This window comes from Dasypus novemcinctus, chromosome 21 (genome assembly GCF_030445035.2).
Source record: "Dasypus novemcinctus isolate mDasNov1 chromosome 21, mDasNov1.1.hap2, whole genome shotgun sequence".
Classification (NCBI taxonomy): Eukaryota; Metazoa; Chordata; class Mammalia; order Cingulata; family Dasypodidae; genus Dasypus; species Dasypus novemcinctus.
The window spans coordinates 29480060-29552148 of NC_080693.1; the positions used below are offsets into that span (position 1 = coordinate 29480060).

General features: G+C 38.9%; 3 protein-coding genes and 1 pseudogene across 3 annotated transcripts in view; 3 read left to right on the forward strand and 1 right to left on the reverse strand.

The window, feature by feature from the left end:
* Positions 1 to 6492: 6492 nt before the first annotated feature.
* Positions 6493 to 7294, forward strand: LOC101446802 (olfactory receptor 3A2-like; annotated as a pseudogene).
* Positions 7295 to 35639: 28345 nt separating this feature from the next.
* Positions 35640 to 36584, forward strand: LOC101447239 (olfactory receptor 3A2-like). The gene has a single exon (XM_004476280.2). It carries the CDS (start codon positions 35640 to 35642, stop codon positions 36582 to 36584), a length of 945 nt encoding a protein of 314 aa, XP_004476337.2.
* A 2900-nt stretch (positions 36585 to 39484) lies between these two features.
* On the reverse strand, positions 39485 to 40848 carry LOC131275013 (SWI/SNF-related matrix-associated actin-dependent regulator of chromatin subfamily E member 1). Its single transcript, XM_058283762.2, has one exon. It carries the CDS (start codon positions 40778 to 40780, stop codon positions 39548 to 39550), a length of 1233 nt encoding a protein of 410 aa, XP_058139745.1. The 5' UTR covers positions 40781 to 40848; the 3' UTR covers positions 39485 to 39547.
* Positions 40849 to 71585: 30737 nt separating this feature from the next.
* Positions 71586 to 72089, forward strand: part of LOC101447674 (olfactory receptor 3A2-like) — a 954-nt gene continuing 450 nt past the window's right edge. Inside the window, exon 1 of the mRNA XM_004476281.4 lies at positions 71586 to 72089. This exon is cut by the window's right edge and continues 450 nt beyond it. Coding sequence (XP_004476338.2) covers positions 71592 to 72089 — 498 coding nt within the window. The 5' untranslated portion in view covers positions 71586 to 71591.

Here is a 72089-nt window from a genome sequence, read left to right on the forward strand (position 1 = left end):
ATCCCACTTGAATTTAAAGAGGAAAAATTCTAAATGTTAATTAAGAGCACTACTTTAGAAGAATGTCAAATTCTGATCAAGTATGTAATAAGTTTTAATATTAGGAAATTTATTAACATAACTCACACTATTAAAATTTCCTTGGAGGAAAAAATCCTCTGTTATTTCAACAGGTGACAAAATGCATTTTTAAAAGTCCAATATTCATTCAAAATAAAAGTCTAAGTAAATAAGAATAGATGGAAGCATTGTATCATGAATATATATTGGAGACTCAGATAACTGAACCTGCAATGTATCACTATTCATTTTAGTAAGAGTATTCCCTTGCCAAATAAAAAACAAAGCATGAGGGCCACCATCATCTCAATGATCTAACATTTTCCTTGTCAATACAATTAGATGGACAGAATAAAATAAATGATAAAATATTGGGAGGTAGAGAAAAATTGTAATTGACTATTTTAAGTTGGTTTAAAAAACAAAGAGTCCTTTGTAAAAATGACTTAAATCTACTATTCTGTTCCATTCATTCCATTTTTCTGTTCTTACACCAATAACATAATGTTTTACTTCCCATATGTTTGTATTATTATCTGCCAGGGCTACACCCCCATCTTCCTTTCTTCCTCAAGCTTGACATGGTTATTTGTAGCCATTTATTGGTCCACACAAACTTTACTTTTTGAGGCCTCAAAAAATCCAAGTGGAATTTGTCTAGGATTGCACTGAATTTATACTTCAATTTAGGAGAACTCTCATCTTCATTCTGTCATCCAAATCAAGAACCTGAAATACTTCTCCATTTTTTAAGATTCTCTTCCAACTCTCTATTAGAGAATTAAACATTTCTTCAGAGAAGTCTTGTATATTTTAAATTACTCCTAGATACTTTATACCTCCATAGATGTTATCTTATTTTTATTGCATTTTCTAGGTGGTTATTGCTGGTATGGTAAAAGTTGACTTTAAAGATGTTCTTGTAATAACAATCTTGTTGAACTCTCTTAATTCTAATAGTTTGCCTTTTTTATACAGATGATCACATCCAATTTAAGCAACAGTTTTAACCCTTCCTTATAAATCTTTGCAACAATTTGTTTTCCTTTCCTTAGAGCATTAGTTAGAATCCCTAAACCTGAGTTGTTTACTTTCCTTGTTTCTTTCACGGTCCTTCTCTTTCCTTGGAGGGCTAATTTCTAAGGCCCCCAGGGATAAAACGATAGTGAAGATAGCCCTGTGGAAAAGAAGATTTCAACTTATTTTCTTTTTGTTTTCTCATAGGCAGCCCCTTACTGGCTATTTGGGTGCAAAACTGGGTCTGCCAAGCTCCTTGTCTTCTTCTTGAAGAGAGTCACTGGCTTCTGTGCCCATTCCAGGATGAGTTATCTCCTGGGTCTTTCTTCTGCTATTAAAAACAGAGAAGGGGCTTCCATTGCCAGCCGTCAAACCTGACTCTACACATTGTGCAACTAATGTTCCTGAGAGGAGAAAAAACATTTAATGGAGAGCTGGGACTATAGCTCAGAGGTCCCAGCTCCTTCTCTGGGCCCCTGTAGCTGTGTGATGTAATCATGAATTACAAAAATAGATATTGGATTATGTTTGTAATCTGGTCTATTACTGGGCATGAGTTATGATTAGGGCTTTGATTGGGCCACATCATTAGGGCGTTGATGTGATAAAAGACATGACAAAGGACAGAGTTGGAGCTTTTGAAGTGAGGGTTTCTGATGTTGGAGTTTTGATGTTGGAGTTTGATGCTGAAGACTTAAGCTGGAGTTCCGGGAAGTCAGCACCCAGAGGAAAGAGAAGCCAGCCCCAAGAAGGAAGGAACCTTGAAGCCACAGTAAAGCAAGCCCCAGGAACATAGGAACCCAGGAAGCCTGAACCTTCATAGATGTCAGTAGTCACCTTGCTCCAAATAGGCTTTGGTGAGGGAAGTAACTTATGTTTTATGGCCTGGTATCTGTAAGCTCCTGTCCCAAATAAATACCCTTTATAACGCCAAGCAGATTTCTGGTATTTTGTATCAGCACCCCTTTGGCTGACTAATACAGTCCCTTTGCCCTGCCCTCCTTCTTGGATGAAATGTGCTCTCTCTACTCCTAGAGGTGATTATGAGGGCCTCTCTGAGTCCAGCTCCTTATCAGGACCCAATCCATCACGCATCCCAGAACCTTCACTCCATCAGAAGGCCTTGCTGAGGCTTTTCATCTTCAGAAGCATAAAGGACCTGGCTAGAGTTCCAGAGTAGAATGTTGTCTTTGCTCATAAGGAGTGACTAGGGCACATTATGATCCTCTAAGAGTGGAAATGCCAGTGGAGCTTCTCAGTGAAGGGTGTCAAGTGACTCCATAAGACACGCTGGATGTCTCTGGATGACCAGAGGTCATCCCAGAATTCCAAGGATTTTAATCAAGCTGCATCCCTAGCCACCTGAGGCTCCAGGAGCAGCTGTTTCCTTGCTCTCCTTTCCTGACCATGGCTTATTTATCCTTAAGTCGTATTCTTTAGGGCAGTTTACAAGGAAAGAAACTCATCAGCCTATGGATTGTTAAAGTTACCTGCTCTTTCCCATGAAAACAAAGGGAGGCAACAATCCCTGCAGCAACCTTGCACTGTGTCCTTGTGCCTACACATCCCCTTACCCATACTAATCCATGAAAGTCTAGTCCAAATCCCAATATGAAGAAAGTCATCCTTGAAAACTCCAATTCACACTGATGCCCCGTTCTCGAAATCCGATGGACATTTTAAACATCAATTTATTTAGACGGGAAATACTGAATACATTCTATGTGCAAAATAATAATAATATGAAAAAGATTGTTATTTGAAAATTGAATCAAACAGGTTATTCTCACTTCAAGTTTGTTACAGAGAAATAGGGGAGATTTGCTCTATAGAGAAATGACTTTGCTAGAAGGTAAACAGTAGTAAGTTCCATGCAACAATGTGTAGTGGGGGTTTAGGAGAAAGATCATTTTGAGATGGTGATATTTTAAGGAAGCATTAATTCAGTGGGCAGTGTTTGAGTCAAGTCTTGAAATATTGGGACATATGGAGTTGGAGGAAAGCTATTCCAGGTAGAGAGAAAATCATGAGCAAAAAGTGTGGAAAATCACAGGGTCACAATCTACTGGCTATATCACATAGCTTTATGAATTTCATTTTACCCCAAAGATTCTGCTCTGATTTTATTATTTCTTTTGTTTGTCTGTGTTTTAAGTTATTACTAAGTACTTTCATTTGGTTTCCTTACATTTATTTTGTAAATGTTGGACTGTTGGCTGGTGTACTCATGCAACAGTTTGTCTTGATATAAAATTCTTGAGGGAAACGGACTTGGCCCAGTGGTTAGGGCATCCGTCTACCACATGGGAGGTCCTCGGTTCAAACCCCGGGCCTCCTTGACCCGTGTGGAGCTGGCCCATGCGCAGTGCTGATGCGTGCAAGGAGTGCCCTGCCACGCAGGGGTGTCCCCCACGCAGGGATGTCCCCCGCGTAGGGGAGCCCCACGTGCAAGGAGTGCGACTGTCGGGAGAGCCGCCCAGCGTGAAGGAAGGTGCAGCCTGCCCAGGAATGGTGCCGCCCACGCTTCCGCTTCCTGTGCGGCTGAAGACAACAGAGGCGGAAGGGGAAGCAGGACGCAGCAGATAGACACAGAGGGCAGACAACCGGGGGAAGGGGGAATTAAATTAAAAAAAAAAAAATCTTAAAAAAAAAATTCTTGGATCATAATACCTTTACCTGAAGACATTGCAAATATTGCTCTGTTTTCTTCAAGCTTTCAATGCTTCTATAGGTAACTATAAAATAATCTTTTTTTTCTGTTTTAAGTGACTTGAACTTTCAGTCAAACCATCTAAAGGATATGTTATTTTTAAATTCCAATAACTTTACTAGGATGTACCTCACTATGGGTACTCTATGTTCATATTTCCATGCACATGCTGTCCCTTCTCAATATTTAAAACCAGTATCCTTTAGTTTTGAAAAGTTTGCCTGAAATCAATCTTCAAATAGCTGTTCTGGTCCATTATTAAAGTTTTCTTCTTTGGGAATTCCAAGAGGGCATTCATTGGACTTTCTTTGAATTTACTTTACATCAATGTTTTCTAATAATTTAAGTCATGAATGTGAGTCAACATATATAGTTTTAATTTTCTAGTAACCAAATTTTTAAAAAGTAGAAAAAACAGGCTAAATCCATTATAGCAGTGCATTAATATTCAACCTGATATATTCAAAAGGTTATTTCATCTTTTTTTAAAGGAGGTACTGTGGATTGAACCTGGGACTTCATACATGCAAAGCAGGCACTCAACCATTGAGCTATACCTGCTCTTCTATTTCACCTTGTAATCAATATAAAACAATTAATAGAATATGTTGCATTTTTATTTTATACTAAGTCCCGTACTTCTGGCGGTGTGTATTTTATAGTAGCAACACATCTCAATTTGGATTAGACAATGTTCAAGTGCTCAGGGAGCTTTGTGTGACTTGTGGCTACTGTACTGGACAATAGAGAATTATATATGTACATCTATTTTTTTCTTGCCTATCTCAAACTTGGTCTCTACATCTCTAAACATTCTCCTTTGTGTGGCTTCCATATTTGCTTTTTAAAATGCTTACTTCTGCAGTTTTAAAACAACTCTTATTATAGTAACATATAACCCACTCACATTTACTCATTTTAATCACTTTAAGGGTACAATTAAAGTGGTAATAATTACATTAAAAAGACTCTGCTACCATCACCAACGTCCCTTATCCCAACTTTTTCACCATGTCAAAAGGAAACTTTGCACCTGAGATTTGTAAGCTCATAATTTATGTCCTCTGATACACTGGAACTCTTGTATTTCTGCCCTGTGCTCTTGTTATACAGAGGTGAGTGCTTTATTACATGTTTTAAGTCCATGAGAATTTTTTTGTTCAGATCTTCAGTTGTTCCACGGCACCATTATTTTTCTCAGTGTTTGGAAACTACCATTTGTTTCTCTTCACCAGCAACTCCCACATTTTTTTTCTTGAGTATCTTGTGATAATTATAGTTCCTTTTTGAAACCTATATGAGGTGAAAGGCCAGTTTTTTCACGAGAGGTTTTTGTTTGGGAACAGAGCATGCCCCGTGATTTGTGGTTGTTTGTAAGTACTCTCAAACTTCTCTATAGTCAATGCTGATTGCTGAGGAGCAACTGACAATGCAGTTTCTTTGCTTATACTGTGTCACCTACAAACTCCAAAAACTGGGTAACTTCTCATTCAGCCCCGACTTCTCTGTTTTTAGGATCCAGAGACCAGAGAAAACCATGCCACCAATGAATGCACACAATTCCCCTTTTTATGAACAAGGGTTTGTGTGTGTGTGACAATAACCCACACATCAATAAATGCACACTGCTACAGCATCTCTAGCTTCTGGGAACTCCTCCACCACTCCTGACCCTGCATCTCACTGCCCAAACTATGGCCATCATCACTCTCTCCCTTCTGTTAGAATTACTGAACCAAAAAGTATTTCTCATCTTCTGATTCCATTCTATTCTATGTGGAAATGACATTATTCTCAATGATACTATAGCCTTGCATATTCCATAGAAATAGAGAGACATTGATAAAAATATTTTGAGCTTCACATAAAACTTCAAAGACATCATTTGGCTCTCTGAGTTTGTCCTGCTTCATTTTGTAGACCTCTTTTTAAATGATTGGCCAATCTACCATGCCTGAGTCAAGGACAAGTAGAATGCTAGTCATCATGAAATGCAGCAACCAAACTGCACGTAGGAACAATCAACCCTCAGACTGTGCTACCAAACTTTATTTCAAGGTGATAACAGGTAATATAAATAAAATAAACCATTTTGCATTAATGTGTTATTCAAAGTCCAGTCTAAGGACTTGATTAATGGCAAGAAAACTGGAAAGTTATTGAACAAGGCATTTTGAATTTTTGCTTGCATATGTCTCTGACTTGGCTGGTCTTTTTGATATCTCCTAGGGTTGTCTTCTCTCTAATTCTTGTCGTACCTTCGCTTGAACTTCACTAATTCCCGAAACCTTTTAACCTGGGTTATGTTTCCAAACTTTAGAGTTCTGTAGAAATATGATCAATTATTCTATTATGAAATCTGCTCATTTGTTTGGGGTGATCCCTCCAAGGATAATGGAGAATTCCATTTCAATCTTTCAATATTCAAAGAGTAACACTGCTTTTATCTTAATGTTTTTCCCAAGTATTCTGGCCCATTCATCTAGGAGAAGGTGGTGGTAGCATTGGGCATCTCTGCTGAAAACAGGGTAAAGTCATTATGGTGATGGACAAAACTCAGGAGTGAGGTGTGTCATGAGACAGGGAAAAGTCTTCACCTGAGCAGCTGGGATTTTACCACGGGGCTTGGCTCAGAGAAGATTTAAACATATATGTTGATTAAATGAATGGAGTGGATTGATGTCTCTGTTCTTGGGGACCTATTCTTGCAGGGATTCATGGATCCAAAAGGCAGTACCAGCACATCTGTTTCTGAGTTCATTCTCCTGGGACTAGTAGAAACAGAGAAGTTACAATCTGTGGTTTATATTTTCTTCCTCTTGGCATACATGGTCACAATTATGGGCAACCTCAGAACCCTGGTAGCCATCTTGGTGGAGCCCAAACTCCACACCCCCACGTACTTCTTTCTTAGGAATCTATCTGTGCTGGATGCTGGATGTATCACTGTCACTATTCCCTTCAATGTTACATTGGCTCCAGTCCCACAAGCGTGCAATTTCCTGTGATGCCTGTATCTCCCAGCTCTGCTTTGCCCACTTTCTGGGTGGAACAGACTCCTTCCTATTGGCAGTTATGGCCTATGACCAATTCCTTGCCATCTGCCGGCCCCTCACCTACAGCACCCGCATGAGCCAGGCAGTCCAGAGGATACTGCTGGCTGTGTGCTGGGCTTGTGCCCTCACCAATGCACTGTCACACACTGTTGCCCTAAATACCCTCAACTTCTGTGTTCCCAACGAGGCAGTAGCTGCTGTTCTATGAATGCGCTCAGTAGGGGGCAGGGAAAAGGCCTTTTCTACATATGGCTCACACCTCACTGTGATTTGTCTATTCTATGGGATGTGTATCTTCAACTACATTTGTCTGGGTTCAGAGGAGGCTTCAGACAAAGATTAAGGGGTTGGGGTTTTCAACGCTGTTACCAACCCCGTGTTGAACTCACTCATCTACGGCCTCAGGAACCCTGATATCCAGAAAGCCCTGAGGCGGGTAATTGTGGGGTGATGGATACTGAGATGAGGGATGATAGTATCTCTACTTTCCTACCTTTCTGGCTAAGAAATTGTCATATGAGTTCAGAGACCACAAAAATTGGTCCATAAATACCTTTTTACATGTTGTGTCAGATGATTGGGTTTATGTGTTTGTCATACAAGGAGATGACAAATTCCAGAAGCCTTTCAATAACCAGAAGCCTAGTTCATTCATTCATTCTTTCTTTCCATAAATTTTATCGAATTACTTCTATGACTCAGACACCTTTCTAGTATACCAGCCCTAGGGCTGTGAACAAAACAGATAAAAGTCTCAGCACTCATGCCAGTCCCATTCTAACGTAGAAAGACAAAATAAACTCTTGGCAATCTGAAAAAGATACTGGAATTTGATTTTGGAGGTAGTTACAATAGTTGTATATATTTGCCAAAACTCATCAAATTATGTGCTTTAACTGGGTCCCATTTATTGTATGTAAATTATGCCTAATAAAACTAATAAAAAAGATTATGTACAACATGATATCATTTACATAAGTTTCCCCAAATTGCAAACATTACTAATGCACATATTTTAGGATATATATTGTCTTAGCTTACCAGGGCTGCTATGACAAACACCACAAACTGGTTGGCTTAAACCACAGGAATTTTTTGACAGACAATTTTAGAGGCTAGAATCCAAGGTGACAGTACTATCAGACCATGCATTCTGCAGAGTCTATAGTGTTCTTGTGGTGGATGACAGGCAGTTGATCTCTGCCTCTCTCCTAAGGTGATAAGCTTATGTTTTTTTTTTGTTTCCATGTATGAATTTTCTTTGCTTATAAGGACTCTGGACCTACCAGAAAAATTGCCATCCTATTTCAGTGTGGTCTCATCATAATAGGCTCTTTGAAGACCCCACTTATCACACCTACAGGACAAAGGAATAGGATTGAACACATCTTTGTGGGGACATGATTCCATCTACCAAGCATACATATGTAATAAAACTATAATGAAAAAGATGGAAGTGATAAACACAAAATTTAGGTCTAAGTTATCCCCGAAAGGGATACACAGGGAGTTTTATTTGTTATGCTGGATGGTAGATATATGGTATTTATTTTATGAAACCTTAAACATTGTAAATTTAATATACATACATGCTATTGTGAATATGAAAAATTTTATAATATAAAATAAAAAATGTGAATGATATTTTGATAAAATATGATAGTCACAGTGAACAAAGAAGGAATATAAATATACATATAGATAAATATAGAAATCAATATAGATTCAGACAGAGAAAGAAAGCTCAGGAAAAATGTACAAATTGAGCAATGGACAAGGGCCATTAAAAAACTGCACAATAACAAACAATAATAGCAGTGAAAGTTGCTCACAAATGTAGGAAAAAGTTCAACCTCACTATATTAGAGCAATGCAAATTAAAACAACAATGGGACACAGAAGACTAACCTATAAAATAAGCAAAATATTGTTAAAATGATAATATATAGTGTTGGTAAGGACATGGGAAAATAGTACAGTTCCAGATAGCCTTAAAGTAGTTAAAATACTAGCAGAGAGGTGCCTGAAGCTGAGAAGCTGCAGTTCAAAACCTGAAATGGGTATTAAATACCTACTTAGGGAAAATCTGTGGTCTAACACAGGAAATCCAAAGAACTTCCTTGTCTCCACCTGACTCCCTCATGTCACTTTAAGGCTATGTCCCACACATTTACACTAATACTGCAGTCTGAGTGGATATGCAGCCACAGGGTCCACTGTGGTTATTTACTTTCAGTTGAGCTCCAACCATCTAGATTCTTTCTCACCAGGACATATGATCAGCACTTAGGTTTGAGACCTTTTAACAAGCTTAGGTGGGAAATACCTGCATTCCCTGCAGTAGCAACAATTTATCATAATAGATTGGAGTACAAAAGGCCAAATTAAGGACTATTAACCCTCAAGATTTTAAAGGAAAGATGTATTTACTGGGGTGAAGAAGATGGAGAAGAGAGTAAGGGCAGCAACTGCCTCTCCCCTCTGTCCACCTCCTCTGCCCAGGGGAGGGGGCTCACTGCTCTGGATGTCCTCCCTTCTGGGAGCACGTGGAGGAAGTGACTCTCATGAAGCAGACTTTGACTTCTGTGAGACTCTGTCATCCTACCAGGCAGGGATGCCCAGCCTCTGGCCAGATCACTGTCTTTTGGTGCCTTCCTTCATGCTGATGATAGAGGCTTGTTTCTCATGTGCATAGCTCAAATAACATTGCAGTCCTGAAGCTGGACGTTATTTTTATTAGTTATCTGCTTCCATTTTTCTTAGACAGCAGAAATCTAATCCCATACCCTTTTTCTTGAAATTTATTGAAATATATCACTCACACATAAACATACATAAACAACAAGTGCACAATAGATGTGAACTTACAAAACAAACACATACAACATCAAACATATACAACATCCCACCCCACCACCAATAACTTGCATTGTTTTTAAACCTTTTTAACTAATGATTAAAGAGCATTGTCAAAATATTACTACTAAACAAAGTAGTTTGCCCCTAACCAATCTGATTGTTATTATATCATTTATATATAAACATACATAGACAATTAAGTGTATAGTAAAAGTTGTGAACTTACAAAGCAAACATGCATAACATCATACAAGGGTCCCCTCCATCACCCCTCCATCAATATCTTGCATTGTCATGAGACGTTTGTTACAAACTATGAAAGAACACTGTCAAAATCTTACTACTAATCATAGTTCTTATTTTACATTTGGTGTGTTTTTCCCAGAACCCACCCTATTATTAGTTTTTAAATATATATTTTTTATGACAGAAGTTGTAAACTTATAAAACGATCATGCACATGTGCAGAATTCCCAAACAACACCCCTCCATCAATACACCACAATGTGGTGTGTCATTTGCTACAGATAAAATAATATCATCTGATTGTTACCATGTCCATAGTATACATTTGGCTCACATTTTCCATACTGCTCCATTATCAACACAGTACATCTTTTGCATAGATGCAAGAATATTATATGATTACTACTAACCACAGTCCATAGGCCACTCCAGCTATATTTTTCCCATGCTTCTCCACATTCCCATCACCCTGCAGTAGTGATATACATTTGTTCTAGCTAACAAAGGACACTCTTGCATCTGTACCATCAGCCACAATTCTCACCCACCTCTTGTTTACTGTGCTATCCAGTTCCTAGATTATTCTCAAGGATTCTGTCAATTGGCATTTACATAACTAGACTACCATTTTCAGTCACATCTCCATTTATAAACTAGCTGGTACTCACTGTGTGTTACCATCCACTCTATACATTTCCACAATTTTACAGTAAAGCTAATTAAAACTTCTACATACATTAAGCAACAGTAGTCTGCTCAGTCCTTCTCTTATCTCCTTTAAGAATCCAACACCTACCACCAGGTCTTGAAGATATTTTCCAATAATTTCTTCTAGAAGTTTTATGGTTTATGCTTTTATTTTTAATTTTTTGATCCATTTTGAGTTAACTTTTGGATAAGGTGTGAGATAGGGGTCCTCTTTCCTTCTTTCAGCTATGGATGTCCAATTTTTTCAGCACCATTTGTTGAATGGATTGTTCTGTCTGAGCTGCGTGAATTTGACAGGCTAGTCAAAAATCACTTGACCATACCTATGAGGATCTGTTTCTGAACCATAAATTTGGTTCCATTGGTCTATTATGTCTGTCATTAGGGCAGTACCATGTTGTTTTTACCACTATAGGTAGGTATTATGATTTAAAGTCTGGAGATGAGGGTTCACTTTTCCTTTTTATGATGTTTCTGGGTATTCAGGACTCCTTACCCTTCCAAATAAATTTAATGATCGTGTTTTCAATTTTTTTCTTTAATGCTGGTGGAATTTTTATCGGGATTGCATTAAATCTGTATATCAATTTGAGTAGAATTGACATCTAATGGTATTTAGTCTTCCAATTCATGAGCATGGCATGTTCTTCCAGTTACTTAAGGCTTTTTTTATTTGTTTTAACACTGAGTTGCAGTTTTCTGAATACAAGTGCTTTGCTTCATTGGTTAAGTTTATTCCTATTTGAGTTTTATCTGTCATATTTTATTTTCACCACTCTTTGACACTTTGAGTTACTTTTATTGATATAATCTTCATTTCTAGACTCTCTTCCGGGCCCCTCTCTCCTGTCTTTTCTTTTCAGGCTCTACCACATCCTTTAGTATTTCCTGAAAATCTGGTCTCTTGCTTAGAAATTATCTCAGTTTCTGTTTATCTATGAATATTCTAATTTCACCCTCATTTTTGAAAGACTGTCTTGCTGGATATAAGATTCTTGGCTGGAAGTTTTTCACTTGTATTATCTTAAATATATCAGACCTCTGTCTTCTTGCCTCCATGGTTTCTAATGAGAAATCAGCACTTAATCTTATTGGATATCCCTTATATATTTTGCATTGCTATTCTCTTGCTGCTGTCAGAATTCTCTCTTTGTCTTTGTCCTTTAACATTGTGATGAGTATGTGTCTTGGAGTTGGTCTATTTGGATTTTGTCAGATGGGAGTACGTTGTGCTTCTTGGACAGGAATATCTATGTCCTTCAATAGGGTTGGGAAATTTTTTACCATTATTTCTTTAAATATTCCTTCTGCCCCTTTTCCCTTCTCTTCTTCTTCTGGGAAACCCATGACATGCATGTTTGCATGCCTTTTGCTGTCATTTAGTTCCCTGGGGCCTTGTTCAATTTTTTCCATTCTTTTATTCATCTTTTCTTTTGTGTGTTCACTTTCAGAGGCCATTTCTTCAAGCTCACCAATCCTTTCTTCTGCATCCTCAAATCTGCTATTGTATGATTTCAATGTTTTTTTAATTTCATTGATTGCACCTTTCATTCCCATAAGACCTGCTATTTTTCTATGTATGCTTTCAAATTCTTTTTTGTGCTCATCCAGTGTCTTCTTAATATTCTTAATCTCTTTAGCCGTCTCATTGAATTTATTAAGGAGATTTGTTTGAACATCTATAATTAGTTGTCTCGACTCCTTTATGTCATCTGGAGGCTTATCTTGTTCATTTAACTGGGCCGTAGCTTCCTATTTCTTGGTGTGGATTGTAATTTTTGGTTGGTGTCTTTGCATCTGGCTTACTAGAGTATTTTTTTCTGGGTGCAGTTTTTCTCTTTAGTTTAGGGCTTCCTATTGTTTCTCCCTTGCTGGTTGTGCAGTAGGAGCCAAGCATGTAGTTGGTGCTGTAAGCTGTGGAGGGTCAAGCTGCCTTCATTGCCCCAGGGACCAATGAACCTTTTTCCAACTTTCTCCTTTGCCAGGGGTTGGGACAACTTCACAGCTATGTGGAATAATCCCACGCAGGCCTAGACTGTAGCTGCCCAGAGAGACTGATGAAGTTTCACATCCCTTTCTCCCCTGCCTGGGGCAGGGTGGAGCTTCAGGTGTGGGCAGCAATCTATGCAGTGTGGGTCCAAGATGACTGCAGTTGCCCTGGAAGACCTCTGATTTTCAGTCTATGCCAGCCAAAGTTCCCTGCAGTTACCTGTATAGGTGGTGCAGGGCTCCTCAGCCTCCTCCCCGCTAGAGGTGGGGCTGAAGCCTAGGATGGATGCAGGCTGATCTGCATGAAAGAAACTGGTTCTTACTGACTGAGTTTCAGTCAGCCCGGCTTCCCCTCAGGCTCGGGGTGGAGTCAAAATAGTGGCTCCTGGCCTCTTTCTAACTTGGGCTGTTTCACACTCCCCTCTTCCTAGGGTTATCTCTTAGTCAGCCAAGTCTCCCATTCAGGAGTTGAAGTTGGCATCCAACTGTCTCCTCCTCCCCTGTTTCTGGGAAATGGAGCTTCTAATTTCCATCACAGAATAGCTCCTGGGGCAGCTCGTGTCCCCAGAGTAGGACAATCGTGGGCCTCCGTGGCTTGGCTGGCAATTTCCCAGAGAGCTGGCGCAGGTCCCTGAAGTTTCTTCCCTGCTGGAGGTGGCACTGGGGCCTAGGCTAGACTTGCAATATGATCTGGATGGGAAGAAGCCGGTCCCACCAGCACTGGGATTTTCAGTCTGCCCCGCTTCCCCTTGTGCCAGGTGCAGAGTTAAGATGGTGGCTCCCAGCCTCTTTCTGACTGGGACAGTCTCAAACTTTAGCTGTTCTCAGGATTATACTGTAGCCTGCTGAATTTCCTCATCAGTAGCTGAAATTGGTGCCCAACCGTCTCTTCCTCCCCCGTTTTGGGGAAGTGGAGCTTCTGATTCCAGCCATGGAACAGCTCCCAAGGTGGCCTGTACCTCCAGTGGAGGATGGGCACTGGCCTCTGTGGCATGGAGCGCTCTACTTATGAGTCTTCTCTGCAGATGGGCAGTCTCCTCCTTCCACTCCTTCAAAGATGTTGCAGGATGCTCTTCTGGTCTCCTAGAGCTCCCAAACAGGTGCTTTAGCTAGGTCCAGAGAGCTCTGGGTGTTTGCTAACTGCACTGCAGCAGGAGATGACTCTAGGAGCTCCTTACTATACCACCATCTTGCTGGTTGTCACCCATACCCTTTTAATGGCAATTCTAACTCTCAAAATGTTGCTCAAGATGAACAATGTTACTTTTGCACATTGTGATAGTTTCAATTTGATGAATTCCCGAGAGAAAGATTGTTTTTGAACTAACCCATTCCGGTGGCTGCAAGGCCCTTTTGATTGGACCAAGTAAACGAGGCATGACTCAGGTTGAGTCTCTCCCCTTTTGCTGGGTCTTATATAAACAGAGACACAGAGAGAGACTCGGAGCAAGGAAGCTGCCATTTTTTATCCTGCCATGTGAGAGAAGACTCGTGGATCATGTGCAGCCAGAGCTTAAGCATGAAGCCCCTATAGTTAAGCCCATGGTTAAGCCCCCAGAGCTTAAGCATGAAGCTGGGCCCATGGAGTAGCTCAAGGCTGAAGAGATGAGTGATATACCTCAGAGCTAGACTCAGGGAGAATCTGGAGCAGCCAAGAGTGAAAGGGGAAGCCAGAAGAGAGTTCCAGGAGATGGTAGATTCTGGAGGGAAGGCAGGGACCTTGGGAGAGATTAGACTCCATTTTCCCCACATGGAAGGACACCAGGATCAGCAGTAGCTGACTTGGTGAGAAAGCATCTCTACTGATGTCTGGATTTGGACATTTCATTTCATGACCTTGGAACTGTAAGTTTTACCCTAAATAAACTTCCCAGGAAAAACCCAACCCAGTTCTGATACTTTACATAGCAGCCCTATGGCAAACTAAGACAACTTTTGTCCTTAAAAGTTGGCAGAACGTCCTTTTCTTCCACACCTCATAAGGCAAATCATGACAGATGGAGCAAGACATGTTTTTAACTTTTTTTTCTTTGGTGAATCTACAGATTGGTACAGACTTTGGAGAAGAATTTGAGTAAAATGAATCAAAAACCCTGACAATAAAAATTTTTTTGACCCAGTAATGTCACATTTAGGACTTTATAAATATCCTAAAAAATAATCACATAAATGAACAAAGTTGTACATACAAAGACATTTACTTACATCTTGCAATCAATAGGGAAAGCTGAAAACTAAATATAGAATAATAGGAAATTTCTTAAATAAATTGTGATGCTTTCATTAAACGAAAAACTGGAACTGTGCAGCCATTACATAATGAATAGTTGAATATTAATTAACATAGATAATATGAATGTTAACTGAAAGAACAAGTTTCAAAAATTTTAGTTCATTTTGTAAAAAAACTTTTATTAGTTTTTTTTTTTGGATAGTGAAAATAGAGGCAATTATTTTTGGCTATTTTTGTCCTGCTATTTTTATAACAAATACATGATATTTAATTAAAAGAATAAAAGATGCAATTAATAAACATTCACTATCATGCTGTTATATGCAGAATAAATTCCAAACACCTTAAGATTTTGCTCGAGGCCTGTATAAAATCTCCCCATGTCTATCGCTCCCTTATCTCTTTTAGCTTCTGTGTCACAAACAACAGTCCAGAACCCTCAGCTTGGAGCCTCAGCTGAGTGTCCAGCTGGTTTCCAGCCTCCCTATCTTTGCCCAACTGTCCTTGCTTAATAACAGCAGCACTTAACTGTGAACTGGGCCCTCTGCTGAGGGCTTTTGCACATTATCTCATTTAATCCTGACAAAAACCAGTGAAATAAATTTGCTGTTATTCTCAATTTACAGATAAGAAAACAAGGTGTAAGGATGTAAAATGATTTCCAAAGGCATGCTGATGAGGCATAGAGCTAGAATAAGAACCTGGCTCTTTGGTTCTCCAAATGTGAGCACTCACTTCTCCACCATTGTGTGTCATTCAAGAAGTGAACTTTCCTTTCGCTGCTGCTTTTACATGATAACTATTTTGCATTTCTTCAATCTTAGCTCATTTCTCATCATCTCAGGGACATCTTTCCCAAACTAGCTGCCCGGCCAGAATTCCTCCCTTGGTGCCCCTAAAATCCTGCAGAGGACACACCCATTGCCAGCATGGCATTACGTGATTGTCTTCTCCCCCTAGGAGATTGGGAACTTCTGATCCATGTTGGTAACTGAGTATAAAAGCCCTATGATGTCCAGGTATTGTGAATTAAATGAAGGATGGAAGAATTATATGTCATCAAATCAATTCAATTCTACCTGTCCTTCAAGGTCAAGGTGATGCCTTGCACCTGGTGGAGGAATTGTCCCATCTCCAATTCAACGCCCTCTTTCCAAACTTACCCTTATGTCAAACTCTGAAAGGCTTTTCCCAGGAGAAGCCTGCCCAGGGCCCCATGCATGTTTTGTGCTCAGGTTGTAGATGAAAGGGATCATCATGGTGTCACTACAGTGTACATCACTGTGACCATGGAGTCCTTCATGGAGGAGGTGAAGGGGCTGCAGAAACAGCACAAGTGTCTAATAGAATAGGGAGACCACAGCCAGATAGGAGACACAGGTGGAGAAGGCTTTGGACTTCCCAGTGGTTAATGGTATTCGGAGGATGGCTCTGACAATACAAACATAGGACATGATCATGAATCCAAAGGGGGTTAGGACGATGAGGCAGCCCATGGCAATCAGCACTAGGTGGATTATCTGGGTGTTGGTACACGTGAGCCTCAGCAGGACATACATCTCACAGAAGATAGAGCGGATCTCCTGGGACCCACAGAAGTTACCCTGGACAAGAGGAGGGTGAGAATGAGGCTGTAGAAGACAGAGAGTACCCAACACAAGCCCAGAAGTAAGACGGAGAGCCTAGGGCTCAAGGCCATGGTGTAGAGGAGGGGGCCAACTACAAAATGGATTTGCCTAAAATTCACACATTCCCTGTAAGCCAGGGTGCAGTGATGAAGACTGCATTGTCAGTTGCTGATTCAATTCTAAGCTTTGCCTCTTTCTAACTGTGAAACCCCAGGCAGGTTACTTGTGCTCTTTATGACTTGTTTTCTTCATGTGGCAAAATGGAATGGGGCAAGGGTAATATTTAGTAAAAAAGTGCAGAAAGAACTGGCATGCATTAACCATTTGATAAATATTGCTTATTATTATTGCTATAAAATAGTTTAAACTACAATGCAAAACAATCCCACCTATATTATCAGCAAACAAATGTAAGCATTAAAATATTAACATGAAGGGGGCAAGACCTTTAAATTCTCCAGAAGAACAAAAAATAAAATACACGACTACTAATATCAAGAATCTAGATTGTTTAAATATTGCATGGGTGCATACTTCCTGAATCAAACTCAAATATTACCTTTTGGAAGTCAGAATTTGTAACAGAGATTTTGAGAAACAAAACAATTTTAAGCATGGCAGGAGAATGGTTTCATGCAGTTTGAGTTAGTTTCCCCCTGTTGGCTGTGAAGACAGTGGATTGCAGACAGACAGGAGCAGAAGTAGGGAGGGTCAGGAGGCCACTGCAGGGGTGAGGGTGGCCTGAACTAAGACAGGTATGAAAGAGATAGAGAAAGAGAATAGCTCACTACATCTAGAGGTAAATTCATGAAGACTCAATGGTGGACTGGATCCTGGAGATAGAGGAAAGGGTGAAATAAAGGTTGACCATCTATTTCTGACTTGGGTAACTTGAGGTGGGGGCATAATGGATTAATATGGGGAAGAGTTTGAGCTCCTGAGAGATAAGCAGGGGGTGGCAAGCACATATTTGTATACATAAATCTTAAGTCAGAAGAGATGTCTTAGATCGGGTATGTTTTTCAAGTGTATTGGCATATACAAGATTTCTAAAGTCATGGACATAGATGAGTTCATCCACAGAGCAAAGAGACAAAGAAAAAGGAAAGAAGATGATCCAGAATCAAGGGTTGAGGAGACCAGAAATGCTGACATGGAGCTCCACTGGAAGAGGAAAAACCAGTAAGAGAGGGGGGAAGGAGTGGCCAGAGAAGAGGAAAGAAAGCCAAGGCCATTTGCTGTCATATAAGGAAGATCAGTTTAAGAAGGGATTTAAAGATCTCCTATCCTCTTTTCCTCTCAGCAAATAAGAGGAGTTTGAGAATATGCTAGGAATGTCCATCTTCAATGAAACTAGGAAACACACACAGTCCCAAACTACCAGACAGCCTGCTATGAGCAGTGGAAATTCAGCCCTGGGAGGAAGCATGCAAAGAGAAATGATAGTTGAAGAGACAATGGTGAGATCACATATGACAATAAAACTCTGAGCCACAATCTCTGCAGCAACTGGTCCAAAATAGTCAGGGCTTCATCAACAACAGACTGCCAGCTTCTTTATTTTTGTCCCTGCTTCCAACTCAGTATCAACAAGAGACAGTAATTTGCTTTCCAAACAAATCACATAATATATCCAACTTCTTGTTAGCCCACCTCTAGCTTCCCTAGGCTAACAACCTCCAATCAGAGTGTACCTAAAGCTTTCCTCTTTTATAGTATCAAGCTTTTCCACTGGGCTGCCTACCTTTGAGTTTCTACCAAATAAAAGTGATAGTAGTTAACTCCATGCTAAAGCAAACTGAGTAAATGGCCTCCATGTGCTCTCATTTGTGGGATATTCATTTATTTTCATAGAATATGCCATAGATACATAGAATATGCCTCTTCAGGTCCTAGAAGCCAGAATTGTACATAGCAATCCTTGCTGAAAGAACAAAACCAGTGATCTTAGTTGGGACAAGATCTGTGTTTTGGAAATGGTTGTTGGGGTCAAAAATTAATATTTGACACCAGGGGCATTTAGGCTTCACGATGCTTTTGTTGAGAAATAAGAATGTATAAACTTGCTGGAGACTATCTAACAAACCACTCCTGCCTCCTGCTTCTGTAAATCTGCCTGCGAGAGCATGACTTTGCAAAAGGGGAACCAGACACCAGAGGGAAACTGGCTACTCCTGGATGGCCGAGTCTCCATCCCAAAGGGGGCTGCTACACTCTTGTTCAATAATACCACCAGCACACCAACCTGGGAAACACTGCTTAAGGAGCTCAGGTCAGGAAATATTACTACATTGCCTGGATGGCCTCGCTCTGCAACACCGTTAGCAGCCGATGTCGAACCTACTCTAGAAACAACCTCTCCCAACATCCCCAGGCCCTGGCTGACATCCAACACACAGAAACTGCCCATTTTGAAGACTTAACAATGAACTTTACAGTAATAAAACCAAGTTGAGGGTATAGGTACTTAGTAGTAATAATGTGCACCTTCCAGGCTGGGTCAAAACATTCCCACCCACACTGAAAAAGCAAGAGAAGTAACTAAAGGTCTGCTCTGAGAAATAATTCCCTAGCATGGGATACCCTTACCCACAGGCAGTGACAATGGCCCAGCTTTTGTAGCAGCCATCATCCAAGAGCTAGCAAAAATGTTAGGAATAAAGTAGAAGCTCCACGCAGCATATAGGTCCCAGAGATCAGGGAAAGTGGAATGCATGAATTGAACCCTCAAAACCACCCTAGACAAGTTATGTTAAGAAACTGGCCTCCAAAGGGTGGATCTGTTCCCATTAGCCCTCCTTAGAGTCATATGCACCCCTGGGCCCTCAAGCTATTCACCTTTTGAAATCCTGTTTGGGTGACCACCCATAATAATTTGAACCTATAAGGGAAATCTCAGAATCCTAGGAGAAACTAGCCAACATTCCACCCTCCAAAAATTGGGAAAAACCCTAGCCCAAGTACACAAAACTGTCCTGTCTCAGGATCCCATCCCATTAGGTCACCAAGTCCACCCACAATTACTTGGAGACCTAGTTTGGGTAAAAGACTGGAAAAAGGAGCCCCTCCAGCCTGCCTGGACAGGCCCACATACTGTTATCCTTGTAACCCCCACTGCTCTCAAAGTTTCAGGTATTGCTCCTTGGATTCATCATACTAGAGTTAAAAGGGCACACTCCAATGAAAAGCAAGATGACTGGATAACTCACCCTATACCTGACTATCCCTTGAAAATCCGAAATGCCCGGATCCACCGAGAGTTGCCATCACTTGACTAGATAAACTCCTGTTCCCTGTGGTTCCTGCTCCTCTTTGGACTGCTTGGCTTACTGTTTGGGACTGGACTAGCAGCTACAACTCTCAGAGACTGGAGTATAGTTGAAAGAATACTAATCTTAATAACATACTTGTGTCTTGTAAGATGCTTTGCTACCTTAAGTTGGTTTTCTTCACTTGGTTTGGGGCCACTGTAAACCCCTAGCCCCACTGTATTGGGTGCTACAAGGCCATCATATCCACTGCTAGACAGAGGCTAAAGCAGCTCCAGGACAATGGTCTCTTGTCCCCGCTTTTAACTATTACACTATGGGCCTGCAAAATGTTATAATATCTGAACTGTTACCTTATGTTCAGAAAATGGGCAAAAGTTCTTGATGGGCACAGTAAAACACTGGGACAACCCAGTAAGCCAAGGAAGACTGTATGCTAGGCCTATCTCCCATGAGTAGGCATGTCCTATGGGGTAGGGGTGCAGGACCAAGCCCAGGAGAAAGTCTTAGAACAGGTTCATGTCAAAGTCATCTGACTAGCGAAGGTCCCAAATATCAGTGGGTAAACTTCACAGAATGCCACCAACTACTCAGCTCATAGCCTCCATTAGGCAGGTGGAGTGGTTAGTCAACACTACATATACTCTCCTCCTTAATGCTCACTGAGATGCTAACATCTGTTGGTTTTGCCTGCCCCTCTCAAGGAAACCATTTATAAGCACCCCATTTCCTCCAGGGTAGACCCCCAACCAAGCCTTAGCTAAAATTAAAAATGAAATTGCCCCTATTGGCCCCATGGCCCTCAACATCTGGCTCATTCTCTCAGAAGGCAATAAAAGCAATATAACCTGCTATCTGGGTAAAAACTCTGATCTAACATCAGAATTGGTTGGGACCATCCCTGCAAACCTATGTACTGCCAGTAAAACCCTAGCAAACAACCTGACCATGTGTAGCCTCCCAGGATTGTTCTTCCTATGCAGAAGCATGGTGTATATATGCTTAGAAGCCAATTGAACAGGGAGTTGCATCATGGTGTTCTCAACACCAGAAGTATCAGTGTATGCCAAAAATGAGCTAGAGCAAGTCTGAAACCTGCACCAAGAGTGGGCCAGATGAGCTCTGCTCACCACTGTCCTTATAGGAGCAGGTATAGTCACAGGAGTAGGAACCGAACTGGGAGGATTGGGTCCTTCCTTTGACTTTTATTACAAATTCTCCTGAGAACTATACAAGGACATAGAATGAGTTGCTGACTCCCTAGTCTCCCTTCAGAGCCAAGTCAACTAACTAGCCATAGTAGCCCTGCAAAACAGGAGAGCCCTAGACCTATTAACATCAGAAAAAGGAGGAACATGTATCTTCCTCAGGGAAAAATGTTGTTACTACATCAACCAATCAGGAATAGTTTATACCAAAGTAAAAGAGCTGAGGAACTGGATCCAGAAAAGAAAAAGGAACTAGGGGAGTCATGGAGCTGGAATCTGGGACAATGGTTCTCTTGGCTCCTGCCCCTAGCAGGTCCCTTGATTACTTTACTCATGTTAGTCACATTTGGCCCCTGCATAGTCAATGCCCTTATCAGGTTCATTGAAACAATGGTAACCCAGAGAGCAACAGCAAGAGTTCTGACCCTAAGAGACTATAAGCCACTTAGCATGAATGATGCCCTATAAAACTTATAAGGGCATCAAAGGGGGGAATGTTGAGAAATAAGAAAGTATAACCTTGCAGAAGACTATCTAATAAACCTCTCCTGCCCCCTGCTTCTGTAAATCTGCCTGCGAGAGCATGACCTTGCAGAAGACTATCTAATGAACCCTCCTGCCTTCTGCTTCTGTAACTCTGCTTGCATATTACAGTAGAAAATTTGCCTGCCAGCCCAGCAACACATTAGCCAATAAGTAAGAGCCATGCTAATTCTATATAAAACCCAATATAAACCTGTAAAAACTGTAAGATGGGACTCAGAATTCAGAGATTGATTTTTCTCTGGGGCTGCATGTAATAAAATTGTTCCTCTGCCTCTCCAAATGCCATTTGGGTTTCTTTGCTGCTTAGGTCATCTGGGTTAGCTGCAACACTTGCACTGCATACACAAAATCCTATTACTATGAAAAAGTGAAGAAAATAAATTATATGGTTGGGAAGAACCAGCTCCAGTAAAGGTAGTGTAGCATGCTAGTTAAAATATTAGGTTCTTGTGCCAGAATGAGCTGGGTTCAAATTCTAGCACTGACAAGTTGCTGTCTGACTGACCTTGGGCAAGTTACTTAATCTCAAGTCTCAGAATTTTCACAGGTCTAGAAGGAGTAGTAATAGCATTTATTATGGAGAATGTTTTTATAAGATACATCATAAGAACTCAGGCTCAGGTACAACAGAAACTTTCAGCAAAGGACCTCTTTATTACTAACACAGCACAAACAGACCAAAAGAGCAGAGGAAGAGATCCCACAGTAGTTGGTCTCCCTGGGAGGTCAACTACTTGGGTCAGGGTGGGTGGATGGATGCCCCACATTCCCTTGGAGAAGAGAGACATATCTGTGCTGCCCCAGGGCAGGGTATTTATACTACCCTAGGGGGAGGGGGCCCTTCCACTGAGAGTTCCTACCCTGACAGGCAGCTGGAACTGCTGGTTCCCAGGTTCCACTTTAAAGGTATGGTAGGGACTTTCATTAGACCTAACATCTCCCTCAGGCTGCAGGAAGGAAAATCTTGAAACATCTGAACACAATAGAAAAGTAGGCTGTGGTAAGCAAGGTCTGGGAAAGGTCACTAGGTTTGTCCTGGACTATTTCAGCACCTCCTTCATTTTGCCATCTTCATTGAGAGGATTCAATGAGGTGATGCAATAAACTATTAGCATAGAACCTGCAGTGGAATAATTTCTCCATAAATGCGAGTTGCTGCCACTATTGTAACTACCTTTGTCTATCTTTGTCAGGGGATACAAAGGAAAGGCTAAACCTTTCCTTCTCATGCCACATAACGCAGGGTCAAATGGGACTTGACCCTGAGTGATGGAGACCTCCTCCAGACCAGAACTCCATGCTGGTGCTGGCCCACAATCTCTGGACCAGGGGTGCAAAGAACAGAGATCAACTCTGGTTAACTGAAGAGTAAAGTAGTTCATTGCAAGGATATTTATTAGTTCTCAGAATCAATGATGAGGCAGGAGAAATAGCTCAGAAAATAGGTGGAAATGGAGGGTGGTAAAGCTGAGCTCACCCCCAGGAACTGCCTGCCTAAGCCCAGCTGCCCTGGGCTCTGCTGCCATCACTGCTCACTGTGCCACCCCCGGGCATCCACAGCAAAGCTGCTGGATCTGTGGTCTGGAACTTCTGCCATAGTCACTGCAGACAATCTTGGTCTGTCTGAACATTTGCATCACTTCTTCAAGATTGAAAAACCTGGCTGGGAGCATTTAATAGGCTGTAACTTTGCTACATACCTGTACACTAGGAGAGGTGGTGAATTTCATGTTGGGTACTTATAATCTGCCTCCCTTTTATTTTTCATTCCAAAAAATGGCAAATTTATTTCTATCCTAATCAGCCACAAAAGTCAAGTACTTACAACTGTCCTTCTGAAATCACTTGTCCAAAAAACAGCTTTCCTCATTCAAAGAAAATAATAATAAACGGAGGAGGAGAAGAAGAGGAGGAGGAAGAGGAGACTAAGTTGGACACAAAATAGTTAGAAAGAAAAAATTAATAAAGGAATAGAAAATGCAATTGATAGGTGAACAGTATATACCAGAAAACTTTTGTTACATGTGGATGAAATTTCATGATTAAATGCTCCTGCCAAAATTCTCAAATTTTGCCTTTTCTTCTAAAACATGATATACTATTTTTATAGTAAGTTCTGATATTTTTATTATTTTTACTTCTCAAAGTCCCTGTTTTTGTTTTCTTTCTTTTTTTTTCTGCTGTTTCCAACTTCTGCAAACTTATTTCCTTGTATTTCATTTCCAGGGACAAAAGTTAGGGTCCAAGACTCATAAAGAGTGGAAAACAATTAAACTAACCCCACACTGAAACAAAAACAGAAAGAGAAACCTCGACATAAGAAACTTGAAATAAATTAGACTGCACCTAGTCTGCAACCTGATTTTGAGTCATCTCCTTGGTCCAGAACATCCACAGAATACACTTAAAATTAAGGTGATGGGAAAGTTATTGAATATCATATTTTGGGTGAGATAATATCTTCCTAGTATCAAATTACTTCTACAAATGAATTTTCAAACTCAATGTGCAGCAAAAATAAACATAACCCAACATTCTCTGAGAATATAGATATAGAACAACAATAAAAAGATAGTATAAGTAATATATGTACTATGGGATTATCAAATTATGGGATAGTTTTCAGTTTCTCAACCCCTATGTCCTTGGGAAGCGAGATTCTGATGTGAAGGTGAAAGAAGACACATGTATTATATCAGAGTTTATTTAAAAATCCTTTACCTGAAATGGAATAAACAAATCAGTATAAGAATCCACAAGAGACCTGATCTCCCCTGAAAAGGCCTAGAAACAATGACCAACCCAGTAGTGATAAGCATCACTAGTGTCCTGATTGCAGATATTGAACCACAATTTCACACTAAAAACTCAGGGCTTCTTGGCAAAGTGGCTGTTCCAAAATGTGGGGGGGATGGGTGACAGAAGAATCACCTAACAAGGAGATATCAAGAACTATCAGATAATGTCACAACAACGTAGGATACTCCTTGTAAGCCTTCCACTGGACAAAGAATGATAAAATACATTTCAATAAGGATAATGAATTCTATGGATCAAAACCCATAATATATGTTTAAGGGCATGTTTCAATAATGATATAAAAAGCTAAGAGGCCACATTTACACCTTGACAGGGAATTTACTCTTTTTTAAAACAGATCAACTCAATGATCAAGCATTTGTCCTGTTTTGCTTCTGTAAGCTGTACCAGGAGGTAAATAAATAGATGAGGGAAGTGTCTCTATACAGTTATTCCAGATAATGAATTAAAAGGAACTGATGAAGTTGGAATATTAGCACTCTGAAACTCTCTAAGAATTATGTGAGGTAAGTACTGAGCATCAGTGGTGGTTAACATAGTAAAATGATACAACCGGGGAGTGGGTGTAGTTGAGTGGTTGAGTACCTCCCTTGGACGTATGTGGTCCTGGGTTCAATCTCCAGTACATCCTCAAAATTTGGCTGAAAATGAGACAATAGATGTGATTTGTCTCATGATGAAAGAACACACCACCACCTGGTCTTGTCAAAAGGCTAAACCTGAATTGAAGCAAGCCCCAAATCAAGCAGCCAATTTGTAAAAAATTTGGAAGAAGAGAACACATTGAATGGCACCTAGAATTTCCCATCAACCATAGCTAGGCTTGGGAGAGTCTATAGGTGAAATAGGCTGTGTTCTTACATAAATGAAGCATAAGAAAAAGAAAAGGAATAAAAGCAAAACTTGTGAATTAAAAAAAGACTGAAAAGATACATTTATTTTTTAATAAAATAGTGTGTGAGGATGACCATATGGTGACGAAATTACAAAGAAATGGCAAAAAGCAAAGGTCAGGATGGTGGTTTCTTTTGGGTGTAAGGAGAGAACTGTGATGGGGATGGAACACATGGGTGAGCTTTTGGGCTTTGCCAAAGTTTTATTTTTTTTTTCACCAGGGTCTTTGGGTCCAGGCTGATTGGTTGCCTTGTAATAACTCACTAAGCTACAGTTTTGTGTTATGTGGATTTCTTTATCTATGTTTCATTTTACAATGAAAGAAAAAATCACATGTACAAGTGAGAGACCCAAATACAGGTATAATTTTCAAGACTGACAATGCATGTCAGTAAACATGTGGAAGCGCAGAAACTCTTATTCTCCACTGGAGTGAAGACAAATCAGTTCTAGAGCTTTGGGAAAAATTTGACGATATGTAATAAAGTTGGAAATATCCATCATGTAAATACCCAACTTAGGCAGTGAAACAAAAAATGAAGATAATCAGTGGTTGTATATGTCAGCATCGTGGTTCAGAATGTTGAGGTGGGTGTTGTGGTCAGGAGGAAAGGGAGGGAATCAGAGGTTCTGGCAATAATGTACTTCTTGACCTGGGCAGTGGTTACATAGTGTTTATATTACATTACCTTGTTAACCTGTATGTTTATGCTTTATTCATTCTTCGGCTTGTGAATTAACTTTCACAATAAAATTAGAAAAACTTATGGATACTAACATATCTATGCACACGAGAAAGTTTAAACCTTAAAGGGAAGCAGATGTGGCTCAAGCAATTGGGTTCCCATCTACCATATAGGAGGTCTAGGGTTCGATGCCCAGGGCCTCCTGGTGAAGGAAAGCTTGTTCCTGTGGTGAGCTGGGCCATGAAGAGTGCTGACCTGTGTAGAGTACTGCCCTGCGTGAGTGTGCTATCACTTGCAGGAGTGCTGGCCTATGTGGAGAGCTTGTGCAGCAAGATGATGCAACAAAAAGAGACAAAGAGGAGAGATAATAAGAGACATAGCAGACCAGGAAACTGAGGTGGCACAAGAGAATTATTGCCTCTCTCTCATTCTGGAAGTTCCCATTATCGGTTCCCACAGCTGCCTAAGAATACAAGCAGACAGAGAAGAACACACAGAGAATGGACACAGAAAGCAGACAATGGAGGGAAGGGGGAGAAATAAAAAAAAACAAAAACCCAACAAACCCCCCCCCCCAATCCTTAAACTTGCCATTATTAATAAAAATACAACACAGATTGTGCATACAGATTTTCATTCAAGAATTTAGAATAGAATAAGCAAATAAAGCAATGGAAAGATGAAATAATGAAATAATGAAAGATGAAATAAAGAAAGAAATAATGAAAGAATATAGAATTCAGATGAAATTAAGAAAAGTAAGAAGAACTGATTCTCTTGAAAATTCCTAAATAAAGCATTAACTAGTATAATTTTTAAAATCATAAAATTATGAATCAAAGAGGGAAGTCACCACAAAAAATAATTTTTAAAATTATAAGAGAATATTATGCATGATGACAGAAGTAAACTTGAAAACCCGGACAAAATTGATGGTTTTGTAGGAATATTAATAAACTCAAGAAGATATGAAAACCCAATCAGATCTATGTCCATAGATAAATGGAAAATTGTTGAAGAGATGCCACTGATGAAAATGCCAGTCTCAGAAAGTTTTAATGTTAGCTATATCCAAAGTGCAAAAAATAAATAATTTTGATACAATTGAAAATGTTTCAGGATTTAAAGGATAGTTCCTGAATCATTTTTGAAAATCCAGCATAACACTGTAGGAAATCATGAAAAAAGGGAGAAAATATAGTTTCATACCATTTAAATTTAAGGAAGCAAAATTAGAAAAATGTCAATTCTGACCAAGAATGCAATAAAGTTTTAATGTTAGAGAATTTGTTAAAGTAAGTCAACCCTATTAAAATTTCCTGGCAGAAAAAAACCCTTTGATGAACTCAATGGGTGCCAAAATGTATTTAATATAGATCAATATTCATTGAAAATGGAAATTTGAATTAAATGGGAACAGATGGAAGCATCATATCCTGATTATATTTTGAGGATTTGGATCATTGAATCCAATATGTATCATTATTTATTTTTGTGTAATATTAAAGTATTCCCTTTTGAAATAAAAAACAAAGTTTGAGGGCCATCATTTTCTAGCCAATGCAATTAGATGATAAAATGAAGAAAATCATAAGATATTGAGAGTGGAGAAACATCATCATTATAAAATCAGGTCTTAAAGACAAAGAGAATCAAATAAGGGGAAAAGACTTAAATCAGCTCTCCAGTTCGATTTGTTCCATTTCTCTGTTCTTACAGCAATAACACAATATTTTACTGGGAGAAGACACCTATTTTCCTTTTTCCTCAAAGTTGATATAGTTATTTGTAGCCATTTATTGGTCCATGCAAACCTTAATCTTTGAAACCTCAAAAACAACAGTAACAACAACAAAAACAACCAACAACTGAAATATTTTAAGATTACATTAAATATACACTCTGGTTTATTGAACTTACCCCACTCAGCTAACATGGAGGTGAAGAAGGTCAACTACCACACCAGGGAGCCAAGAGTGCCTACAACTGAAAGCGGGAGAATTGCATCCAGCATCCATGTGGAATCTAAGCCCCCTCTTGATATAGATGTGGAGTGGACACAACCATTCTAAGGTGCACAGGATGGAGGAATAGAGTATGGATTAGAGTGGACTTACTGATATTCTATTCATGAACTATTGTGATTAGTAATCGAAGAAAATGTGGCATTGGTGTGGAGAAAGTGGCCATGGTGGCTGCTGGGGGTAGGGAGTGGGAGGAAGAGATGTGATGTGGGGGCATTTTTGGGAATTGGAGTTGTCCTGGGTGGTGCTGCAGGGACAGTTACCAGACATTGTATGTCCTCCCATGGCCCACTGGGTGCACTGTGGGAGAGTGTGGGCTATGGTGTGGACCATTGACCATGAGGTGCAGTGGTGCTCAGAGATGTATTCACCAAGTGCAGTGAATGTCCCATGATGATGGAGGAGATTGTTGTTATGGGGGGAGGAGTGGGGTGAGGGGGGTATATGGGGACCTCATATTTTTTGAATGTAACATTAAAAAAATAAATAAAGAGAAAAAGAAAAATATATATATATTCTAATTTAGGAGAAACACCACCTTTACTTAGTTGTCCTTTTCAAGAAGGTGGAATATGTCTCCTATTCTTTCAGATTACCTTCCAACTCTCTATTAAAGAATTAAATATTTCTTCAGAGAAGTCTTCTATTTTTTAATTTAAATTTATTCCTAGACATTTTATACCTCTGTGGATGATATCTTTATTACATTTCCAATGCGGCTGTTAACTGCTGTGGAAAATGTTGCCGAATTCAATGATGATCTTTTAATGACAATCTTGCTGAAATCTCAGTTCGAATAGTTGCTTTTTTCCTAAACAGTGATCATATCATATTCAAATAATGACAGTTTTCTCTCTTCCAGTGAACATTTACACCTCTTATTTATTTTCTTTGGAATAGTATCCAGAGTCTCTAGGCTCGACTTGTTTACTTTCTTTGCTTCTCTCCCCATCATTCTCTTTCCTGGGAGGGCCAATTTCTGAGGCCCCCAGAGGATAACACTGTACTGAAGATATCCCTATGAGAGAGAAGATATCAGCTTATTTTCTTCTGTTTTCTTATATAAAACTTCATAATTACTTTTTGTGCATAAGTGGGTGTGCCAAGCTCCTCTTCTTTCTAAACAGATCTTCCTGGCTTCTGTGCCCATTCCAGGGTGAGTTGTCTTACGGGTCTTTCTTCTGCTATTAAAAACAGAGAAGGGGCACTCATTGCCAGCAGCTCAAACATGACTATTTAGGGTGCAATATTTAGGGGAAGAGCTGGGACTATAGCCCAGAGGTCCTGGCTCCATCTCTGGGCCCCTTGCCCTTGTCCCCCCCTCTTGAATGAAGAGTGAATGAATGAAGACTGCTCTCTTCACACTCAGGGGTGAGTATGAGGGGCTCACTGAGTCCAGTTCCCTACCTGGACCTAATCCATCAGGTATCCTGGAACCTTCACCCTTTCAGAAGGCCTTGTTGAGTCTTTTAAGGAAAAATGGTCTTCAGGACAAAGAACTTTGTTGGAATTCCAGCATAGGAAGTTGTCTTTACTGGTAAGGTTATAAGGCCCTAAGAATGGAAATGCTGGTGGAGCTCCTCAGGGAAGGGTGTCAAGGAGACCCCATAAGACACCCTGGATGTTCCTGGATGATGAGAGTCATCCCAAATTTCACAGATTTTAATCAAGCTGTATCCCTAGCCACCTGAGGCATATTAGCAGTTGTTTCCTTGTTCTCCTTTCCTTGACTATGACTTATTTGTGTGTAAGTCTTATTCATTAAAGCAGTTTACATGGAAAGAACCATGTCAGCCCATGGATTGTTAAAGTACCTGCTCTTTCCCATGAAAACAAAGGGCAGCAGCAGTCCCTGCAGCAACCTTGCACTGTACCCTTGTATCTACACACCTCATAAAGCATACTAATCCATAAAAGTCTAGCCCAACTTCCAACATGAAGAAAGCCATCCTTGACAACACCAACTCACATGATGCCCTTTTTCCTGAAATCCTATGGACATTTAAATATCAATTTATTTAAATAGTAAATATTGAGCACCTGCTATGTGCAAAATGAAGTATTATAAGGATTTCTATTTAAAAATTGAATCAAACAGGCTAGTCTCACTTCAAGTTGCTTATAGTGTAATAGGGGAGAGATGCTCTATAGAGAAATGACTTTGCTAGAAGGTTAACAAGTAGTAAGTTCCATGCAACAATATGTAGTGGGAGTTTAGGAGAAAGAGATCATTTTTAGATGGTGAAATTTTAAGGGAACAGTAATTAGATGGCCAGCATTGGAGTCAAGTCTTAAAATATTGGGACTCAATGGAGTTGGAGGAAAGCTGTTTCAGGTAGAGAAAAAATCACGAGCAAAAAAGGTGGAAAATCACAGGGTCACAATCTAATGGCTTGGTTAAGATGGACCCCAAAGAGAAAATGGGGAGTAATTCTTAAATATAACCTATGTAGACTGCTGTTATCCACCCAATGATTTGTCTAACAACAAAGCATTTATCAATTGCCAATTTTGTCAATGATGATCAGAATGGTGGAAGATTCCAGCCCCCCCAAAACACCCAAATAATCTCAGAATTTAAAGGAGTCCTTAGAGATGGCCATATCCAATTTCTCATTTATGTGGAATCCCTCTTCAGCCTCCCAATTCCCTGGACATGCACAACAGAGACCTCACTGGGGTGGTCACTGAGAGATCTGAGAACTGGAAATATTCTTTGGTGGGAATAGAGGGGTCAAGGAGATGAACATCACCCACCTGAAGTGTGGGTAAGGCTGTAGTTACTTTGTAGTTACAAAAGCAATGAATAAGGGAGGGAGAAGCCATCACCGGGGCTTCCAGGGTGCAAAGAAGCCAGAAGTTCTCTCTTCTGTTGAACGTTAGAATCACGCGGGAAACAGTAATAAAGCACCCTTGTCCAGGCACCACCCAATGCCAATTAAATCAGAATTCTTAGTGATAAACTCTGGTCAAGAGGGCTTTTCAGATGATTCTAATAATCATCCTGATTGAGACTATGGTGTAAGAGAGTGTCAGCATTTGTAGCTGAAAATATTCACCAACAGAGGTGTATAAGATATCTTAATTTTCTGTAACTTTACTGTTTATTTGTTTAAACGGTTGTCTCTTCCCTTTCAGGATTATCTATAAAAGTAAAGTGAGATAAAGCCCATGTCTTAATATTGAAGAAATGCCAAGAAAGCGATTGTGGAGGCAGTACTGGGAAGTGTCCAGTCAATTACATCTGAGAGAGCAGTGATATATTAGAATTACCCAGGGAGCCATAAAAACTGCTGGTGCCTGGCTCCTACTCTCAGAGATTCTGATTGAACTGGGTTAGGATTGGAGCCCAGGCATCAGAATGTTTTAAAGTTCCTAGATAATATTGATGTGCATTCAAGGTTGAGACTCAGGTGGTAGAGTATGGAAGAGAAATGAACGGCCAGGGATTTCCTACAGTCTTTGGAAAGAAAGGAAAGTATAAGGCAAGAAGGGAGTGTCTGATGAGGATTTTAACAGCCACAGGAGCCATATGTTTGTTCTTTGACAATGATGGCAGTAATGGGATCAGAGACCCTGGGGCACATACTGGGTGACCAGAGAAAAACCCAAATCACCTGAGGGTATCAGGGGAAAGACACTTGCTGGCTGGCAAAGGGAGAGCTAGTCACAAGGGATAGAGTGTGTTTTGACAGGAAGTACAACTGAGAGGGGCAGTTGCTGACTGCTCAGGACCCACCACAGCTCTTTCAGGGATACAAGCTATTGTGGCTCACAAGGCAAGGACTTTATGAGGACATAGTCATGGAGAGGGCAGAAACATTTCAGTCACTCATAAAATGTGCAGTTATTAGTTACTGTGAAAGTAATTGTGTTAATTTGGAAATCTAAAAGAATCCAAAAGAAACAACTGAAAACCATTGTGACTGCCCCTCTTTGAAAACCGCTAGTAATACCTTGGTATTTCTTCTACTTATTCTTTCTATGTGTGTATGTGTGTGTTACAATATTGAGAAGAAAAGTTATATACATGTTTGCTTCCACTTTTCATAGCATCTTTTCACAGGAAATTACTTTTTTATGAAGTTATTTTAGTTAATGTTGGCTTTCTTAAATTATAGTTTCTAGCTGAGTACAGTGAGTATATAAAGAAACTATATACTATTGAATGGTTATTTTTTTCTTGCAGTTTTCTTTTATCGCCTATTTTTAAGAATTTTCCAGTTCCTTTACCATGTAAATTATTTTATTCTTTCCATATACATATATTTGTTTACTGCTTCCTAATAGCTATACTTTTAATTCAATTTCTGATTAATTGAATTGGATAGAATTTTCAGAAAAATGTTAAATAATTATTTGATATGAATATATACCTCAACCCTAACTTTAATGGGAATCTTCTAATGTTTCCCCATTATTCATGATGCTGGTTTTGGTGTTGAATTGGTTTCATTTTTATTTTGAGGTTTCAAAAAGTAATATGAATATTGACTATACTTAAATACATTTTAAGTATCTTTAGAAATGATTATAAAACGTTTTCTTTTGCATCTGTTATCATAAAATATATTAACACATGTCCTAATTTTAAGCATTCCTTGCATTCCTCGAATAAATACCATACAGTTATATCAAATTATTTTTGTAATATAGTGCTAAAATAGATGTTACTATTTAGTATTTATTACAATTTTTTAAAATTTCCTGTGGAACTATGGTTATTTCCTACTTATGATTCATTATTTTGCTTAATTGTCCCTTATTCCTTTCTATTCATCACTCTATCACTTAGCTTAAGATTTATCTATTTAATTTGACCCCAAATATTCTGCTCTGCTCTGATTATATTTATTTCTTTTGTTTGTCTGTGTTTTAAGTTATTATGAACTACTTTCTTTTGGTTTCCTTACATTTATTTTGTAAAGTGTTAGACTTGCTTATATACCCAAGCAACAGTTTGTCTTGATATAAAATTCTTGGATCATAATGCCCGTTTCTGAAGACTTTGCAAGCATTGCTGTTTTCTTCCAGCCTTCAATGCTTGTGTAGGTAAATACAAGATAAGATAATCCCTTTTTCTGTTTTAAGTGACATGAACTTTCAGTCATTCACCCAAAGCTATTTGAAGTCCAATAGCTTTACCAGGACTACCTCACTCTGGGCACTCTGCATCCATATTTCCATGCACATACTGTCCCTTATAAATACTTAGAAACCAGTCTTCCTTTAATTTTGGAAAATTTGCTTGAAATGGATCTTCAGATAACTGTTCTGGTCCATTATTAAAGTTTCCTTCTTTGGATATCCAAGAAGGCATGTGTTAGAATTTCTTTGAATGTCCCTTACATCAGTGTGTTCTAAAAACTTAAATCATGAATGTGAGTCACATATGTGGCTTATAAGTTTCTGCTAGCCATATTACAAACAGTAAAAAAAAATAGGTGTGGTTTATTTTAACAATATAATCAACCTGATATATTCAAAAGGCTGTCATTTCATCTTAAATTAATATAAAATAATTAATAGAATATGTTACATTCTTGCTTCATGTTAAGTTCCCAATTCTGGTGTATATTTTACAATAAAGGCAATTCTCATGTAGATAAGACAGTGTTCAAGAGCTCAGGAGCTTTGTGTAGTTGGTGGGTACTGTACTGCGTAATAGAGAATTATATATCTCTCTCTCTCTATTTTTTGCTTGCTTGCATATCTCAAACTTGGTCTCTATAAACCTGCATGTCCTCTTTTGTGTGGTTTCCAGATTTGCTTTTTAAAATACTTACTTCTCCACTTTAAAAAATTCTTTTACTGTATTAACATATATACAACTCACATTTGCCCATTTATACCACTTTCAAGGTCCAATTCAAGTGATATTAATTGTATTCAAAAGATAGTGCTACAATCACCAACTTCCATTACCCCAACTTTTTCACCATGTCAAACAGAAACTCTGCATCTGAGTTTTCCAAGCTCATATTTTATGTCCTCTGATAAACTGAAACTCCTCCCTGAGGTCTTGTATTTCTGCCCTGTGCTCTTGTCGGATGGAGGTGAATTCTTTATTACATGTTCTAAGTCCACGACAATTTTTTTCTTCCCAGAATCTTCAGCTGTTCCATGGTACCATTATTTTTCTCAGTGTTTGGAAACTACCATTTGTTTCTCTTCACCAGCCACCCCCATATTCTTTTCTAGAGTATCTTGTGATAATTATCAATCTTTTTTGAAGCCTGCATGAGGTGAATGGCCGGTGTTTTCATGAGAGGTTTTGTTTAGGAACAGAGCATGCCCTTTGCTTCGTGGTTGTTTATGAGTACATTTAAACTTAATTTCTCTACAATCAATGCTGATTGTGAATAAAAAATGGCAATGTAGTCTTCTTGCTTACACGGTATCACCTACAAACTCCAAAAACTGTTAACTGGGTAAGTGTTCACTCAGCTCCATCTCCTCTTTTTTTAGGATCCAGGGACCAGAGAAATATATGCCACCAATGACTGCACACAGTTCCTCTTTTTATGAAAAAGGATTTTGCATGTATGTGACAATAACCCACACAGTAAGTAAAGTCATCTGCCTGTAGCATCTCTAGCCATGCCTGCCCATGAATCTCACTGTCCAAGCTAAGGCAAACATCACTCTCTCCCTTCTGTTAGAATTAATGAGCAAAAACTATTTTTCATCCTGATTTCAGTCTATTCTATGTGGTAATGACATTATTCTTATTGAGCTATAACCTTTCATATTTTATAGAAATAGAGAGATATTGATAAAACACATTGAGCTTGACATAAAACTTAAAAGACCTAATTCAATTTGGCTGTCTGAGTTTGTGCCTGCTTCAGTTGAAGACCTCTGCTTGAACAATTGGCCGATCTATTATGCCTGGGTCAAGGATAAGTGGAAGACGAGTGATGGTGAAATACAGAGACTGAACTTCACCCAGGAACAATTAACCCTCAGTCTATGCTACCAACCTTTATTTCAAAGGGATAACAGACAAATAAATAAAGTAAATCATTCTCCTTTAAGATGTTATTCAAAGGTCCAGTCTAAGGGCTTGATTAATGGCAAGAAAACTAGAAAGTCATTGAACAAGGCAATTTGGATTTTTACCTTCATATGTCTCTCAACTTGGAGAAATGGACTTGGCTGGTCTTTCTGATAGCGACTATATGTGATGTCTTCTCTCTGATTCCTGTCATGGCTTCACTTGCACTTCACTATTTTCAGAAGACTTGAAACCTAGGTTATATTTTCAATACTTTTATGTACTATGGAAATATTATTCATTATTTTATTATGAAATCTGCTTGTTGGCTTAGGGTGATCCCTCCAAGGAAAATGGAGAAATTCCATCTTAATCGTACTGTATTCGAAGAGGAATACTGATTTTATCTTAATGTATTTTCCCAAGTATTCTGGCCCTTTCATCTAGGAGAATGTGGTAGGGACAATGTGGTGGTGTCATTTCAGCATCTCTGCTGAAAACAGGGTAAAGTCATTAATGTGATAGATGAAGCCCAGGAGTGAGGTGTGGCATGAGAAGGGGGAAGTCTCCACCAGAGCAGCTGGGAGTTTACCGCGGGGCTTGGCTCAGAGATTTAAACATATATATTGATTAAATGGATGGAGTGGATTGATGTCTCTGTTCTTGGAGACAAATTCTTGCAGGGATTCATGGATCCAAAAGACAGGAACAGCACATCAATTTCTGAGTTCATTCTCCTGGGACTAGTAGAAACAGAAATGTTACAATCTGTGATTTTTATTCTCTTCCTCTTGGCCTACATGATCACAATTGTGGGCAACCTTGGAATCCTGGCAGCCATCTTGGTGGAGCCCAAACTCCACACCCCCATGTACTTCTTTCTTGGGAATCTCTCAGCATTGGATGCTGGATGTATCACTGTCACTGTTCCTTCAATGTTAGGTCGGCTCCTGTCCCACAAGCATGCAATTTCCTATGATGCATGCATCTCCCAGCTCTTTTTCTTCCATCTTTTAGCTGGTGTGGACTGTTTCCTCTTGACAGCCATGGCTTATGACCGATTCCTGGCCATCTGTCAGCCCCTCACGTACAGCACCCGCATGAGTGTGGCAGTCCAGAGGACACTAGTGTCTGTGTGTTGGGCTTGTGCCCTCACCAATGCACTGACACACACTATTGCCCTAAACACCCTCAACTTCTGTGGTCCCAATGAGGTCAATCACTTCTACTGTGACCTCCCACAGCTCTTCCAGCTCTCCTGCTCCAGCACGAAACTCAATGAGCTTCTGCTCTTTGGTGTGGGTTTCATAATGACAGGTGCTCCTGTGGTTCTCATCATCACCTCTTACATCCACGTAGTAGCTGCTGTTCTACAAATACATTCTGTAGAGGGCAGGAAAAAAGCTTTCTCCACTTGTGGCTCCCATCTCACTGTGGTTTTTCTATACTATGGAACAGGTATCTTCAACTACATGCGCCTGGGTTCAGAGGAAGCTTCAGACAAAGATAAATGGGTTGGGGTTTTCAACACTGTTATCAACCCCATGTTGAACCCACTAATCTACAGCCTCAGAAACCCTGATGTGCAGCGTGCCCTAAGGCGGGTAATTGTGGGGAAGTGGTCACTGAGATGAGAGGTGATAGTATGTCTACTTTCCTATCTTTCTGGCTATGAAATTGTCATGTGAGGTCAGAGACCAGAAAAATTGGTCCACAACCACCTTTCTATGTGCCAGGAGATTGGGCTTATGGTATGTCCTACAAGAGGGTCCTACCTATTTTGTTCATTCATTCTTTATTTCCATAAATTTTATTAAATTACTTCTATGATTCAGACAACTTTCTCATCCACCAGCTATAGGTCCATGAATGAAATAGGCAAATGGTCTCTGTACTCATGGCACTCACATTCTAATGAACAGGGACAAACAAACTCCTGACAATCTGGAAAATATACTGTAATTTGAATCTGGCAGGAGTTACACTCGTGTATATATTTGCCAAAACTCATCAAATTATAAGCTTTAAATAGGTTCCATTTATTGCATGTAAATTGTATATTGATAAAGTTGATTTAAAAGATTATATACAACATGATATCATTTACATAAATTTCCCCAAATTGCAAACATTACTAATGCACATATTTTAGGATATATATTGTCTTATCTTACCAGAGATGTTTTGACAAATACCAAAAACTGGTTAGCTTAAACCACAGGAATTTTTTGACTCACAGTTTAGGAGGCTGGAATCCAAGGTGACAGTACTGTCAGACCATGCATCTGCAGTCTATAGCGTTCTTGTGGTGGATGACAGGCAGTTAATATCTGACTCTGTCTTAAGGCGATGTGTCTCATCTGGCTTTTGGTTCCATGTATGAATTTCCTTTGGTTATAAGGACTCCAGTCCTACCAGAAAAGTTGGCATCCTATTCAGTGTGTTCTCATCTTAATAGGCTCTTTGAAAATCCCATTTATTATCATGTTCATACCTACAGGACAAGGAGTTAGGAATGAACATGCCTTTGTGGGGACGTGATTCCCTCTACCAAGTACACATATGTAATAAAACTATGATGTCAAGAGGGAAGTGTTAAGCACCATTATTAGGGTTGTAGTTATTCCTGAAAGGGAGATATATGCAGGGAGTTTTGTTATGCTAGATGGTTGATATATGGTGTTTATGAAATGAATTCTTAAACAAGGTAAAATTTATTTATGCCTATATTCTTTTGTAAAGATAAACAATTTAATAAGATAAGAAAAATGGAAATGATGGTTTGATAAAATATTAAAATATTAAAGTCATGTTGAACAAAGGAAGGAATATAAATGTAGATGTAGATAGATATGGATTTAAAAATAGATACATTATATCAGAGAAAGAGAAACATTCAGGAAGAAATGTACAAATTGAACTAGAGACAAGGACTATTAAAAACTGCACAAGAACAACTGACAAGGAAATACAGATTGCTCACAAATACTAGGAAAATATTCACATTCACTATATTAGAGCAATTCAAATGAAAACAACCAAGGGACAAGATTTTGTATACAAAGATAAAAAAAAATTATTAAAATGATAGCCTTGGTTCCAGGTACTCTAAGATGGTTAATTCAATAGCTGAAGTGCACCCAAAGCTGAGAAGCTGGGGCTCAAAACCCAAGGTGGGTATTAAATACCTACTTGAAGAAAAACTGTGGTCTCGCACAGGAAATCCAAAAACTTTCCTTGTCTCCACCTGAATCCCTCATGTCACTTTCAGACTGTGTCTCACATTTTCACACTAATACTGCAGTCTGGGTGGATGTGCAGCCACGGGTCCACTGCAGTTATTTGCTTTCAAGTGACCTCAAGTCTTTCAAGTTTTTTCTCCCCAGGACATATGACCACAGCTTAGGTTTCAGACCTTTTAACTAGCCTAGATGGGAACAACAGCAGGCCCTGTGGTAGCAACAGCTTATCACAGTAGGTCAGAGCTCAAAAGGCCAAATTAAGCACTATTAACCCTCAGGACTTTAAGGAAAGATGTACTTATTGGTGTGAAAAGGACTGAGAAGAAAGCAGGGGCAGCACCTGCTACTCCCCTCTGTCCAGCTCCTCTGCCCAGGGCAGGGTGCTCACTACTCTGGATGTCCTCCCTTTTGGGAGGACGTGAAGGAAGTGATTCTCATGGACCAGGCTTTGGCTCCTATGGGACCTACCATCCTTCAGGCAGGGATGATACACTAATGACAGCAGCTCCAGCTTCTGGGCTGTTCCTATCTTCCAGTGCCTTCCTCCATTTTGAGAATAGAGAGGTTTGTTTCTCACTTGCATAGCTCACGGGAGGTTGGCATTTCAGAAGCTGGGCATACTTTTATTGGTTATTTGCTTCCAATTTCTTAGACACGAGAAATCTAATCCCACCCGTTTTTAGGACATGATAACTTGCAAAATGTTGCTGAAGAAAGTGTCACTTTTGCTTTTGCTTATTGTGTCTGTTTGAATTTGTTGATCCCAAAAAGAAAAGATTACATTTTTTAACTTATCTGTTCCTGTGGGTATGAGACCCTTTTGAATGGACTGTGCCAGTGAGACATGACTCAGGTTGAGTCCCCACGCTCTTGTTGGATGTTATATAAACAGAGACACAGAGACACACACAGAGAAAGGAAGCTGCCATTTTTTTATCCTGCCATGTGAGAGAGGACTCCAGTATTTCTAGCAGTTCAATTTTTAGCAGGAATCCCCCACAAGGCTGGTAGCATAGAGTAGCACAAGGCTGAAGACATGAGCCATATGCCTGATAGCTCAGAGCTGAAATCAGGAAGAAACTGGAGGAGCGATGCCTAAAAGAGGAGGTCCAGAGAGAGACAAGCCCTCTGCCTGGTTGTCTGTAGTTGAGCCACAGGAGTCGGTAGATTCTGGAGGGGAAGGTAGGGACTATGGCAGAGATTGTCTGCCATCTTGCTTCACTATGTGGCAGGACCCCAGGCTCACCAGTAGCTGACTTGGGTGAGAAAGCATCTCTAATGGAGCCTTTTTTTTTTTTCCAAAAAACATTATTTCATTTAAAAAAGTATTTAGAACACATAAAACAAGGCAACATCTATTCTTTTTTCTCATCTTCTGGTATGGGATCTGTTGGTGGCTCCTCCACTGTTGCACTGTTGCTCTCTGAACCAGTGTTGCTATCACTGGTCCCTTCCTCGGCCATACTGTCAACCCCCTCCTGCCCACTCTCTTTATCCTCAGTAGATGTGCCTTCTTCACCATTCTGCTGGCTTTCTGTGGTTTCTTCAAGGTGTGTCTCCTCTGTCTCCATTGGAATACTCTCATCTTCCTTCTTTTCTTCAAGTTTATTAGCTGCTTGCTCTTCCTCAGGAATAATACTGCTCTGACTGCGTTCAGCTTGTTCTACTGCCTCTTTCTCCCTTTCCTCCTGCCTTTTTCGTGCCTGTTCCTCTGCCTGTGCAATTTCAGCTGCAATTTTCTCCATATCCACTTCTACCTTTAAACCGCACAACCTTTTAAGTTCATTGTTAAATGAATCTGTGCTTTCCAGGAATTTCCTCTTCTTTTCCTGGTGTCGCTCCTCTATTTGAAGAAGTTCAGCTTCTAGTTTTCGCTGATGAACCATTAAGGACTGGACCTGTCTTTTGAGGACCTGCATTCTAGCTGTTGTGACAACTGACCGAACGTCTGGCACCACACTCTCACTAAGGATTTCACTGATGAGGCGGTGGTTTCTCTGGAAACGGGCGGTGGCTGTATGCTTCATTGAAAAGCCATCATCATAATCATCTGGATCTTCAGCAGGCTGAATGCTCATGTAAGGTTCTCCTTTCTCCATGCGAGACTGTCTCTGTCGACTTTCTTCCTCTAAAGCAGCTTCTGCACGACTTTTTGCATTTATATAAGCAAGGTATGCAGGGGAATTATGATAGGCCTTCATAGATTCATTGTATTCTATCTTTTCTGCTTCGTATTCGTTTAAATATTCTTGTTTCTCTTCATCAGTGAGATCTCGCCACATGCCACCAATAATCTTGCCAATCTCCCACAACTTTAGGTCAGGGTTAGAAGCCTTTACTTGATCCCAGACCTTTCTGCTGTACCTCATGTAGGGCATCAGCGGCTTATCTGGTGGCTTTGGGGGTTTTGGAATCGTAATACCAGAGGATGCCGTGACCCGGCTGTTGGTGCCCGGGTTCCCTCCCAGCCTGTAGTTGTTGTAGGCGAGATGACTGTATGGATTGTATCCCACAAACCCTGGTGTGCTGGGCATTTGTGTTGCAGGAGCTGGGGTGGGAGGTGGGGCATAAGATGGTCTTTTTGACATTTTGGAAGATTAAGTTCTCAGTTCCTTAAGAATGAATATGAGACACCGCAGGCAGAAAAAGCGCCCGCAGCTCCCTCTAATGGAGCCTTGATTTGATCATTTCATGGCCTCAGAACTGTAAGCTTTTACCCTAAAAAAAAAAAAATTCCCATTAAAAAGCCAACCTATTTCTGATACTTTATGTCAGCAGTCCATGGCAAATTGTCCTTAAAAGTTGGCAGAGCTTCCTCCCCCTCCACATCTCACAAGGCAAATCGTCACATGCAAGGATGTGTTTTTAGTTCTATTGGTGAATGTTCAGATTGATACTACTTTGAAAAGCAATTCAAGTAAAATGAATCAAAATTCCTGACAAAAATTTTTTGACTCAGCAATTTTACATTAGGAATTTGGAAATATCCAAGAAAATAATCACATAAATGAACCAAGATGTACACAAAAAAGATATTAATGACAACTTGCATACAATGGGGAAAACTGAAAACTAACTATAGAATAATAGAAAAGTTTTTAAATAAATTGTGATACACTCATTAAATGAAATTGGAAATGTGCTGGCATTAAATAATGGCATAGCTGAATATTTATTAACATAGAAAGATATTATGAATGTCAACTGAAAAAAGTTTCAAAAATTTTAGTTCATTTAAAAATGTTAATTAGTAGAGTTCAAAGACTACAATTCACAACATATATGAATTTTAGCTGTTGTTGGATGGTGAAAATAGGTAATTTTTTTGGCTATTTGTCCTTCTGCTATTTCTATAATCAATACATGATATTTAATGAAGAGAGTAAAAGAAATAATTAATAAACATTCAATATCATGTCATTATATGCAGAATAAACTCCAGACACCTTAAGATTTTGCTGAGGGTCTATTAAAATCTCTCCAAGTCTATCTCTAGGCTTGTCTCTTTCAGCTTCTGGGTCATAAACAACAGTCCAGAAACACAGCTGGGACCCTCAGCTGAGTGTCCGGCTGCTTTCCAGCCTCTCTATCTTTGCCCAACTGTCCTTGCTGAATAACAGCCACACTTAAGGTGAACCAGTCTCTCTACTGAGGGCTTTTGTACATTATCTCATTTAATCCTGACCAAAAACCTCTTAAATAAATTTGCTGTTATTCTCAATTTACAGATGAGAAACCAAGGCGTAGGGAGGTAAAATAAATTCCAATGGATAGGGCGTCCGCCTACCACATGGGAGGTCTGCGGTTCAAACCCCGGGCCTCCTTGACTCATGTGGAGCTGGCACATTTGCAGTGCTGATGTGCACAAGGAGTGCCCTGACACACAGGGGTGTCCCCCACATAGGGGAGCCTCATGCACAAGGAGCGCACCCCATAAGGAGAGCCGCCTAGTGCGAAAGAAAGTGCAGCCTGCCCAAGAATGGTACCGCACACACGGAGAGCTGACACAACAAGATGATGCAACAAAAAAAGAAACACAGATTCCTGGTGCTGCTGATAAGGATAGAAGCAGTCACAGAAGAACACACAGCGAATGGACACAGAGAGCAGACAACTGGGGGTGGGGGGAGGGGAGGGAGATCAATAAAAATATAAATATTTAAAAAAAAATGTTCCAAGGGCATACTGATGAGGCATAGAGCTGGGATAAGAACCCAGGCTGTTTAGTCTCCAAATATGAGCACTCCTACACCATTGCATGTCTTCCAGAAGTGAACTTGCCTTTCCTGCTGCTTTTACATGATAAATTTTCTGGATTTCTTCAACCTCAGCTCAGTTCTCATCTCTCAGGGATGTCTTTCCCAAACTCTTCACCACTAGCTGCCAGGCCAGAATTCCTCCCTTGGCACCCCTAACATCCTGCCACAAGCATACCCATTGTCGGCATGGCATTACATTGCAATTGTCTTCTCCCCCTAGGAGATTGGGACCTTCTGATCTACGTTGGTAACTGATTATAAGAGCCCTACAGTGTCCAGTCATTATCAATTAAACGAGGAACTGAAGGACTGAATATACATCAAATCAATTCATTTTACCTATCCTTCAGGTCAAGATCAAACCTTGTACCTGGTGGAGGAATTGTCCCATCTCCACTTCAATGCTCTCTTTCCAAACTTACTGTTAGTCAACCTCTGAAAGGATATTCCCAGAAGAAGTCTGCCCAGGGCCCCAAGCATGTCCTTGTCCTCAGGCTGTAGATAAGAGTGCTCATCATGGTGCCACCACAGCATACATTGCTGTGACCACAAGTCCTTCATGGAATAGGAGTGGAGAGGCTACAGATATATCATACATAGTGTCCCACAGAAGAGGGAGACCACAGCCAGATGGGAGGGATAGGTGGAGAAGGCTTTAGACTTCCCAGTGGCTGATGGTATTCAGTGGATGGTTCTAACAATAGGAACATAGGACATGATCAAGAACATTAAGGGGGTGAGGAAGATGAACCAGCCCATGGCAACCAGCACTAGGTTGTTGATCTGTGTTTTGGAAACATGATCCTCAGCTGGATGTACATCTCACAAAAGATATAATGGTTCTTCTGGGACCCAGAGAAAGTCACCATGTTTATGAAGAGGGTGTGGATGAGGTTATAGAGGACAGAGAGTACCCAAAACAAGCCAGGAAGCAAAATTGAGAATCCAAGACTCATGGCCATGGTGTAGTGGAGGGTACTGAGTACAAAATAGTTTGGCCTAAAATTCATCTATTTCTTGTAAGCCTGAGTGCAGTGATGAAGACTGCATTGTCAGCTGCTGATTTAAAATTAACTCTGCAATTTTCTAACTGTGAAACCCCGGCCAGGTTATTTGTACTCTTTATGACTTCCTTTCTTCATGTATAAAATGGAAGGATAAATTTAGTAATAAGTTGTTGGCATGCATTGATCACTCAGTAAAGATTGCCTATTATTATTATAATTATTATAAAAATATGTCAAATATAATTCAATACAAGCCCATCTATATTATAAACAAACAAATCTAAGCATTAAAATATTAACAAGAAAGGGACACAACCTTTAAATTTTCCAGAGAATCACAAAATTTAATCTGATAAATGACAGGAAGTTTAAATATTGCATAGGTGCATATTTCATGAATTAAACTCAAATATTACTATTTGGAAGTCAAAAATCCAAAAAATTTTGAGGGGAAAAATAGTTTTAAGCATGGCAAGAGAATGCTTCCATGCAGTTTGAATCTGGTTCCCTCTGGTGACTGTGAGGACAATAGTTTCCAGACAGATTGGAGCAGAATTAGGGAGGGTGGTCAGGGGTCCACTGTAGGGGTGAGGGTGGCCTGAATTAGGACGGGTATGGAAGAGTTAGAGAAATAGAATACCTGACCATATCTGGAGGGGAATTCATGAAGAATCAATGATGGATTGGACACTGGAGATGGAGGAAAGGGTGAAATAAAAGATGACTATCCATTTATCACTTAGGTAATGTGGGATGGAGGCATAATTGGTTAATATGTGGAAGAGTTTGAGCTCTTGAGTGACAAGTAGGGGAAGGTGAGCAGGTGTTTGTGTATATGAGTCTTGAGTCAGAAGAAATGTCTTAGATGGAGTATATATTTGGAAGATGTTGGCATATGCAAGTGATCTAAAACCATGGAGACAGATGAGATCATCCACAGAGCAAGGAAAGAGAAAGGAAAGAAGATGAACAATAGCAAAGGCTTAAGAAGACCAGAAATGCCTACATGAAGTTCCACTGAAAGAGGAAAAACCAGCAAAGAGGGTGAGAATGAGTGGCCAAAGAAGTGGAAGAAAAAACCAGGACCATTTGTCATCACATAGTAATTCAGATGGGATTTTAAAAGCTTCTATCCTCTTCTCTCAGCAGTTTGAGAAGATGCTATGGAATGCCCCGCTTCAGTGGAACTAGGAAACACCCACAGTCCCAAACCAGCAGACAGGCTGGAATGAGCAGTGGAAATCTGACCTTGTGAGGAAGTGTGTGGAGAAAAATGAATCTGAAGGGACAAAGTCAAGACCATATATGACAATAGAACTCTGAGCCACCACCTCTGCAGCCATTGGTCCCAAATCATCAGGGCTTCACTAACTGACTGCAACCTTCCCTACTTTTTGCAACAACCTCCATTGAAAGCATACCTGAAACATTCCTCTTTTTAACACTATCAAGTTTCTCTACTGAGCTGCCTGTCTTTGAGTCTGTACCAAGCACAAATGATGGTAGCTGACTCCAGATAGACTAAGCTCCAAATAAATAGCCTCTGTGTGCTCTCATTTGTGGGGTATTCATTTATTTTCACAGAATATATGCCTCTTTGGCCCCTGGCACAGCAAGAATAGCACATAGCAACACCTGTTGGGTAGGACAAACCTAGTGATCTTTACTTGGAAAGAGACCTGTGTGTTGGAAATTAGGATCAAAATTAATATTTGACACCAAGGGGCACTTAGGCTTAAAGTCACTTTGCACATTGTATACAAAATCCTAATCCTATGAATAAGTGCAGAGCATAAATAATATGGGTGTGAAGAATCAGCTCCAGTGTAGGTAGTATAGCATGATTGCTAAAGGATTAGATTCTTGTGCATAATGAGCTGGGCTCATATCCCAGCACTGACAACGTTGCTGTCTGGCTGACACTGGGTGAGTTACATAATCTCTTGAGTCTCAGAATACTCAGAGCTGTAGAGGGATTAAGGATAGCACCTACCATGGAGCAAGTAGCTATATGATACATCACAAGAGTCACGCTCAGACACAATAGAAAATTTCAGCAAAGGACATCTTTATCACTTACATAGCACGAACAGACCAAAAGAGCAGGGGAAGAGATCCCACAGTAGTTGGTTTCCAAGGGAGGCCAACTGTTTGGGTCAGAGTAGGTGCATGGATGCCCCACCTCCACTTGGAGAAGATAAATATATCTGTGCTGCCCCAGGACAGGTATTTATACAACCCCAGGGGATGGGGGCCTGTTGGAGATTTGGACCCAAGGGATATCGGGAATGAAAGAAAGAGAAAAAGAGAGTGAAAGAAAGAGAAAGAAAGAAAGAAAAAGAAAGAACAAGAGAGCTGGGATCAGGAGGTCTGTAAATAGAGACTCATCAGATGACTTTATTGTTTACAAGGGCTCTCTATATACCCATCTACATGACAACAAGCAGCAACATGCAGTTAGCTATCAGCATTACTCATAGTTTAAGGAATTATAAAAAATCTTATCTCAAGGTACAAAGCCTAAATGTTCTATTTACTACAAAAGGTATGTGCTCACCTTTTCTTTCAGCCTTTAACAGCTTCATCCTGTTTGCTGCGACCTCTTAATTACTGCATTCCTTAGGTTGCAAGCGTAGTCATGGAGACAGCACATCTCTCCTTGTGAGACCACTGTGCCTCAGTTTCCAACAGGGGCCCTTCCACTGAGAGTTCCCACCCTGATAAGCAGCTGGAAATGCTGGTTCCCAGTTTTCACTTTTAAGGTATTGTAAGGACTTTCATTAGAACTAACATCTCCCTTGCTGCAGGAAGGAAACATCCTGAAACATCTGAACACACTAAAAATGTAGGGTGTGGTAGGCAAGGGCTGGGAAAGGCCTCTAGGTTTGTCCCGGATTTCCCCAGCACCTACTTCATTTTGCCACCATCAGCGTGAGGATTCAATGAGATGATGCAGTAAACTCTTAGTATAGAAACTGTAGTGAAATAATCTCTGCATAAATGAAGTTGCTACCACTATTGTAATTACCTTTATCTATCTTTGTCAGGAAATACATAGAAAAAGCTAAACCTTTCCTTATCATGACACATAACTCAGGGCCAAATGGGACTTGACCTTGAGCACTGGAGCCTCCTCCAGACCAAAACTCTATGCCGGTGCTGGCCCACAATCTCTGGATCAGAGGTGCAAAGAACAGAGATCAACTCTGGTTAACTGAAGAGTAAAGTAGTTCATTGCAAGAATATTAATTGGTTCTCAGAATCAATGAAGAGGGAAAAGAAATAGCTCAGAAAATAGGTGGAAATGGAGGGTGGTAAAGCTTTGCTCACCTCCCAGGAACTGCCTGCCTAAGCCCAGCTGCCCTGGGTCTGCTGCCACCACTCCTGACTGTGCCAGCCCCAGGTACCCATAGCATATCTTCTGGATCTGTGATCTGGAACTTCTGCCATAGTCACTGCAGACAAGTTTGGACTGTCTGAACATTTGCATCACTTCTTTAAGATTGAAAAACCTGGTGGGAGCATTTCATGGGCTGAAGCTTTGCTACCTTCGGGCACCCTAGGAGAGGTGGTGGATTTCATGTTGAATAATTATATTCTCCTTCCCTCTTTTCTTTGATCCCCCAAAATGGGAAATTTACTTGCATCCTGATCAGCCACAAAAGTCAAATATCCACCTACTGTCTTTCTGAAATTACTTGTACAGAAACAACTTTCCTCTTTCAAAGAAAATAATAACAAAAGAAGGAGGAATGGGGGAGGAGGAGGAAGAAGAAGAGACAAAGTTGCACGCAAAATACTAAGAAAGAAATAACAAATAAAGGAATACAAAATGCAAAGGATAGCTAAATACTATACACCTGAAAACTGCAACATGTAGATAAAAATTAATTATTAAATGCACCTTCCAAAATTATCTGTTTGTTTTATCTTTTAAAACATATTATACTATTTTTATAGTCCGATAATTATATTATTTTCAGTCCCCATAGGTCTGTTTCTGTTTTTTTGTTTGCTTGTTTATTTGTTTTCCCCTGCTATTTCTGGCTTATGAGATCTTATTTCCTTGTGTTTCATTTCTAGCGACAAAAGTCAAGGTCCAAGACTCACCAAGAGTGGCAAACAAGTAAACCAACCCCATACTGAATCAAAGACAGAAAAAGAACCCTAGACATAAGAAGAAAATTGAAATAAATTAGACTTCACACATACTGCAACCTGATTTTGAGTCATCTCCTCGGTCCAGATCATCAAGCAATAAACTTAAAATTAAGGCAATGCCTGATTGCCGGTGATCCTAAGTATTAAGTAAAATTATTGGACATCATATTTAGGATGAGAAAATATCATTCTAGTTTCAAATTATTTCTACAAATGAATTTTTAAACTCAAAGTGCAGCATGAAAATAAATATAAGCAGACATGCTCTGAGAATGTAGATATAGAACAACAATGAATGATGGATATAGGAGGGAAGGAAGCCACCACTTGGCTCACAACAAAAGTTTTAACTATATTCTTTCATCAAAATTAATGGTAATCATATTACTATTATTATACTATAAAAATAGTTTGTATTGTGGAATAAAGCAAATTATAGGATCGTTTCAGTCTCTCAATCCCTGTTACAACCCAACTCCTGAAGGGCATGAGTTGATGAGGATGTGAGACCAAAGAACATACCTGGCATTTAGTCAGACATAAGCTTTAATGGAACTTCCAGACAGGAGAGAATCTTTGACAGCAGCTGGTCAAAGAGTGAAATTAGTGTCCAAAAATTTGGGGTGATATTTGAGGGGTTCCAGAACAAGGATAGTCCATAGGATATGAGAACAGAGTTCCTGCTAGGGTCACGTGAAGCGTACACATGGGGTCTGGTGATGTTTGAACTAAACTCGTAGGAAGGATGTTTACCAAGGATGTTGACTGCTTTGGGAAAATTATAGTTTATGACAACATCTATATGTTCTCTCCTCTCTGGAGAAGGTTGATAACCGTTTACTTATTCCTATGTCACACAGGTAGCTAGGTGCTGAGGACTTGGGGGCAACTGTGGGTCCCCACAATCCACTCCCATGTAGTTGCCTACATTGACCGTAGGAAAAGCATTGCATCCACATTCCACAGCAACAGTACAAAAGACAACAGAAAAATAGGAGTAATATAGACACAACCCTGAAAGTTAATGAGGGCACAGGTCTCACCTTGTGGCACACTAGGAATATCTAAAGCCGTCCTATTTTGTTTAAAAAAATAATAACATTTTCTTGTAGTTGGATAGTTTTTCATTTAGTAAGGGAATTGCTACTTTGGAGTCATTAAGGGCTTGAGCAGTGAGATTGGCTAAAGCTGTTATGTGATTTTCAGTGACAATTGCAGCACCATCTGGCACAAAAATGGCCAATGGGTAGAACCACCAAGGGGCATGCTTTACTCTATATCTAGCCTTGGTAGTAAAGTTACACAAGTTAGGGAGTAACCACCCAACATCATGTATTCCTTCTTGTCATTCCATGAAGACAGCAGTGATGTGATCTGTGGTGACAGACTCAGCTATTAACTATCCTAAACCATAGTTTACAGCATATCCTAAAAAAGGCCTGAACTTATTCATTTGTTCCCTTACAAAGGAAAAAATATAATTACAAGTCTCACTGAATCTCAGTCTTAAATGAGAAGGTCTTGTTCCAAACTTGTCAATGGGTCATATTCTGCCACACCAGCAAGGTGCTCCATGCTGCCCAATTTATAGCAGTTATTGGACAAGGAAGGTCAGTAGCACCCATGAGCAAACCCAGCACTGGGCTTGATTGTGGGTATGGGTTACTGCTGAAACCTACTGCAGGAAGGTAATGGGTAGGGCACTACGGGTGAAAAGAAAGATGTTTATGGGAATAATAAGGGGCCTAACAATATACAAGCAACATTTTCATTAATAAATAACAAAGTAGTCTGGGACTTTCAAACTGGACTTTGTGACCAGGGTCTTTGGTTGGGCTTTATTCTCATCAGTCACCTTCCATGTTTCCTATACTAAACTGCCTCAACTCCCCCTCAGAGAGTTCACACCTTATTCTTAAGGGTGAGTTGAAGGATGATGGTCATTCTTCTGTAGCTTCTTCCTGTTGGTTAGGGGCAGAAGACCCTGTCTAATGAGATATAAAACTTTCTGGCTATTCTGTTGAGGCCGAGAGAACATGAATCTGGCACTGTGGATGTGTCAGAGTGGCGGACCTGAAGGGTATCGGGCATGAAAGACAAGAGAGATTGGGATCAGGGGATCTGAGCATTGAAGCCTCAAGCTCATCAGACAAGTTTATTAATCTCAGGGGCTTCTTTATATACCCCAAGCAATTGTGATAACCAGCAACTATTCTAGCTAACTATTCCCATTACCTCAACATGTGTAACACAATGGATCAAATGCTATGATTATCATTCAAAGTACAAAATTTCAATGTTCTATTATATTGTTGAGAAAACATACCCATAAATCTTGTTGCCCAGGTTGTTCCATTCTACCTAGTCCTCATTCCACCTGAATGTACACATCTCCTTGCTAGATTTATGACCTGCACATATAGCTATGGAGACAGCATGACTCAGTGGTCAAGGAAGTAACTTACTTCTAAGGAAACAGCATGCCTTTGTTTCCCACAGAATGGAACTGGGTGAAATCCCCATATGACTAACTCCTTGTTCTGGAAGGCATTGATTATGGAAGAAATAAACTTAGAATTTTGAAGATACATGGTCTTACCAAAAGGATAAAGAAAATGGTGGCAAGCAGCCCCCAAAAGGGGGCCAGCCTTGACATACTGGACCATGGGAATGAGGAAGACCAGCTGCCTCCAGAGGCTACGTCTTGAAGTTGATGGGCTTGATCTTGTAAATTTCAAATGCAGTCTAGGAAACTGCCACCCCCAGTCCCCACAGAGGTGGTTATGCGTAAGACAGCTAGGAGAGGTATGAGGAAAGGCACTGCCCTAGACATAAACTCACAAAGACAATATAGGCAACAACAAGACAAGTATATGGCCCCAAAATAAAGACAATACTTAATGAGCCATTCTTTTATCTTATAGGCACTTTCATTAATCACTTAGAAAATGAATTAAGTTTACAAAGACTTTTATAACATGTTCAATATCCTTCTGCATATGCTCTAGAATAGAAGAGATATTATTATATTCATCAGGTATAGTACTTAATACTAATCAATGCACTAATCATTGCACAACTTCCTCTTTGAACTGCAGTTCCTAGATCTAAGTTCAGGTTTGCAATACCATATATGTTGTCTCTCCATGGAAGCAGGCCATAATGCCAATTGTGTCTGTTTAGGTTCTACTCACATTACTCTGGTAATTATTGCTCTACTTGGTATGTCCTCCACACAGCCAGCATGTTGCAGTACCATTGGCCCTTGGAGGGAAAGTCCAGTGTATCACCAGCCTGGTACATAGTGCCCTTTGGCACTATGAAGAGCCAGTTTGGAGGCAATGTCCACTGTGAATCTGGACATATCAAACCCTCCCCAACTGCCGCAGGGGTCTGAAATGGCAACATATTTTCCATCCACCTCCAGAGCCATGTCCAGAAATGTGGTAGATCCTTTTATTATTTTTAAGGGCCATAGTGACCAACCAAGCCAATAATTAAAATGAAGAGGCACCATGCAGGATATTGGGGCTTGGTTTGGAGGCACAAGAGAGTTTCACAATACTGAAGTCTATCTCTTTTAATTTTTATATACTTTCTAAATATTTCCAATGCAATTTAGAACATATTAAATGAACTTAACTATTTTTAGTACTTTACTTTTTACTTCTACACCTTTACCATGATAACATTAATTAATAGGCATTTTACTTTAGCAGTATAGAAAAAATGACTATCTCCATTATTTTATGAAAACCAAAGAAGCCCATTGGAATCAATATTATCTTCCCTTACCACCACCTTAACATGCAGATTGAGGTGGCCTCTGACAGGTTTCTCTGTTATGAAGTTACTTTCTATTATCAATATCAAGTTGGGTTCCTATTTAATAATGGCTTCCTGGAAATAGCCATTTAAATATTTCAGTTTAGAAAATACTTTTTAAAACTTTCTATAACCAACAATAACCACATAAACTAATTACTTCATCTCAAAACAAATTTCACCTTTACAAAACACATTCCCTTACTTAATGCTGTCTTCTAAAATACCTTCTACAACTTTCTATATTCATTCAAGCCCTGTCTTAAATATTTCTACCCTGACTTTATGAAAATCAGCCATCTTATTTTAGGATGAAGCACATTCCCTTAAACAAACATCAAATTTTAGTCAGCATTGACTATGATTTCACTTCCACAAACTTTTACTTCTTTCTACATCCATTTAAATCTAATATCCCTCATTCTGTTATTGGGAAGTGGGATTCTAAGTGTATAAAAAAGAAGACACACATGTATTATGTAAGGGGCTATTTAAAAATCCTTTAGTCCTAAAATGGAATAGAACATATCAGTATACAAATCCAAGGTAGACTCTGTCTCTATACATCTCCTCTGAAAAGGTCTAGAAATAATGACAAACCCAGTAGAGATAAGCATACCTAGAACTTTTATTATGGATACTGAAAAACAATTTCACACTAAAAACTCAAGGCTTCTTGGAGAAGTGCCTCAAGTGTGAGTCAGACAATATGACAGAAGAACCACATAACAAGGAGATCTCAAGAACTATCGGGTAGAGGGAGGGGCAAGATGGCATTGGATTAAGTGAACCGACATCATCTCTCTTACAAAAATTGGCTCAGTGGGGGCAAAATCCTGCCTGAGTGAGCTGTTTTGGGAACTCACAAAGCAGGAGACTTCAGAGCATTGATCAAGAGAGAGCATGACAAAAAAGATTGATTGTTCAAGGTAAAACCGTGAGTTGCTGGCACTTGAGGCTGGATCTGTGGGATAGCTAAGCCCCACCCTCAAGGCAGGAAGCTGCAGCAAACTCTTAGTCTTGCTGGTCACCCAGCCAGAGGAGGCATACTCCGAGAGTGGGAGGGTTCTGGCAAAGGGTGGAGAGTGGTCTACCCTGTGTGAGTTGGATTGTCTGGACCCCCTTTTCTGAGCTTTGAGGAGCACACCAGCTGGCTTAAGGAGAAACCAGGAAGAGGGGGCTGGCAAATCTGCTCTGGCAGCCTGATTTACCTAACCACCCTGGGATAGGGAAAACTGGCCTGGGAGAAGGTGGAGTCAGGCAAATAACTAGTCCTGTGCAACTCCCCTAAGGGAGGGGGACAGTAGGAAGTGCTGAAAAAGCCTCCACGAGCATATTTAGGGTTCCCTGCAAGGAGTAGGTACTCTTGAAGAGACGGAGAGTCATTTTTTTTCTGCAGTGAGTTAAGTCACCAGGGTCCCATTTGAATTTCAAAAGGGAACTCTCACACAGGCTATTGCATCCTCCTGCCCTGGGAAAGAAAGCAATTAGAATAAAAAGGGGGAAGGACAGATTCCTAATCAGCAATTTATCCAATTGCAAAGAGTAAATCCTGCCAGAGGGAAAGGGATGATAGCTTTCTGAAGATCTAATCAATCCAGCAAGGAAGTTTAGCTCAGTGGAGGAGTTTCCATCTTGAATATACAAGGTCTCTAGTTCAATTCCCAGCTCCACTTAGAGTAGCAACCCACTGGGATAGCAAACATCTAGCCAATACTTTAGGACAGGGAAAACAGAGACATTATTCTTGCATTAGCTTCCCTTGGGTCTCTTATTTTTCCTAAATAAAAAAAAAAGGTTACTTTTGTTTTATAATTTAACTTTGGATACTTGCTAAATCCCACTTCAAAATCTACAGTGAGAAAGCTGCAGGGTAATTGGTTGATAAATACTAGCAGCCTGAGAAGCTCCACAGCAGCTTAATAGGGAAGGTTGTTTTTCTTTAGTACTTGCTTGTGGGTTTGTCTGGTTTTTTTTTCCTTCTTGTCTTTCTTTTCTCTTTATCCCCCCCCCCTTTTTATTTCTCTTTCTTTTTTTATTCAGTTCAGTGCTGCTGGCTTCTTTCTAGTTTGCTGTGTTTCCTCTTCCTCAATTTCTACTTTTCTATGTGTACTGAATTTGACTACCAATGCTATCTCTTTTCCTTCCTACATCTTTCTATCTTCTGCTTTCTGTTGTTGTTCTTACATTCCACCTGTCTTTGTTTAGCTCCCAATTTTTCTGGCTTTTATTTCTAACTCTTCTGTTTTCTATCTTTTATTAACTCTTTCTCTTTTTGTCCTTTCATTTTTCATTCCCTCCCTCTCCATCATTCTGACTTATTAATTCATAATATATAATTATCCATACTTAGTTTCTCATTCATTGTAGGTAAAAGATAAAAGTTAAAAAGATGATCAGGAAGCAACAAAAAATTACAAACCATACCAAGAATCAGGAAGACACAGCCCAATCCATTGAACAAACTAAAAACCAGGAAGAGAAGCAGAACATCGAACAACTCATCAAAGCTGTCCAAACAAATATCATGGACCAACTTAAGGAAGTGAAGGAAGTTATTAAGGATATTAAAAAGACACTAGGAGAACATACTGAAGAAATTGTAAACATACATAAAAAGATAGTGGATATGATGGTGATGAATGACAGAATCCAAGAAATCAGAAGCACACTGTCAGCAAATAACACCAGATTTGAACAGGCAGAAGAAAGAATTAGTAATGTGGAAATCAGATAGTAGAATTGATAAATAAAAAGCTAGAAAAAATCCAGCAGAGACTTAGGGATGTGAATGACAACACAAAATGCACAAACATGCACATTATAGGCATCCCAGAAGGAGAAGAGAAGGGAAGGGAGACAGAAGGGGTGTTGGAGGAAATAATGGCAGAAAACTTCTGAAAACTATTGTGGGAGAAGGATATACATATCCAGGAAGCACAGTGCACCCAAAACTCTATAAATCCCAACAGGCCTACTCCAAGACATATACTTGTCAAGATAGCCAATGCTCAAGAGAAAGAGAAAATACTGAAGGCAGCAAGACAAAAGAGAACCATCACATACAAGGGAAGCTCAATAAGATTAAGTGCAAGAAGGCAGTGGTATGACATAGTTAAAGTACTAAAAGAAAAAAATTTCCAGGTAAGAATTCTCTCTCCAGCACAGCTTGCATTAAAAAATGATGGAGAATACAAAATATTTACAGAGAAACAGAAACTAAGATGGTATGTCCATAAGAAATGTGCCCTTTAAGAAATACTAAAGGGACTTCTACAGGTTGAAAGGAAAAAACAGGAGAGAAAGAGTTGGAGAAGTGTGTAAGAACAACTAAAAAGACAAAAAGATAAATAAAAACAACATATGACAAACATATGCCAAAGAAAATGGCTAATGTAAGTAATTCCTTGAGAATAATAATACAGAATGTTAATAGATTAAACTCACCTGTCAAGAGACACAGATAGGCAGAATGCATAAAGAACATGACCCGTCTATATGCTGTCTACAGGAAACACAAATTAGAACCAGGGATTCGAGTAGGTTGAAAGTGAATGGCTGGGAAACAATCTTACAGGCAAACAATAACTGAAAAATGGCAGGAGTAACTATACAAATATAGGACAAAATAGACTTTAAACGCAAAACTATTGTGAGAGACAAAGACTGACCCTACATATTAGTAAAAGGGGTAATCTTTCAAGAAGAAAGAACAACCATAATATCTATGCACCCAAATGGGAAAATTCAAAATACATGAGGAAAACACTGGCAAAACTACATGGAGAAATAGATGCCACTGCAATTTTAGTGGGGGAGTTTAATACACCATTTTCACCATTAGACAGAACATCTCTGCAGAGAATCAATAAAGAAACAAAGACTTTGAACACTATATTAGAGCATCTGGACCTAATACACATATACAGAACACTATATCCAAATACAGCAGGATATACATTCTTCTCAAGCACACATGGATCATTCTCCAAGATAGACCACATGCTAGGCCACAGAGACAGTCTCAATGAATTCAGAAAGAATGAAATCATACAAAGTAATTTCTCTGAACACAATGGAATGAAGCTGGAAATCTTTAAGGGCCAGAGAACCAGATTAGACACAAAGATTTGGAGGTTAAGCAACACATACTTAGACAAACAGTGGGTCAAGGAGAAAATCTCTAAAGATCAGTAACTACCTTGACACTAATGAAAATGACAACACAACATATCCAAACTTATGGGATGCAGCAAAAGTTGTGCTAAGAGGGAAATTCATAGCCATAAATACACACATTAAAAAAGAAGAAAGAGCAAAAATCAAAGACTTAACCACACACTTGGAGGAATTAGTAAAAAAAAAAAAAAAAAAACAAACAACAAAAAACTAACCCCAAAGGAAGTAGAAAGAATGAAATAAACTTCAGAGCATAACTAAGTGAAATAGAAAATAAGAAAGCACTAGAAAAAATAAACAAAATTAGAGCTGGTTCTTTGTAAAGATCAATAAAATTGACAAACCCTTAGCTAGACTAACAAAGAAAAAAAGAGAGAAGATATAAACACACAAAATAAGAAATGAGGAAGGGGATATCACCACTTACCCCACAGAAATAGTGTCATAGGAACATACTTTGAAAAACTATATGCCAGTAAGGACAATTTACAGGAAATGGACAAATTCCTAGAAACACATAAGCAGCCTACATTGAGGAAAGAAGAAATTGATGATCTCAACAGATCAATCACAAGTAAAGAGATAGAATCAGTCATTAAAAACTTCCCAACTAAAAAGAGCCCAGGACCAGATGGCTTCACAGGTGAATTCTACCAAACGTTCTGGAAAGAGCTAACACCAATCTTGCTTAAGCTCTTCCAAAAATTGAAGTAGAAGAAATATTGTCTAACTCATTCTATGGTGCCAACATTATGCTAATACCAAAGCCAAAGAAATATGCCACAAGAAAGGAAAATTACAGACCAATCTCTTTATATAGAACCTGGATGATAAAATCCTCAGCAAAGTACTTGCTAATTGTATTCAACAACATATCAAATGAATTATACACAGTGACCAAGTGGGTTTCATCCCTGGCATGCAAAAATGGTTCAACAGAATAAAATCAATCAATGTAATATACCACACAAAGACATTGATAGTAGTAGAAGGAAACTTTCTTAACATGTTAAAGGGTATATATGAAAAACCCACAGCTAACATCATATACAATGGTAAAATCCTAAAATCTTTCCCTCTAAGATCAAGAACAAGACAAGGCTGTGCACTATCACCTCTCCTATTTAACATTGTGTTAGAAGTACTTGCTCAAGCATCTGAGGCAAGAAAAAGATATAAAAGGCCTCCAAATTGGAAAGGAAGAAGTGAAAATTTCACTCTTTGCAGACTACATGATCCTATACATTGAAAGCCCTGAGAAATATGCAACAAAGTTTCTAGAACTTATAAATGAGTTCAGTAAAGTTGCAGATTATGAGATCAATGTGCAAAAGTCAGTAGCATTTCTGTACACCAATAATGAGCAATCTGAGAGAAAATCAAGAAAAAATAACCATTTACAATAGTAAATAAAAAAATCAAATACCTGGAAATAAATTTAACTAAAGATGTAAAAGAATTATACACAGAAAACTACACAACACTGTTCAAGGAAATCAAAGAAGACTTAAATAAATGGAAGAATATTCCGTATTCATGGATAGGAACACTAAATATCATAAAGATGTCTATCCTACCAAAACTGATCTACAGATTTAATGCAATCCCAATAAATATCAACACAGCATTTTTTACTTAACTGGAAAAACTAACTATAAAATTTATTTGGAAGTGAGAGAGGCCCTGAATAGCCAAAGACATATTGAAAGAAAAAAATGAAATTGGAGATATCAATTACCTGACTTTAAAACATACTACAAAGCATAGTGATCAACATGACATGGTATTGGCACAAGGATAGACATACTGGCCAATGGATCTGAATTGAGAGTTTTGATATAGATCCTCACATATACAGTCATCTGATATTCGAAAGGCCACCAATCCCACTCAGCAGGGAAAGAATGGCCTCTTCAACAAATGGTGCTTGAAGAACTGGATATCCATAGGCAAAAGAATGAGAGAGGAACACCATCTCACACTACATACAAAAATCAACTCAAGATGGATCAAAAATCTAAATATAAGAGCCAAGACCATAAAGACCTTGAAAGACAATATAGGGAAGCATCTACAGTACTTTGTGGTAGAAAACCACTTCATGAACTTCACATCCAAAGCATGAGCAGTGAAAGAAAAAATAGATAAATGATACCTCCTCAAAAGTAAAACTTTTTGCACCTCAAAGGAATTTTTCAAGAAAGTGAAAAGACAGCATACTCAATGGAAGAAAATATTTGGCAGCCATATGTCTGATAAGAGCCTAATATCCAGCATATATAAAGAAATCCTATATCTCAATAATAAAAAGATAACCCATTTAAAAATTGGGCAAGAGGTTTAAGCAGACACTTCTTCAAAGAAGAAATACAAACGGCTAGAAAGCACAAGAAAAGATGTTCAACATCACTAGCTATTAGGGCAATGCAAATCAAAACTACAATGAGATACCATCTTACACCCATTAGACTGGCAGCTAATAAAAAAAATAGAGGACTACATGTATTGGAGGGGTTATGGAAGAATGGTAACCCTCATCCACTGCTGGTGTGAATTAAGAATGATCCAGACATTGTGGAGGACAATTTGGTGGTTCTTCAAAAAGCTAGCTATAGATTTGCCATATGACCCAGCAATTCCACTGTTGGCTATTTACCCAGAAGAACTGAAAACAAGGATACAGACTGATACATGCTTACCAACGTTCATAGTGGCATTATTCACCATTGCCAAAAGTTGTAACCAACCTAAATGTCTATCAACAGATGAATGGAAAAAAAATGTAGTATATATACACAACAGAGTACTACTCAGCTGTAAGCAGGAATACAGTTTTAACACATGGGATAATATGGATGAATCTTGAGGGCTTTATGTTGAGTGAAGCAAGCCAGGCATTGAAGGACAGATAGACACATGACCTCTCTGATATGAGTTAGGCAAATTGAGCCATCTCAGAGAGCTAGAGTCTGGAAGATAGGCTTACAGGAAATTGGGTGGGGGGGAAGGTTGTGAGCACACACAGGTGAAATCTATGATAAAGTGGAGGTAAGTAGTTGTGCAGTGAAGGGACATGACTGGGTTATAGGATAATTTTGGTTTGGGCTGTGCAAGCTGATGGGGTCTAGGGTTAGGAGGATGGTTCAGACGGTCCATGGAATTTGGGGGAGGTTTGGGGAGGAGCAGGCGAAAATGGGAGCTTGTGGGTACGTGTTTGAAACTATAATGTTGAAAGAAATCTTTGGACAATATAATAAGCAAGGGTTACTGGTTTAGTGTGTTGGATGGGGGGCATTTGGCACAGGGTGCACCTGGGGCAGTCTTCTAGGGAGTGTGTGAGTGCTCATCTTGTTGTAGTGTGTTATATCAGTGGGTGGAGACCCATAAAATGAATGGGAAGGTGTTGTACCCCCATCCTGGGGAAGCCTGATGTTCTCAAACAGAGGGGAGGGTGTCTCACAACATCATGGGTGGCTCCTAATGGTGGAGGACAGATTAGTGTGTCAAGTCCTCAGCATTGTTGCAAGTATCTATGAATCTTGTCCTTTAAGCAGTGAACCTTGGTTGTTACTGTGGGCTCTGAGGGGAGTGGGAGAGAGGAATAGAATAGATGGAACTGTGGGTAATTGGGGAGCAATGGAAGTGTTCTGCATGATTGTGCAATGATGGATAGAGGCCCTGTTAAATTTCACCAAAATTTTATAAAAGTATGTGTTTTAAAATGTAAACATAATGTAAACTACCAACCATAGTTAGTAGACATGTTTCAATATTTGTTCATCAGTTGTAGCAAATGTAACATACACAGGTAAAAAATCATTGTTGGAGAAGGGGGGAAAGGGAGAGGAAGTTTGGCATATGGGAGTCCCCTATATACTGTATGTGATTTTACTGTGATCTAAAACTTCTTTGAAGACATAATGAAAAAAAAATAGAGGTAAGACACTGAGGAAGAAATGGAAGAGATTGCCTTGCCCCTGTACATACAGGACAGCACCTATTACAGTAATGAAAGGCAAAATGTCAAAGAAAATTTTTATAGTATTTTTCATTTTTAATACCCCAATATTTTTACTTTAATTTAGTTTTTCTAAATTATTATGTATTTTATTACTAATGTTTAAACATATCATTAATATTTCATTTTCCTATTTGGTGAATTTGGCAATATATTAGGTTTCAGTTTTGAAGAAGTTTTGGATCTTAGAGGGGTTCAACTATGGCAGGGGAGGAGCATTGGTATGGGGTGTCATTAATGGGGATGCATGGGAGGGAGTTCACCTGGACATGCATATAAGGTATATAGATATATTTGGATGTTATTGGGTATTGACACAGTGGGTCGAGATTCACATGACAACTGAGGGAGTGCTGGATTCCCATACTGGGGAGCACTGCTGCATTCCCCAATGGAAAAGCAAAAATCCCCCAAGTGCAAGGGCAATGATCAGTGAGGAAGGATGATCCAAAGATGAGCCCTTGATACTGATGACTATGCTTATGAGCCTGTGTGCTTGAAATTCCAACTTGGCCTAGTGTTGTAGGGTGCCTAAGATTTACCTCTTGAGGGCCTCCATGTTGCTCAAATGTGGCCACTCTCTAAGCCAAGCTCAGCATACAATTGCATTACTCTCCCCCTAGCATGGGACATGACTCCTGGGGATGAGCCTCCCTGGCACCAAGGGATTACTACCATTGCCAATTTGTAAAAAATATGGAAGAATAGAACACATTGAATGGTACCAAGAGCATCCCATTGACCACAGCCAGGCTTGGGAGAGTCTGTAGGTGAAATAGGCTGTGTTCTTACATTATGAAGCATAAGAAAAAGAAAAGGAATAAAAACAAAATCTGCAGATTGATAAGAGACTTAAAGGATATATCTATTTTTTTAATAAGCAAGACTGACAGTATGTGAGGATGACCATGTGGTGATAAAATTACAAAAAATGAAAGGAGGTCCAGAGAGAACTGTGATGGGGATGGATCATATGGGTGAGCTTCTGGGCAATGGCAAAACCTTATGTTTTTAATAGGGTTTTTGTGACCAATCTTATAATAATACTAATAATAATTCACTGTTACACTTCTGTAGTATTTGTATTTCTGTATCGGTGTTTCATTTTGCAACAAAAATATAAATAAAAAAATATAAATCATTCACAAAAAGAAACTTCAAAATATGCTAAAATATTCAAGACTGACAAATGCAAGTCTGTGAGGATGTGGTAGCACAGACTTTTTTTGTCTTTGTTAATTTTTTTAATGTTCCATTAAAAAAATATGAGGTCCCCAAATAACCCCCACCTCCCTCAGCCCACTCCTTCCCCCATAACAACAACCTCCTCCATCATCATGGAACATTCACTGCACTTGGTTAATACATCTCTGAGCACCACTGCACCTCATGGTCAATGGTCCACATCATAGCCCATACTCTTCCAACAGTCCACCCAGTGGGCCATGGGAGGACATACAATGTCTGGTAACTGTCCCTGCAGCACCACCCAGGACAACTCCAAGTCCCGAAAACACCCCCACATCTCATCTCTTCCTCCCACTCCCTACCCCCAGCAGCCACCATGGCCACTTTCTCCACACCAATGCCACATGTTCTTCGATTACTAATCACAGTAGTTCATGAATAGAATATCAGTAAGTCTACTCTAACCCATACTCTATTCCTCCATCCTGTGGACATTAGAATGGTAGCACAGACATTTTTATTCACTGCTGGCATGAAGACAAGTCAGTACTAGAGCTTTGTGGAAAAGTTGGCCAATATATAATAAATTTGGAAATATCAATCATGTAAACACCCAACTTAGATGATGAAACAATGTAGGAAGATGATCAGTAGCTGCCATGTGTCAGCACAGTGGTTCAGAACATTGAGTTGGGTGTTGTGGTCAGGAAGGAGGAAAGGGAGGGAATCAGATGTTCTGGCAATAATGTACTTCTTGACCTGGGCAGTGGTTGCCTAGTGTTTATATTACACTACCTTGTTAACCTGTACATTCATGCTTTATTCATTCTTCTGTTTTTGAATTAACTTTCACAATAAAATTTAGGAAAACTTATGGATACTATAGTACACATTTATGCTCACGAGAACATTAAAACCTTTAACTTGCCATTATTAATAGAATACAACACAAATTATGCATATGGATTTTCACTTTAGAATATAATAACAAATTAAACCAAAGGACAGATGAAACAATGAAAGTTAAATGAAAAAATTAATTAATTAGCATGTAGTACTCAAATGAAATTAAGAAATGAAAGAACAAGTTCTGTTGGAAATTCCTAAATAAAGCATTAACTAATATAATACACAATTAAGAATGAAAGGAGAAAAATCACAAAAAAGAAGAATTTTAAAAATTATATGAGAATAATATGCATACTGCTAGGAATAAACTTGAAAATCTGGATGAAATTGATGGTTATGAAAGAATATTAGTAGATTCAAGATGATATGAAAACCAAATCAGAGTCATGTTCAAAGATAAGTTGAAAGTTTTTCAAAGAGATGCCACAGATGAAAATGTCAGTCTCAGACAGTTGTCCTGGTAGCTATATCCAATTTTTGATGCTATGGAATCTGTTTCAGGATTTAAAGGACAGTTTCTGAATCATATTTAAAAGTCCAACATAATGCTATAGGAAACATTGAAAAACATAATGAGAAAATAGAGTTCCACACACTTAAATTTAAGAAAGCAAAATTCTAAATATTAATCAAGCACAACATTAGAAAAATGTCAATTCTGACCAAGAATGCAATAAGGAAGTTTATTAACATAATTTACCCTACTAAAATTTCTTCGCAAGAAAAAAAATCCTATGGTTATCTGAACAGGTGCTAACATGTATTTAATACATCACAATATTCATTCAAAATGAAAATCCTAATTAAATGGGGACAGATGGACACATTATAGTGAATACATATTGGGGATTTGGATATTAGAAAGCAATGTATATCATTATTTGTTTTTGTATAGCATTAAAGAAACAGTCCCTTTTGAAATTAAAATCACAGTTTGAGGGCCACCATCATCTCAATGATTTAATATTTTTCTAGTCAATGCAAATGATAAGATATTTGGAGTAGAGAAAAATCATCATTGCAAAATCTGGTCTAAAAGACAAAGAGAATCTAAAGGGGAAAAAAAAGACTTAAATCAGCTATCCTGTTCATTAGTTCCATCTTTCTGTTCTTATAAAAGTTGCGTAATGTTTTACTGAGAGAAGAACCCTTTCTTCCCCTCTTCCTCACAGTTGACATAATTACTTGTTGCTATTTATTGGTCCACACAAACTTGTCTTTTTGAAACCTTAAAAACAAACAAACAAACAAACTGGAGATGTTTAAGACCGTGTGTTGAATATATACTCTAATTTATGATAAATTCCATCTTTATTTAGTCGTCCTTTTCAAGAACATGGAATATGTCTCCTATTCCTTTGGGTTATCTTCCAACTCTCTATTAAAGAATTGAACATTTCTTTGGAGAAGTCTTCTATGTTTTAGTTAAATTTATTCCTAGATACTTTATACCTTTGTTGATGAATCTTATTTTTGTTACATTTCCAATGTGGCTATTACTGGTGTGGAAAATTTTGAATTTAACAATGATCTTGTAATGATGATCTTGGTGAAATCTCATTTCGAATAGTTTGTTTTTTTCCTATACAGTGATCATATCGTATTCAAATAATGACAGTGTTCTTTCTTCCATTTAAACTAACACCTCTTATTTCTTTCCATTTCCTTGGAGTATTATCCAGAATCTCTAGGCTCAACTTGTTTACTTTCCTTGCCTTGCTCCACATCCTTTTATTTCCTGGAGGGCCAATTTCTGAGTCCCCCAAGAGTAATTCTGTACTGAAGATATCCCTAGGAGAGAGAAGATTTCAGCTTATTTTCTCCTATTTTTATTATATAAAACCTCTTATTTGCTTTGGGTGCATAACTTGGTCTGCTGAGCGCCTCATTTTCTTCCTGAAGAGATCTCACTGGCTTCAATGCCCAATCCAAGGTGAGTTGTCTTGTGAGTTTTTCTTCTGCTCTTAAAAACAGAGAAGGGGCAGCCACTGCCAGCAGCTCAAACCTGACTCAACACATGGTTCAAATGATGCCTTGAGAGGAGGAAAAACATTTAGTGGGAGAGCTGGGGCTATATTCCAGAGGTCCTGGCTCCTTCTCTGGGATCCTTTGCCCATGCCCCTCCTTCTTGGATGAAGCATGCTCTCTTTACTCTTAAGAGTGAATATGCCCTGGATGGCACCTCGGGGGTGATCACCGGACATCGTGGATCCTCACAGGGCCCACTGGATGGAATGGAGGAGAGTATGGGCCATGATGTGGACCATTGTCTATGAGGTGCAGAGGTGCCCAAAGATGTACTTACCAAATCCAATGGATGTGTCATGATGATGGGAACGAGTGTTGTTGGGGGGGGAGAGGGGGGGTGAGGGGGTGGGGTTGAATGGGACCTCACATATATATTTTTAATGTAATATTATTACAAAGTCAATAAAAAAAAAAGATAAAAAAAAAAAAAAAGAGTGAATATGAAAGGCTCACTGAGTCCGGCTCCTTACCAGGAATCAATCCATCAGGCATCTCAGAACCTTCACTCCATCAGAAGGCCTTGTTGAGTCTTTAAGTTAAAAAGGTCTTCTGGACGAAGAACTCTGTTGGAGTTCTAGTATAGGAAGTTGTCTTTACTCATTAGATGAGACAGGGGCTTGTTATAATCCCCACAAGTGGTAATGCCAGTGGAGCTCCTCAATGAAAGGCATCAAGGAGACCCCATAAAACATTCTGGATGTCCCTGGATAATCAGAGGTCATCCCAGAATTCCATGATTTTAATCAAGCTGCATCTCTAACCACTTGAGGTTTAAGCTGCAGCTGTTTCCTTGTTCTCCTATTCCTATGACTTATTAATCCATAAATCTTATTCTTTAGGGCAGTTTACATGGAAAGAAACATGACAGCCTATGGATTGTTAAGGTTACCTGCACTTTCCCAGAAAACAAATGGAAGTAGCAGTCCCTGCAGCAACTTTGCACTGTTCCCTTGCCCTTACAGATCCCCTAAATCATACTAATCCATAATAATCTAGCCCAAATTCTAATATGAAGTCATCCTTGACAACTCCAATTCACACTGATGCCCCCTTTTTCTGAAATCCTATGGACATTTTAAACCTTCATTTATTAAAATGGAAAATATTGAATACCTTTTATGTGTAAAGTATTATGATAAGGATTGCTTGAAAAACTTAATCAAACAGGGTTTCTGTTTTCAAGTTAGTTACAGAGAATAGGAGGGATATGCTCTAAAGAGAAGAGACTTTTCTAGAAGATAAACAGTAGTAAGTTCCATGCAACAATATGTATTATTGGGAATTTAGGAGAAAGGGAGACCATTTTGAGATGGTGAAATTTTAAGGAAATATTAATTTAGTGTCCAGCATTTGAGTCAAGTCTTGACATATTAGGGCATATGGAATTGGAGGAAAGCTGTTCCAGATAGAGAAAAATCATGAACAAAAAGGTGAAAAATCACAGGGTCACAATCTACTGGCTTGTGTTAAGATGGACCTGAAAGAGAAAATGAAATGTAACCATTTTTAATATAACCTATGTAGAGTGCTGATATCTACCCAATGATTTGTCTAACAGCCAAGCATTTACCTGTTGCTAATTTCATCAATGATATCAGACCTGAGGAAGATTCCAGCCCCCCCCCAAAAACCCATAAAATCTTAGAATATTAAGGTGCTCTTAGAGATTGCCACATCCAATTTCTCATCTATGTAGAATCCCCTCTGTAGCTCCCAGTGGCCTGAACACACACAAAAGAGACCTCATTAGGGATGTTGGTCATTGAGAGATTTGCAAACTGGAGACATTCTTCTGCAGGAGTAGAGGGGCCAAGTTACCCACTTGGTGTGTGGATTAGGATGTAGTTACTGCCTTGGCTTCAAGCCTAGCTGGAGGTGCCTTTGTAGAAGGGGGTCTAAATAACCTGGAAGGGCTGCTTGCCTTTTTTAGTTGTGTAAGGAGTAAAGCAATGCAGGGGGAAAAAGAAGCCATCACCAGGGCTTCCAGGGTGCAAAGAAGCCAGAGGTTCTCTCTCCTGCTGGGTATTAGAATCACATGGGAATCAGTAATAAAACACCCATGCAGGAGTGACACGAAAACCCAATTAAATCAGAATTTGTAGTGATAAGCCCTGAGAAACAGTACTTTCCTTTTAGGTCTTTGAAGGTGAATCCAATAATCATTCTGTTTGAGACTTCAGTCTAACAGAGGGTCAGGAGTTTCAGCTGAAATACTCACTGCCAGAGCTGTGTAAGATAGCTTCGTTTCCTGTAACTTCTCCATTTGTCATTTGTTTAACTTATTTGTTCTTCCCTTTCAGGACTATCTATAAAAGTAAAATGAGAAAGACCTGTGTCTTAAATTTTAGAAAATGCCAAGAAAGGGATAGTGGAGGTGGTAGTTGGAAGTACCCAATCAATGGCATCTAGAGAGCAGTGATATATTAGAATCACTTGGGGTGCCATAAAAAATGCTGGTGCCTTGCTCGCATCCTCAGAGATTCTGATGAACTGGGCTGGAATTGGAAACTGGGAATCAGGACTTTTTAAAACTCCCAGATACTATTGATGTGCATCCAAGGTTGAGACTAATTGTGGTAGAGAATCAAAGAGAAAAGAATGGCTGTGATTTCCTAGTCTTTGGAAAGAAAGGAAAGCATAAGGCAAGAAGGGAGTCTGTGAGGGGAGAATTCAGGGTTTTAACAGTCACAGGACCCATATGGTTGTTCTTTGACATTTGCTGGCAATAATGGGATCTGAGACCCTGGGGCACATACTGGGTAACCAGAGAAAATACCCAAATCACCTGAGGGTATGAGGAAAGGAGCTTGCTAGCTGGCCAAGGGAGAGCTAGTCACAAGATATGCAGTGTGATTGACAGGAAGTAAAACTGAGTGCGGCAGCTGCTGACTGCTCAGGACCCACCACAGCTCTTCCAGGGATACAAGCAACAATGGTTATTCACAGGCAAGGACTTTATGAGAAATTAGTCTTGGAGAAGATGGAAATAGTTCAGTCACTCATAAAATGTACATTTATTAATTACTAGAAAATTAATAGTGATAATTTGGAAAACTAAAACAATCCAAAAGAAACAACTAAAAACCATTACATGACTACCACTTTTTGAAAACCACTAGTAATATCTTGTTATTTCTTCTACTTATTCTTTCTGTGTGTGTGTGTTACAATATTGAGAACAAAGTTATATACAGGTTTGCATCCATTTTTCAGAACACTTTTTCACAGGAAATTACTTGTTTTTATAGTTATTTTGGTTAATGTTGGCTTTTTAAAATTATAGTTTCTAGCTGATTACAGTTAGTGTATAAAGAAATTATATAATATTGAATGTTTACGTTTTATCTTGCAATTTTCCTATACTTGGATATTTTAAAGCATTTTTTCAGTTTCGTTACATGTAAATTATTTTATTATTTCCATATATATATTTGTTCATAACTTCTTAATATCTATACTTTTAATTCAATTTCTTGATTAATTGAATTGGATAGAGCTTCTAGAAAAATGTTAAATAATCATTGTGATATGAATATTTGTCTCATCCTTAATTTTAATGGGAATCTTCTAATGTTTCCCCATTATTCCTGATGTTGGCTTTGGAACTGAGTTACTTTTATTATTATTATCAGGTTTCAAAAGTCAAAATGAATATTAATTATACTCAAATACTTTTTAAGTATCTTTAAAAAAGATTATACAACCTTTTATTTACCTCTATTATCATAAAATATATTTAAAATGTCCTAATTTTAAATTATCCTTGCATTCCTTGAATAAATCTCATATAGTTTTGGTAATTTTTTTTTTGTAATGTAGTACTGAAGTAGATTTGTTAATATTTAGTATTTTATATTAATATTTTAAGTGACAGACTGTATTTTTCTGCTTTTTTGATCTAATGATATGTAATTAATAGAATTAGGATACTTTGATATGACATATTCTGCAGTAGTTTAAATAACATTACAAATTTCCTTATATAATTTACTGGACATGATGTGGCATGGGGAATTAGAGGATGGGTTTTTCTCTACTTTTCTGTGGTAGTCTGTTTAGTTTTCTAAGTTTTCTAGATTAACTTTATTAAAGTATAGTTCCATAGAAAATCAACCACTTCATTGCATGGAGTTGAAATAGAATTTTTATAATTCTTTAATTTCCTGTGGGGCTATGGTTAATTTATCCTTCTCACTTATTATTTTGCTTAATTGTGCCTTATTCCTTTCTATTCATGACTATATCACTTAGTTAAATTTATCAATTTAATTTTACCCCAAAGATTCTCCTCTTATTTTGTTTGTTATTTCTTTTGTTTGTCTGTGTTTTAAGTTATTCCTAAGTACTTTGTTTTTGTTTCCTTCCATTTATTTTGTAAGCATTGAGCTGATACTTGTATACTGAAGCAACAGTTTGTCTTGATATAAAATTCTTTGAGCATAATGTCTGTCTCTGAAGACTTTGCAATCATTACTTTGATTTCTTCAAAACTTCAGTGCTTCTGTCAGTAAATATAAGATAATTCCTCTTTTCTGTTTTAAGAGACTTGAACTTTCAGTCAAACAACCCAAAAGATTTGTTATTTTTGAAGTTCAATATCTTTACCAGGACTATCTCACCATGGGCACTCTGCATTCATATTTCCATGTACATGCTGTCCTTTCTCAATATTTAGAAACTAGTCTTCCTTTAATTTTGGAAAGTTTACTTGAAATAGATCTTCAAATAACTGCTCTGGTCCATTATTGAAGTTATCTTCTTTGGATATCCAAGAAGGCATGTGTTGAACTTTCTTTGAATATACTTTATATCAGTATTTTCCAATAATGTAAGCCATGAATGTGAATCACATTTGTGTTTTTTCAAATTTTCTAGTAACTACATTATAAAAAGTAAAACAAGAGGAGAAATTAATCTTAACAATGTATTTTATTTAACCTTATATATTCAAAAGTTTATCATTAATCAATATGAAACAATTAATAGAATATGTTACATTCTTGTTTTATACTAAGTTCCCAATTCTGACATGTGTTTTACATTTATAGCACATCTCAATTTGGGTTAGAACTTTTCAAGTGCTCAGGAGCCATGTTTGGATATTAGGTACTCTACTGGACTATGATATATATTCCTGTTTTTTGCTTGCCTTTCTCAAACTTGTTCTATTTATCTTTGATTAATGTATCTTCACTTGTGTGGCATCCAGACTTTTTCCCCTGTTTATTTCCCCTTTATTTTTTTTGTTTTTCAATTATTCTAATAAAATAGGTACAACTCAAAAGTTCCCATTTTAGCCACTTTCAGGTGTGTAAATTATGATATTAATTGCATTCAAAAGATTGTGCCACTATCACCAACACCCATTACCCCAACTTTTTCATCAGGCCAAACAGAAATGCTGCACGTGTTTCTGTCAGATCACATTTCATATCCTTCTGATACTTTGAAACTCTTCCTAATGCTTTGTATCTCTGCCTTCTGCTCTTATATAGAGGTGAATGCTTTTTTACATGTTATAAGCTCATTACCATTATTTTTCAAAATATTCAACTGTTGCATGACATCATTTTTTTTCCCTCTATGTTTGGTTCCTACCATTTGTTTCTTTTTACCACCACTGACACATTTTTCCTTGTTGTATCATCAAATAGATCTTGTGCTATTTGCTTTTTGAAACCTAAATGAGGTGACAGGTTTCTGAGTCAGTTTTTTTCATGAGAGGTGGTTCATGGTTGTTTGATACAGGCCATTTTAAATTTCGTCAAAATTTATAAAAGTGTATGGTTCAAAATGTAACCATAATGTAAATCATTGACCATGGTTAGTAGCAATGTTTCAATATTTGTACATTAATTGTAACAAATGTACCATCCACATGTAAAATGTTATTAATAGGGAAGTGAGGAAAGGGGGAGGATGCTGGGTATACGGAAATCCCTATATTCTGTGTGAGACTTTTCTGTAACCTCAAGCTTCTTGATTATAAAATGAAAAAGATAAGACACTGGGGGAATATATAGAAGAAAATGTCACTGTACATACAATATAAAAAAACATTTTTTTATTATTTCAAAATTTTTTCAAAAATTTTTGTGTTTTATTTGTTATTTTTAAAACTACCATTATCATTTCATTTTCTTATTAATTTTATTTGGTTATTTTGTTGGTTTCATTTTTAAAGAAGTTTTGAATCACAGAAGGGTCAACATTGTGGCAGGGGAGGATCATTGGTGCAGAGTGTGAGTACTTTTTACCTTAACTTCTCTCTAGTCAATTCTGATTGCTGAAAAACAACTGACAATGCAGTCTTCTTGCATATACAATGTCACCTACAGATTCCAAAAACACTCACCTGGGTGACTTCTCATGCAGCCCCACTTCCTCTGTATCTAGGATCCAAACTGAGACCAGAGAAGGTCATGTCACCAAACAGTGGAATCAATTCCCATTTGTATGATTGAGGGTTTTTAAAAATTATTATTTTTGGTGATCATATCCTCACACAGTCAGTAAAGTCATACTCCTACAACATCTCTGGCTTCCGGGAACAACTTAACCACTCCTGCCCTTGCATTTCACTGCCCTACCCAAGGTCCTCTTCACCCTTTCCGTTTTATTAGCATTAATGAACTGAACAATTTTCTCATCCTCTGATTCCAGTCTATTAATCTAAGAAAATTTTTTAGCCTTGCTTATTCCATAGGAATACAGAGACTTTGATATATTATTATCAGGACCTTAATATAAAATTTGAAGACTTCAATTTTGTGCCTGCTTATCTGAAGTCCTCTCCTTGAGCCATTGGTCAGTCTATGATGCCTGAGTCAAGGAGAAGTGGAAGGCTAGTGACTGTGATATGCAGAAACACAGCTGCACCTAGCAACAACCAACCCTCAGACCTTGCTTCTGATTTTATATTTAGGAGAGTAAGAAGCAATATAAACATATAAATCATTTTAAATTAAGATGTTATTCAAATTATAATTAAGGATTGACTAATGGCAAGAAAACTAGCAATTTACTGAAAAGGAATATTGAATTTTTACTCAAATATGTCCCTCACCTTGGAGAAATGTACTTGGCTGATCTTTCTGGTATCTACTATAGTAAGTATCTTCTCTATGATTCTTCTCATACCCTCACTTGATCTTCACTATTTCTAGAAGGCTTGAAACCTAAGTGTTGTTTTCAAATGCTTTCTAGTTTCTGTGGAAATAAAATAGATTATGCTGTTGTGAAATCAGCTTATTGGTTTCAGGTAATCCCTAAGAGGAAAATGGAGAAATACTATCTTTTATTTATTGAGCCTGGGACCTCATATGTGGGAAGCTGGTGCTCAACCACTGAGCCACATTAGCGTCCATGTGTTGGCTTTTTTGTTTGTTTTGCTTGTTGTTTGGTTTCTGTTTTTTCAGGGAGCCCTGGGAACTGAACCTGAGATTTCCCATATGGGAGGTGGGCACTCAACCACTTGAGCCACATATAGTCCCTGATAAATACTATCTTAATCTTGCTACATACACAGAGGGACACTGCTTTTATCTTAGCATATTTTCACCAGTACTCAAGCTCTTTCAGCTAGAAGGTGGGAGGGACAAGGCTGGAGAGGCATTGGACATCTCTTCTGAAAGCAGGTGGAGGCACTGAGGTGACGGTGAAGGCCTATGGGTGAGGTGTGGACTGGAGAGTGGGAAATCCTTCATCTGAATGGCTGAAAATTTGCCATGGGACTTTGCACAGAGAGAGCTTAAAACATAAATGTTGAGTAAATGTATTGAGTGAACTAATGCCTCCTTTTTTTGGACATTTTCTTAAAAGGAAAATGAAACCAGAAGCTAGGAGCAATAGTACAGCTGTTACTGAGTTCATTCTTCTGGGATTAGTGGAAACAAAAAAGTTGCAATCTGTGGTCTTTCTTCTCTTCCTCTTGGCCTACTTGGTCACAACTGGGGGCAACCTTGGAATCCTGGCAGCCATCTTGGTGGAACCCAAACTCCACACCCCCATGTACTTCTTTCTTGGGAATCTATCAGTGCTGGATGCTGGATGTATCACTGTCACTGTTCCTCCAATGTTAGGTCGGCTTCTGACCCACAAATGTACAATTTTCTATGATGCCTGCATCTCCCAGCTCTTCTTTTTCCATCTTCTAGCTGGGGCAGACTGCTTCCTGTTGACAGCCATGGCCTATGACCGATTCCTGGCCATCTGCCGGCCCCTCACGTACAGCACCCGCATGAGCCAGGTAGTCCAGAGGATATTGGTGGCTGTGTGCTGGGCTTGTGCCCTCACCAATGCACTGACACATACTATTGCCCTA

What these genes read in the sequence shown, in the direction of transcription:
- LOC101447239 (XM_004476280.2), top strand. Translation starts at nt 35,640, where the DNA reads ATGGATCCAAAAGACAGGAACAGCACATCAATTTCTGAGTTCATTCTC.
- LOC131275013 (XM_058283762.2), bottom strand. Translation starts at nt 40,780, where the DNA reads ATGTCAAAAAGACCATCTTATGCCCCACCTCCCACCCCAGCTCCTGCA.